A 72,089-nucleotide genomic window follows, 5' to 3' on the forward strand; every position below is an offset into this window, starting at 1 on the left:
AGCCATGTTTATTTTTCAAATTTACTTATTTTATTTTACAAACATTTATTGTTTCTCCTTCCTATTTCCTCCCTGCCCCCTTACTGAATTACAAAAAAAAAAAATGAATAAAACCTTCATAACAAATGTGTATTGGCCACAATGCCCAAAAATGGCTCATTCTGCTTTTTAAATCCTTCAGCTCCCGGGCAGGAAGTGAGTGGCATGATTCAACCTCATTGCTCTCAACCTGTGTTTTATCGTTCTATGGATCAGAGTTCTAAAGTCTTGTAAAGTTGTTTGGTTTCACCATGTTATTGTCATTGTATAGTCTCCTCGATTTGCACGTTTCATTCTGTGTCAGCATATGGACTATTTCTTCCTCGGAAACAGTCCATTTCATTCTTTCTTATGGCACAGAAATATCCCATTACCTTCATAGACCACAGTCTGTGGAACTATTCCTCAATAAGTGGGTATTACCTTAATTTCCATTCTGGGAAATATTAATTCCTTCCCTCAATGAATTATCTCCATTTTATCCCATCTAAATCTTAATTGGTTGCATGTTGTCTCCACTTTCAGATTGGGAGCTCTTTGGAAACAAGGATGGTGTTTTTTGCCTTACTTTGTTACAGGTAGCCTGTGGTGCAGTGGACAGAGTGCTAGCTCTGGAATCAGGAAAGACCTGAGTTCAAATGTAGCCTCAGACACTTATTAACTTTGTAACCTTGGCTTCCCCAACGTCCCCAATGTTTGTAAAATGAAGATAATAATGATACCTATCTCCTGGAATTGTGATGAGGATCAAATGAGATGGTTTTTATTATTATTATTATTATTATGTGCTCAGCACAGTGCCTGGTACATACTAGGTATTTAATAAATGCTTGTTGACTGTAACTATTTTTGTTTCACATGAGTCTTTTTCTTCTTTCTTCACAAATTCTTTTTTTCATAATAATTATTTTAGGTTTTCACTCTCTCCAGGAGGAAGACTGAAAGGATAGATGGGGACCCCCAGCTTGAGTTTCAAAGTCAGCAGATCAGTAAGCTCTTTCCTAAGGAAGTGGAGGCAATAGAACCATTCACCAGTGATTCATGTACCACTTTTTAAACTGCAACCGAAAAAAAAAAAAAAAAGATGAATCATCAAAGAAATCGCCCAGATTCTGAGTCTTCTTCCTGGGATTCAACCAGAATAGAATCTAAAGTCTCTCTGTTGCTCATTACCATACTTACTCATTCATTTAAAATAACCTCTTAGTGCTATCATAATAAGGACGGGTTTTGTTGTGTGTGGGTTTTTTTTTTTCTTCCAAAATCTTGTTCTTGGAAATCTTTGTTTAAAAGCCAGATGGGGCTCCAAGTCACTGTGAGATGAATCATCCCCAAAACTTGATGTTCACTGTAGCTGGACCAATTATGCTAAAAATCTATGCCTGGAGAAATAGGAATATAAACAGGGAGGTTTAACTAGGAGACAAGTATGCAATCCAACTCCCCTCTTTTAATAGAAACGTGTGTGTGTGTGTGTGTGTGCGCGCATGTGCCCGGGTCCTACTCCAGAAAATAATGAGTCACCAACTTGAAAAGAGACCATCTGGTTTGAGTAGTAATTTGAGCCAGGAAGCATTGACCCTGACATTCAACCCTATAGATATTGAAGAGAAATAACACTGGAAAGAAGACAGCTACCATTGGTGGTTGGTTGTTTCAAACTGCCTAGGGTAGTTTGGAAAACATGGAATAGAATTTTCTCCAGGTCAAGGACACAATATTTTTGTTCTGTTCAAAGCCGTAAAGCTGATGGGAAACCCAACCTCACTTCCAAGAAATGAGGATCAGCAAATTGTAGAAGATTCAGTCATTAACTTCATTCCTGACCTCTATTCCCTCTCTGCTTCTCAACAACAGCCATGTGCTTTGTAGGGACCCTCCCCACCCTCTTCCCAGATCCCCTTTGTCTATTGTCCCCCCCCAATAGAATACGAACTCTTTGAGGGGAAGAACTATCTCATTTGCTTTTAATTGTAACTCAGCATTTACCACAGTATAGGGCACATAAAGTACTTATTGAGCTTTTAACATACATCTGTCTATTTATCTATCTATCTATCTATCTATCTATCTATCTACCTACCTACCTACCTACTTACCTACCTACTTTAGTCCTTATTGACATATGTCAGTGGTCAGGCAGATTGATAGTGGGACAGAGGTAAATTTTATTTTATTTTTATGGGATCTGTGATTTTCATTGTTGTGTGGATGCTTTGTATGTATCTATCTAACTTAGAGGCCAAAGGAGTCTCTTGGATAAGTCCACAGGAACTGGTGATCTGTATCACTCCCTTTACGTAACCATTGTGGTTAGCTTGGATTCAACTTTGGGAAAGCCCAGTTTCTCAATGAGGGAATTAGGCTCCCCATTCTTACACTCATTGATTCATCACTCCCACCCTAGCTACTCTGTGGACAATCCTTGAGTTTCCCTAAAAAAGGGGAAAGTGAAAGATGTGCACAATATGAATCAAGTATACAACAGGCTATTTATTCCTACGTGGCAACTAACGATAAACATAAGAGAAACACAGTGTGCATTAACAGAATGATTTAAACAAGATTCAGTAACTTATTAGTGGTAATATAATACTAATTGTTAGTATTAATTAGTATAGTGTAGTGTAGTATTAATTAGTACCACCAATTAATTAGTGGTAATACAATACTAATTAATATTGAAGCCTCTTTGAGACATGAAATAGTTTTTGCAGCACTGCCGATTACTGATATCTATTGGCATTGAACCGTCAAATAGCCCAGCTTGACCTCCTTTTGCTGACCCCTCTCCAACTATCTGACTCTTGTCACCGCTTAGATCTCTTTCCTAGTGTGGTGGTGCTAATCTTCATTGCTGCTAATCTTTTAATGCTTACAAAGTTGATGCAAAAGGAGGAGATGGGCAAAAGTAGCTAGAGGCCAGGTACAGACCTCGCTAGTTGAATCTATGGTGATAATTGTTGAAATCATGTCTGGTGGAGAAGGACCATCATATGTTGCCACCTGGAGGACTTTGTCCAAGCCAGGCCATTATCTGGGAGCTCCCATTTTAACCAGGTGTGGTAACCCATATCATCAGCTCTTCCCATCCAGCAACCAATTAGAAGACTCTAAGTGGATGATTCATACATAGTCAGAAGGAGGCTTTAAAAGTTCCTGGCTGTGTGGAGAGGGAAGGCCAATGTGCATTTATATGGACCAGTTGTCTCCCCCTTTCCCCATTAGAGTGTAAACAGGAATTATATTGGCTTTTCGTCTTTGTATCCCCAGTGGGGCATACAGTAAGCACTTAATAAATGCTTATTGATTGATTGATGTGAGAAAATACCAACTATCAATAAAGATCATAGATATAGAATGGGTCTCAGAGACCAACTAATCCAATCTCCCTTGTTTTACAGGGGGGGCAACTGAGGCCCAGGAAGGTTAAGTAACCTGCCCAGAGTCACTAAGGATTTGAACCCTGGTTCTCTTATTCTACAGCCAACACTCTCTTTCTTCCCTGTACCTCACTGCTGACAACTGCTCGGCAGTTTATAATCTTAAGGATCTCCCTGGGACGCTGAGATGGTAAGTGACTTACCCAGGGTCACACAGTCAGTATATGTCAAAGGAAGGATTTGAATCCAGGTCTGTCTGATTCTAAGTTTGTTTCTCCATCCACTGTTATTTTACATTCACATAATCTCAGAGTTTTGAGAGTTGATGGTTGTTTTTGTTTGTTTGTTTTTTGGGCTGGGCAAAGGGGTTAAGTGACTTACCCAGCTAGTGTTGTGTCTGAGGCTGAATTTGAACTCAAGTCCTCCTGAATCCAGGGCCAGTACGCTATCCACTTCACCATCAGCTGCCTCCAAGAGTCGATGGTGGTTGTTCAGTCACGTCCCACTCTTTGTACTTAGTTCTAGATACAATAGGGAGCCAGTGAAAATTTTCTCCTGGGGGAGGAGGGAGTTGGTATTGCCATTCCATCGTTTGATAGCTATGTGGATGGAACAAAGGGAAAAGAAACTGGAGGCAGAGAAACCAATTCGGAGGCCACTGTAACATGCAGAAAACTTATCTAGAAGATCACATCAATATTAAGGATGTTACAATCTCTCTTAAGAATGGCCTTGCTGCTGCTGCTGTATCAGGCTGGAGAAGGGAAGCAAACCATGGAAGAATTTGCTTTATGACCCAAAGCCCAGGAAAACTCCAAATCTGCCTTCGGGGTGTTGGTAGGAAACACCAATTTACTTAAATTTAAGGGCAAGTCAGTTGTAAGCTTCTCTTAAAGCTTAATAGGAAGAATTATTTCGATTACCTGCTATATAATGATTAAGAATATTTGCAAACCATAAATTCTTTGGAAGAAAAACCAAGTCAATAGAGCATGGTGACTGGAAGAGCCTATATTCCAGTGCCAAATTGGTGGGGCATACCCAGAAGCAGCAATAACTAACATTTTTTTGCACTTTACAAAACACTCCTGGGGTAGGAGCAGAAGTTACCCAAGCCCTGCATTGTGGGAGCTGGGAGGGAGGCTGGGGAGGAGGTGTTCTTCTTGGGTGCAGGTACCAAGGGGTGGAGAAGGAAGGGCCATCTGGTCGTTTTCTGTTCTAACAAGACTAATGGTCTTGGCTAACCAGGTGCTTAGGCTCTGTGGTTTCTCTGCTGCAGAAGGACTCAAATGCTGACAGCACCCTCTAAACTTAGGCCCCCTGGTAAAAGTGACCGATGGCTATCTCTACCCTAGTTACGACTCTGGACATATATGTGTCCTGAAAGCAAAGGTATCCCAGCTAGAAAGTCTTCAGTTGCATCTTGCCATGTCATTGCCCTGTTCAACAAACATCAGTTTATGGCTTCTGTGGAAGCAAATACAAATTTTTCTGTTGAACTGTTAAAACCCTTCACGGCCTGGCCCCAAATTCCACTTGGGTTGACCATCCCATTGGCCTAGAGTGCACTTGCTCCTCTGGTCTTTGCATGGAGTCTCTCTCTTTCTTCACCTTCTGCCTGAAGCCGTTCATCATCCCCCAACTGCTAACGCCCTTTCTCCCAATTTCCCCAACTGCTTGAGATTTGTTTTTTCCTTATTCTCCATTTGTACTTTGCACACTTAAATGTGCATTTTTTGTTCCCTCTGTTAGAGCGGTAGCTTTGTGTCTCCTTCGTCGAATCTCTGCCCAACTAAGGGCAACTAGGTGGGGATTGAGTATCAAGTCTGGAATCAGGAACACTTGAGTTTCAATCCAGCCTCAGACATTTCCTAGCCGTGTGACCCTGGGCAAGTCACTTTAACATCTCTTTGCCTCAATTTCCTCAACTGCAAAATAGGAATATCACAGCACCTATCTCCAAGGGTTGTGGTGAGGATCAAATGAGATAATATTGTAAAGGACTTAACATAGTGTCTGGTATATAATAGGTGCTTAATCAATGCTTGTTTCTCATTGTCAGTGCCTGGCATATAGTAGCACTTAATAAATAAATGCATGTTGATTGATTGATTGGTTATAAATTCGGTTTGTGATGTTCTCTAGAACAGAGGTATTATATCTTTTTCTCTCTTAGTCTATCCATACACAGTGGGCCTTCTGTTAACATCTGCCATGGAGATGACTGAGGATTGGCAGATTGGCAGACATCCCAGTGTTTCCCTCTTAAATTCAACCCACTTTCTTGTGAAAAATATTACTCACCCTGTCCACAGAACAGGGAGCCAGCTCTGAATGATCGTCTAACTGGTACTCTTAGCTATTCCCCACTAAAATAGGGCTCAAATAGGCTGCTTTTCCCATCTCTACTTGTTTGACCTTCTTTCTCCAGTTGGAATGCTGATTCTCCTTAAGACTAAGAAAACAAAATTTTAACCACTTTTTTTTTTTTAATCTGGGGTTAAAGTTCAGTGTCTCAACCATACCACCTCCAGACACTTTGCCCTTTTCTTTACCTGGGCTGCTGATGTGGAGGTAATCTCTAATGTCTCCCTTAGAAATGCATTCGAAAATGTCCATTAATGTTAATTTAGGTCTGTGGGTTTGGCGAGGTGGAGGGATGCTGGGATTCTGAGGCCTGTGCTTTTGCTGTTCTCAAAAGGTCTTTCAATTCAATCTTAATCTGGGCTGTTTTTGGTCAAAGCATGGAAAGTGAAGGGGATGAGCCATCTCAGACTTTTTTTGAAAGGGCGACTCTGAGGGTGGAGTTAATGAGGGTAGAGGTGAGTCACTGAGTCCAGCAAGGTGGATATAATTGCAAGCTACCTGTAAATAAGCACATATATGTGTGACCTTTATCCACCACCACACAGATGTCCATTTCCATGCTGACATCCACATATACCAAGATAGCAGATATCTGACCAAATTCTGGAATATTAGATGGTCCTGAGGAGCACCAGCATTGGCAGACTGCCCCAACACAGGTGCTGGTCTGCCATTTTGAATGGGCCAGTAGGTAGAGCACTTGACACCAGCGCTCCCAGTTTTCAAGTTGAGAGGTAGGCTCGTTAATGAGTGACCGGGTCACAGATAAAGGCTGCCTAGTCCACCCTTCGGACCTTCCCTCTTCCTATCAATGATACTGTCATTCTTCCAGTCACCAAGGTTCAAAACCTTGGGTCATGTTAGGCTCACCAACTATCACTTTACCTTCCCTTCAGATTCAATCAATTCTCTTGACCTTAAACGGAAATCCGGGAATTGGACTTTCTCCACCTCAAACCCAAGTCACAGGAGTCACAAGTTCAGGACCAAAAGACGCATCAGAGTTCGTCTAGTTGAGATAAGGAAACTGAGACCCAATGTCACAGAGATAGCAAAGGGCAGAGGTAACATTTGAACCCAGATCCTCTGACTTCAGGTCCACCATTCTTTCCATTGTGCCATATTTTCTTCCTAGTCCATTCTAATCCAACAAGCATTTGCTAAGTGTCTGCTGTACGCCAAGCACTGTATGACGTTGCTGAGGATTCAGAGACGAGATGAAAACAGTTCCTGCCATTACGGAGCTTAACTGAGATTAGACTCAATTCAACTCAATTCAGCGACAACAGGACCTGGGTTCAGATTTCACCCCCTCACCCCTCCCCCACACTTAATTCCTGTGTGAGCCTGGGCAAATCATTTTAGGTCCCTGGGCCTTATTTTTTTCTCATCTATAAAATAAGAGGGGTTAGTGTGTGTGTGTGTGTGTGTGTGTGTGTGTGTGTGTGTGTGTGTGTGAGTAGATTAATTGGCCCCTGAAGTATCTTCTAATTGTAATTCTATCATCTTGAGCATGAGTTTTTTTTTGTTTTTGTTTTATTTTTCATCTTTAAAATGAGAGTGAGAAAAATAAAGGACAGCTACATGGCCCAGTGGATAAAGTGCTGGGCCTGAAGTCATGAAGACTCATCTCCCTAAGTTGAAATCCAGCCTCAGACACTTACCAGCTATGTGACCCTGGGCAAGTCACTTGACCCCATTCGCCTCAGTTTCCTCATCCGTCAAATGAGCTGGAGAAGAAACTACTCCGGTATCTTTGCCAAGACAATGCCAAGTGGGGTCACAAGGAGTCAGACAGGACTGAAAGACTAAATAGTAAAATTTAAAAGATAAGTTCATGTGAGAAAATCCGGGCACCAGTAGTAGACAAACATGGTGTGAAGCACAAACAGAAGGATGTTGTTATTGGCATGGACTAGGGCATCTGAAGGGCTGTAATATGGAAGACAGACTAGTCTCATGGCCCCAAAGGGGAAAACTGGAGTGGGAGCGTGGAGGAGAGAGACACCGAGAAAACTTCAATAGTCAAAGTTGTCTGAAAGTGAAATGGATTGCCTTTGAGGCTCAGCCAGTCAACCAGCATCTATTAAGCTCTTACTGTGTTCCAGGCAGTGCTTAAACACTTTACAGGTGTTTATTTCATTTGATTCTCAACCCTGGGAAGTAGAAGCTATTATTATTACCATTTTACAGATGACGAAACTAAAGCTGGGAGATGTTAGGTGATTTGTCCAGGGTCACACAGGTAGTAAGTATCTCATATAAAGAAAAGCAAAAAACCAAAAACCCTCACTCTCAAGGAGCTTATATTCTAATGGGAGAGACAACATGTCGATAAGTTAGGTACATACAAGATATAAAAGACTAGGTAGAAGGCAATATGAGAGAGGATGTCTCTAGCAGCTGGGGCAAACAGGAAAGGCCTCCTGCAGAAGATGGTGTTTGATCTGAGTCTTGAAAGACTCCAAGAAACTAAGAGGGCAAAGGTGAGGAGGAAGAGCATTCCAGGCATGGGGGACAGCCAGAGAGAAGGCGCAGAGATGGAAGGTGGAATGTTGGAGAGGTATTGAGTTCCCCTTTCATTCTTCAAGCAAAAGCTTATTGGATGTGACATGGAGGACACGTGGGTGGACTCAGGTGACCCTTCTCTCTCATTTTAGCATTTTCCAACTCAGAATTCCAACTCTGTGACTCCTATTGGGGCATGACAAAGGTGAGATTTTTGCTTCAGACAGTAGTTGAACTACATGACCTCCAAGGTCCATTACAATTCTAGGGTTCTTTACGATACGCCTGTAGAATTTTTAAACACCTAGATCCCGATTTCCCGTTGTAGATACCAGCTGTGTATTTTGTGGATGCCTTCCATTTCTCCTGATCTAGCTCTCATATTTCTTTAAGAGAGCCATAGCAACCATACCTCTTGACCACCCCTTCATGCAGCTGAAGTCACATATCCTTTCCCTAGCTACTCATTTCTTCTCCAAGACCACAGCTGTATCCTCCCAAACACCCACAGTCTTCCCACCCGTGGCCGCTTGAGGTTTTGATGTTCTGTATTCCTAGTAAAAATTGACGATAAAACCAATGCCATAACTTTATTTCCTTTTTATTTGAATTTTTAAATTGAACAAGAATCTATTTTCTCTTCCTCCCATCTCTTCCCACTCCTTGAAAATGTAAAATCAAGGCCTTGTAACAAATATGCATAGTCAAGTCAAACAAATTCCCTCATTGGCCATGTCCAAAACTTTACATCTCATTCTGTACCCCAAGTCCATCAGCTCTCTGTCAGGAGGTGGATAGCATGCTTCATCATTGGTCCTTCGAAACTGAGGTTGATCATTGTATCGATCAGAGTTCTTAAATCTTTCAAAATTGCTTGTCTCTTCAGAGTTGTCACTGTAGAAATTGTTCTGCCCACTTCATTCTGTATCATTTCATACAAGTCTTCCCAGATTTCTCTGAAATCATCCCCTCCATCATTCTCTATAGTCATCAATCAATAAACATTTACTAATCACTTACTATGTGCCTGCCACTGTCTTAAGCAAAATAATATTCCACTATATTGATTTCAGCTATACCCCTATTGACAGGCATCCCCTTAGTTTCCAGTTCTTTGCTATCATAAAAAGATTTGCTATTAAATATTTTTGTACATATGGGTCCTTTTTCTCTTTCTTTGATCTCTTTCAGGTTTAAGCTCTGTACTGTTAGCACAAGGTTAAAAAGTATGTAGAGTTTAGTAATTCGGGGAGCAAAGTTCCAAACTGCTTTCCAGAATGGCTGTACCAAGCTACAGCTCTACCAACAGTATATTAGCATGCCTGCTTTCCCACACTCCTCCAGCACTTTCTTTTGCCAATCTGATGGGTGTGAGGTAGATTGCCAGAGTTGCATTAATTTGCATTTCTCTAATTATTAGTGATTTGGAGTATTTTTCCATATGGCTATTGATAGCTTAGATTTCTTTCTTAGAAAACTGCCTGTTCCTAACCTTTGACCATTTATCAATTGGGAATGGTTATTATTCTTGTAACATAACTATTTCAAAGAAGTTCAGGATACTCCATAGACATGAAGTTATTAACTGACATGATACACCTTGGGCCTGCTAGAATTATCCTCTTCAGCCAGGCTTAGAAAGACTGAAGCTAGTACCATGTTACCTGCAAAGTCAGCACCAAAACCAAAGTGCTCTCATTTCCAACACGGAAAAATGGAGTTTATGGGATCTTGGATTTAAAGCCATAAGGGATCTCAAAGGTCATCCAGGTCAATTCCTTCTTCTTACAGATGAAAAATGAGGCCCAGGGATGTCCAAAACTTGCCTGAATTAATGTAGTATAATGGAAAGAATGTTAGACTTTGACTCTGAGGCATAGGACTTCAAATACGAGCTTTCCTTCTCTGTAAAATAAGGGTGTGGATTAAATGACCTCTAAGGCTCCTTTCAGCCCTAAGTCTATGATTCTATCAGCTTTGTCTCAGCTAGCTAGATAATTTTGGTTTTTTTGCTTGAGCTATGCCAAAATTTGGCTATAAATTCTACCTGTTATGAATAAGCTTTTCCTTGTACCAAGGAATTGCCATTTAGGTGTGTGACCCTGGACAAGTCATTTCACCTCTGCCTGCCTCAGTTTCCTCCTCTGTAAAATGAGGATAATAATAGCATACACTTTTTGATCCAGTAACTCTGGCCTCCTGGCTGTTCCACGAACAAGACAGCCTATCCCTCCCCATCCTTGGAATGTTCTCCGTCCTCATCTCTGCCTACAAAGCCTGTACAAAGACAGAGGGGCCATCTCTAATCAAATCCAAATCACTAATAATTAGAGAAATGCAATTTAAGGCAACTCTGGTAATCTACTTTACACCCATCAGATTGGCAAAGGAAAATGCTGGAGGGGCTGTGGAAAATGGAATGTTGCATACAGGGAAGAGTTAGCAGGTCAGCTAGGCTAGAAGGAAGAGTGGGAGGGGGTGTACCATGTAATAATAAGCCTGGATAGACAGTCCAACTCTCTTCAATTGTGACTTTAGTTATTCTGTTAGTCAAAAAGCAGCAGAGAGGGAATCCAGCTCCCTTCCTGCCAACTGAGTCATAGAAATACAGATTTAGAGCTGGGAGGAAGCTTAGAGATCATATCTAGTCCAACCCTCTTATTTCACAGAAGAGGAAACAGAGGCTCAGGAGATCAAATGCCCTGCCCAGATCAGACCAGCTTAGAAAATGTCCAAGGAGAGATTTGAACTCAAGTCTTCCTGATTCCCAAGTCAAGCAATTTTCTCAAACTCTACCTTCCAAATTTTAATCAACCAACAAATATTTACGGAACCCTACTATGTGCTGTAGGTGCTGGGGGGAACCAACATTCCTCTTTAGCCCAGAAAATGAGTGAGACTCAGGTGGCCGGATATGTTAGGAACAATGACACAATCCCTCCCAGGATGCTCTTGCCCAACCCGCACATGTGAAGCCGGGGTGAATATACACTTTGTTGCATGGTACTGCTGCCCACTGCAGAGATAAATACTGTGATCAACCATGATCAATCATCCCTGAGCCACCCTCCCAACAGAACAGCTGTTTGAGGGCTGGCCAGGAGCTGCCTTCATTTTCAGCTCAAGACGCTCATTTCCGGGGAGCTCTTCCAAGAAATCTGGTGCTTGGAGGGGAATGAGGGAAGATGTTTTTGGAAGACTAAGCTACATGATGTGGTTCTTCTGAGAGACGCGCCAAGCTGCTAAAGTAATTTTGCTGTTTGGTAAGCCACAACGGCAGTTCAGGAGGTATTTTGAGATTTACTGTACTCTAATTCACTCAAAGTGAGACTCCACAGGCTAATAACATGTTCCTTTCAAGTGTTTTTCGGGGGGTGGGGGGTGGAATAGCTTCTATTTTGGTTGTCCCTTTCAAGAGGGAATTTTTCTTTTAAACATTTAACATTTCAAAATTTTATTCATTAAGCCAAGAAAATGGGACCAAGAAGGAAAATGCCCACTCAAAATTCAGAGCACTGCATTTAAGTTTACCCATAGATGAAAAAGAAATATCCGAGACTCTTTGCAAAGGCCAAGGAATCCTGCCCTTTGATTTTACAAGTGAAGAAAATGAGGCCTGGAGGAGGCTGGGTGACTTGCCCAGCATCACACAGGTAGCAAGTGTTAGAGGTGGGATGTGCTGACTATGTAGTGTGCCCCTAACATGGAGGCTGTATTGACGTGGGGATGGAGGAAAGTAAAATTATGCTCCCTTTGACATCTCGGCAGAAGCCGCCGTGAGCCTGGGTTCTGGAGCAAATGTTCCCTGTCACTAAGCTAGAAATGGCCTTGGTCTCCTTAAGGGTTTCCAGTTGCTCTCTCCTGTTACCTTTCATATTCACCCCCTCATTACCACAATACCCCACACCTAAGTGACCCACACCTACGACAAATGACCATCCTGTCAGCAGTGTCAGCCTTCACTGCAGGGCCCTTCCTCAGAGAGAATTTCTTTTTTTAAGGACAAATGAGAAAAATGACCCTGATTTTTTCCCCCAGAAAATTCCAGAGAGAAGCAGCCTAGAGTAATAGAAACAATTTCTGAACATACATTATACTTTTTATTTTGATTGGAATCACAATAATTAATTCTTGACATGCAGAATCAGAAGATTTGTTTTATTTCCTAGCTTAGGAGGCAGAGGGGAACAGTGGAAGAGCCCTGGCTCTACAGCTAGAGGAACTGGGTTCAAATCCCACCTCTGACCATACCTGTGTCCTCTTGGAGAAGTCACGGAACCTGCCTCAGTTTCCTGATTTGTAAAACAAGTGGGTTGGACGAGGTAGCCTCTGAGGTCCACAGTGACTAACTTCCTTAGACCTGGGCTTAGTCAGCACTTAATAAATGACTGTTGATTACCTTGTAAAAATCAGTGCAGTCCCTTCTAGCATTAGACTCACGATCCATGGACAAATCACTTTCTCTGGGTCTTAGTTTACTCATCCATAAGATGGGAGTTAGTTATACTCATACTACCTACCAGCGGGGTCATTGTGAGAGAAGTACTTTGTCAAGTGATGTATGTGTACATATATCACACATAATATATATTATATAGGACCCATCATATATAATATGACAATATATAATAATATATGTTAAATCACATTATATAACATACACTATATATTATATGTGTATATGTGTATATCCGTTCAGTCATTTTAGTTGTGTCTGACTGTTCTGACCCCATTTGGGGTTTTCATGGCAAAGTGGTTTGCCATTTCCTTCTCTATCTCATTTTACAGATGAGGAAACTGAGGCCAACAGGGTGCAGTGACTTGCCCAGGGTCACACAGCTAAGAAGTGTCTGCGATCAGATTTGAACTCAAGAAGATGAGTCTTTCTGACTCCAAGCCTGTTGCTGTATCCACCGCGCCATTTTACTGCCCATGTGTATATATGTGTGTGTGTGTGTGTGTCTATTATATATGCACTATATAATATAGCATATATACTTTGTATGCATATATAATATGTTATATGTTATATATTTATGTGAATATAATTATGTATAAATATAATATATGCATCTTATATAATATGTAGTATGTCACATGCTATATATCAAATATTTTATATGTGTGTGTGTATATATATGTATTAGAGATTAGAGACTCATGCCACATCTCTAATTCCAATCCTGTCCCTAGGAATGAAGATATCTGTTATCAGACTGTAGATTAGAAAAGGGAGGAGATACAGTTAGCCAGGCCAGGGATGGTGTCAGTTGGTACAGTTCCCTTATTCAATTCTATTTAATTGCTAAATAAACTGATCTAATGAGTCAGTCCCTCCAATAAAATGATGTAACATGTCATAAATCTGAACTGTTAACCTTTGGTTTTCCATCGGAATTCACAGACTGTAACCTCCATACTGACCATGGAGCATGGGAAGCCATGGAGAATAATGGAATACACACATGTTCCTTGGAGAATGGGAATCAGGGGATGATGAAGGAACAACTTCCTCCTGGTCTCAAGATTCACAGATCAGGAAATGTCCTGTGAGATAATTCAGAAAGCTTATGGTTCCCCGTATAGAACAGGAAACACCAAAGGCCCCACTCTGCCCTAGAAGGATAGACACTCAGGGTAAACTCCACAGCCCAGGCCTCCTGGGACCTGAAGACAGACTCCAGCTCAGAAGCTGGAGAATCCATCTGCTTCTCTACTTAAATGGGTCCTGGATGTATGAGGGAATTGGGATTTATGGGAAAACTTCCATGTAACAGAGTCAGTCTCTAATATCAATGGAGGTACTTGATGTTGAGCTGGGAATATTGGCATTGAATTTCAGAGCTGGTAGGGGCCTCAGTGACCATATAGTTCAACCTATATCTGAAAAAAAAAAAATCCCTCTTCAACAAACCCAACAAGTGATCTTTCAGTTTTTGCTAGAATACCTTCTGTGAAGGGGAGACACTACTACTTCCCAGGGCTTCCGAGTCTCCTATTATTGAGCTCTACACAGTTTTGTTTTGTTTTTTTCCACATTAGCCAAGTATAGTTTACATAGTAGGTGGCAGGTTGTATAGTATATTCCCTGTTGTATACAGTTCTCTCTGTAATAAAGCCCAGCCTCATAAAGTTCCTGAATGGCCCAGACTAGAATGAAAACAGAGAGTCCTTGGATATGAAACTGATTTTGTTGGACACACATAGTCCTGGTGATTCTCCGTGTAAACAGGAATGATGGCAATTTCCCCAAACCTTTTTTCAAAAAATGGCCCATTTCTACCAACGACACTGTTGAAGTGTCTTGCTTTCATGAATGCAATAGTTTTATAAGAAATGAGTGGAAATTAAAGATGAACCCAGTAAACCATAAGCTCCTTCAGGGAAGACTGGTCTGTTTTTGTATACTCAGGCACATAGTAGGCACTTGATAAATGTTTACCCCAGCAAGTTACAAATGCTAACTAGTACTAATCTCTTCTTCGGGGGGGGGGGGGGGGAATGGGAGCCAGAGACGACATGAACTATTGGGTGACAGCTTAAAGCCACCTCCACAGCATTCTATTAACTCAGAAGACTTGCCAAGGGTTGTCCTGAAAATGAATCCAGCTGCATGGATTTTGGAATTGGCGCTGGTTCTCCTACCAACACAGCATTATTAATTTATGATTTGCATGACTTGTTTCTACAACACATCCCTTCTGATACTTAGCGACTAGAGAACTATGGAGAGATCTGATTCAAGAAGTATCTTTTAAGCACCTACTTTGTGCTAGATGCGAGGGATGCAAAGGGCTACACACAAAAAACCGTGTCCTCCAAGCAGTCCAGGGATGGTGGACAGACCGTAAAGGCTCTGATGTGGGAGATGGGAATGTCATATAAATGGAATTGTAAGTAGACCATTTGGGCCACACCATAGAATAGATGAGGGGAAGTAATATGTCTGGAAGATTGGTTGGAAGCACCGATTGTGAAGGACTTCAGATGCCAAAACAGAGGAGTTCGTATTTTATCTTAGAAAAAATAGTGAGCCCCTGAAGTTTCTTGATTTAATTAATTCTGGGACAAGCTTATGATCATGTGGCTTAAACAGGTGCACAGCTTTCCTAAAAAATAAAGACTTATTCAGAGCCTCTGTGACATGAACTTGGTATATCTCTTCAGCCCCTTACTCAAAGCCCCCATACTTTCTGGGGCCCTCCTATGGAAGGAGGGCAGGGTGGTAGAGTGAAAAGAATGCTTGATTTGGAGTTAAAAGATCACAGAAACAAATCCTGGCTCTAGGTTATTAACTGGGCCACCTTGGGTAAATCCCTTCCTCTCCCTTGGCCTCAATTTCCTTTTCCATAAAATAAGGGAGTTGGGTTATATGGCCTAGATCTATGATCCTACCATCCTTTCCTAGCATCAGTTTCCTTCTCTGTAAAAATGAAAGAGCTGGATTACATGACCTAGATCTATGATTCTATAATCCTCTCCTAGCCTCAGTTTCCTTCTCTGTAAAAATGAAGGAACTGGGTTACATGACCTAGATTTATGATACTACAATCTCTTATTAGCCTCAGTTTCCTTCTCTGTAAAAATGAAGGAGCTGGGTTACATGACCTAGAGATGTGATTCTACGATCCTTTCCTAGCCTCAGTTTCCTTCCCTATAAGAATGAAGGAGCTGGGTTACATGGCCTAGATCTATGATTCTACAATCCTTTCCTAGACCCAGTTTCCTTCTCTGTAAAAAGGAAGGAGCTGGGTTACATGGCCTAGATCTATGATTCGATGATTCTACAAGGAGGTCAGCCTGCCTCTTAGGCCTTTCCAGCTCTAAATGTATGCACCTCTGATCCCACGTCCCATTGCCCCCTTCATATTCAATTAATTCATTGACAAATGTTAGGCAACCTAGTCTGGGAGCATTGGTGCTCCCGCAGCTCAGCTGGGCTGCCTGATTAGCATGGAATGCAAATTACAATGAAAATTAACATGCCATCTGCAATACCGTGTAGGCAAGGGACTCCCACCTAGACGCCAGGAAAGCTAATTAGGCAGCTCTCCTGAGCTTTCCGGGGAGCCTGGTTGCAAACCTCCTCCTCATCCTTCCAGGACCACCTTGCCAAGTCACAGTCCAAGAGCCAAGCAAGCTTGGCAGGTCACAGGGACCGTCAGGCAGAAGGGCTTACCCGAATACAGCCATGATCCCTTCTTAGATGTCCCAGTGGAAAAAAACCCAACCAAACAAACCAACTCTTTTGCCTCCATTTCCCCTCTGAAATAATGCTAATTTCCTTTGTGAGGCGCCATGAGGAAGAGATACTGCCTGTGCACGTACACACAAGAACACATGCACAGATTTGGGCACAAATAGACACGTTTGTGTGTACATTACAGAGACAAATAGATAGAATGACCTTGGAAATGAGCATCCACCCACATTCCTAAAGTGACTCAGATGGTGGTAACTGTGTCACCTGCCTGCCCCCTTCTCCCCACCCCCAGCCTCCTGCTACAACTCTGATGCTATCCTGCTTGGACTCCAGTGCTCAGGAAATGGCAGTCACAGAATCACCCAAACTCAGACCTGGAAGGGACCTAGGCCAGTCCGCAAGGGACTCAGCCCAGTAAGTGGTCATCTAGATGGCACAGTGGACAGAGGGCCAGACCTAGAGTCAGGAGGACCTGAGTTCACCTCAGACTAGCTGTGTGACTCTGGGCAAGTCATTTTACCCTGTTTGCCTCAGTTTCCTCACCTGTAAAATGAGCTGGAGAAGGAAATGGCAAACCCCTTCAGTATTTTTGCCAAGAAAACCCCAAATGGGGTCACAGGGAGTTGGACACAACTGAAACAGTACGACACCAATGGTTTTTACTTGAAGATCTCTGGTGGGCATGGGGATGGGGACTAGGAGAGGGACTAGATGGGGGTGGGGAGGAAATGACCTGTCTGCCCCTTCTCTAGATTTGTTGTTTTTCAGTCATGTCCGACTCTTCCTGACCCCATTTGGGGTTTTCTTGGCAAAGATACTGGAATGGTTTGCCATTTCCTTCTCCGGTTCATTTGACAGATGAGGCCAACAAGGTCACACAGTTAGTTAGTGTCTGAGACCAGATTTGAACTCAGGAGGATGGATCTTCCTGACTCCAGGCCCAGCACTTTATGCACTATGGTGCCACCTCCCTTAATGCACTTCAGTCTTAGTTCATTAAGCTTGTAATTATTTTTTGCCTTCTTTGTTTTCCTTTTCTTGCCTTCCTTTTTACAGACTACTACTCTCAGAGAGAGAAATCTTTTCCCTCCAAATCAGATAATGGGCTCATAGGAATAAGAGCTAAAATGGACATCTATCAACCTATTAATTTTTGATTAAGTATGTAAGCGCATTGTTTGGCACTTGGCAGCTAGGTGGAACATCCTGCAGATAAGAGTTCTAAACTTGGAATCAGGAGGACTTGAGTTCAAGTCTGGCCTCAGTCACTTATTAGCTATGTGATCCTGAGCAAGTTACTCTGCCAGCCTCAGTGTCCCCATCTATAAAATGAAGATAATAGCACCTACCTCCCAGGGTTGTTGTGAGGATCAAATGAGATAATATTTGTAAAACATTTTGTGAACAATAAAAGGGTTATATAAATGCTAATGACTATTATTATTATTATTATTATCATATTTCCCACTGTGTGACACCTCCCTCAGCACCCCAGAAAAATCTCCAAAACTGCAAATTGCAGAGAAGGTGCTTATATCTCTTGTCAGAGACAATTCCTCACTGGAAGCTCCTTACAACAAAGAGATCATAGGTCTGGTTTTTTTGGTTGTTTTTTTTTTTTAATTTTTAATTTTGTTAAGATAGTATCTTATTTTTTTCCAATTATATGTAAAGACAATTTTTAACATTCATTTTTACAAGATTTTGAGTTCAAATTTTTCTCCCTCTCTTCCTCCCCCCTTCTGAAAATGGTAAGCAATTTGACATAGATTATATATGTGTAATCATGTAAAACATATTTCCATGTTAGTCACAGTTGTGAAAGAAGAAACACACCAAAAGGAAAAAAAAAACCACAAAAAAATAAAGTGAAAATAGTATGCTTTGATCTGCATTCAGACTCCATCAGTTCTTTCTCTGGATGGGAATAGCATTTTCCATCATGAAGCCTTTGTGATTATCTTGGATCATTGTATTTCTGAGAAGAGCTGAGTCATTCATAGTTGATCATGATACAATATCACTGTTACTGTGTACAATGTTTTCCTGGCTCTGCTCATTTCACTTTGCATTAGTTCACACAAGTCTTTCCAGGTTTTTCTGAAATCTGACTGCTCATCATTTCTTATTGTACAATACTATTCCATTACATTCTTATACCACCACTAGTTCAGCCATTCGCCAATTGATGGGCATTCCCTCAATTTCCAATATTTTGCCAGATTTGGGGGTTTTTTTTGTTTTTTTTTGTTTTTGTTTTTTGGCAATTGGGGTTAAGTGAACTGCCCGGGGTCACGCAGCTAGTAAGTATCAAGCATTTGGTCTGAAGCCGGATTTGAACTCAGGTCCTCCTGACTTCAGGGCCAGTGCTGTATCCACTGTGCCGCTTAGCTGCCCCCCAGGTCTGGTTTAAAAAAAATAATCAATAAAGCACTTTCTCTATCTCTTTTATTTTCTTGATACTTCTAGAATAAAAGGAGAAAGATCTGTCCTCTTTCCTTGTGACCTATTTGGTCTTTGGAGAAGTGACTACTTCCCTAGGTAAGAAAAAGCCTACCTGAGCACTAGACCCATAAGTCACTATACACCATAGACAATAACGTTCATCATTAGGCAGCCAAGTGGCACAGTGGATAGAGCATACTGGGTTCAAATCCTGCCTCAGTCACTCACTAGTTGCATGACTACTTCACTCCTATCTGCCTCAGGTTCCTTCTCTGCATAATGGGGATAATAATGGTACTTACCTCCCAGCATTGTTTGAGGGGAAAAAAATGTTTTGCCAACTGCTCCCTATTAGCTCTTAGAGGGAAGCTGTCCTAACTTCTGTGTAACTTTTATAGTCTTAGGAAGGAAGGAAACAGCATGTATTAAGTGCCTACTATGTGCCAGGCACTATGTTAAGCACTTTACAGATATTATCTCATTTGATCCTCACAACAACCCTGGGAGGGAGATGATATTATCATCCCCATTTTACAGTTCAGGAAACTAAGACAGCAGAGATTAAGTGACAGAACCATGGTCACAGAACCAGCATGTTTTGGAAGCAGAATTGCAATCCAGGTTTTCCTGACCTAAAATTGGCTCTCTATGTACCACTTCACAGGGTCATTCCATTGACAACTTATAAGAATCAAAATGGATACTGTGTAAGAAGAGAGACAGAGAGAGAGAGCTTTTTAAACAGGAAAGCCCTATATAAAATTCAACTGTAATAATAACTCATAAGAATGACTTTATTCACCCTGACTTACTATAAGGCCTCCTTACCGTCCTTCATCATGATCACCAAAAACACATACCATGCTGCTGATTTTGATAGAACTCACAATCCTTCATTGTCAATACTCCTATGATGTTAAGCAGCATCCTCCTCTTTGAAAAGATGGGAATAAGTATCACAAAAGCTCTCTTATTCTTAGAGTATTTCATGCATATATTTATTCACAAACACTTATTAAGGCTTTTTCTCTTTCTTTGTATCCTTAGTGCCTATAACTGTACCTGGTACAAAGGAAGTGGTTTTTTTTGGGGGGGGTTGTTGGGTATTTTTTTGGTTGTTTTTTTTTTAGGCAATTGGAGTTAAGTGACTTGCCCAGGGTCACACAGCTAGTAAGTGTCAAGTGTTTGGTCTGAGGCCAGATTTAAACTCAGGTGCTCTTGACTTCAGGGCTGGTGCGCTATCCCCTGCACCACCTAGCTGCCCCCATGGTAGGTGTTAAATAAATGTTTGTGGATTGACTGATTAAACACTCATTATGTTCAAGGCCCACCACAGAAATCCTATGCCAATGCCTCTTCACGGCGTAGAGATTAAACTGGGTTCATTTATTCATTTGAGTTTTTAAACAAGTAATAAATTTTATTGATTGTTTTTTGTTTTTGCCTTACCTAGATTTCTTCCTGTATCCTTCTCTCTCCCATCTCAAAAAGTTATTCCTTAAAACAAAGAATTTTTTAAAGAGTACAAAAAGAAAAAAAAATCAGCAAATCTGATCAACACATTGATCACATCTGATGTTCTATGTCATATTCCACAGACATGAGAATTCCACAGACATATTCCTCCACCTTTACAAAGAAGCAAGGAGAGGTGTCTTCTTAGACTTCTTTGGGGCCAACCTTGGTTATTATAAATTCACAACATTCGATTTTGATTGTTTCATCATCACTCTTTTCATTTACTTTGTTTCGATCATTATGTATACATTGTTTTCCTGACTCTGCTTGTTTCATGTTGCATCAGTTCATGTAAGTTTTTGCATACTTCTCTGTAGCCACCACATTCATCATTTATTACAACACAGTAGTATTTCATTACACTAATATATCTCATTTTGTTGAGTAATTCCTCAATTGATGAGCATCCACTTTATTTCCAATTCTTTGCTGCCAGAGTGCTACTATAATAAATATTTTGTTGTATACAGAACCTTTTTTTTTTTTTTGTACACGATCTCCTTCAGATATTTACTTGGTAATGGAATCTCCAGGCCAAAGGGTATGGACTTTTTAATCACTTCATTTGCATAATTTCAAATTGCTTTCTGTAATGGTTGGACCAATTAATAGCAACCAAAAGTGCATTGGTGTGCCTGTCTTTCCATACACCCCTCCAACACTGATTATCCCCATCTCTTTGTCATCTTTGCCATTCTGGGTATAAGGTTAAACCTCAGACTTGTTTTGACTTTCATTTCTCTTATAATTAGTGATTTGCAGTATTCTTTCATGTAGGTGTTAATCATTTGGTATTCTTCCTTTGAGAATTTTGTGCTCATAACATGTGACTACTTCTCTGATGGGCAATGTCTTTGATTCTACATATTTTTATTAGTTGCCTATATATCTTGGATATTATGAAACACTTATCAGAGATATCTGATGCAATATTTTTTTGCCTGAATTCTTAAAGGCTCTGTTCCTGGAGCATAAGCTCTAGTGGGGTCTACTAAGTTGCATAGATTTCAAGTACAGTCCTAGAAGCAAGCTATGTATTTGCTGTCTGAGGAGCCACTTAGTTAAGGAGGAAGGGGCTTATTACCCAGGATCATAAATCTAGAGCTAAAAGGGACCCTTGAGGACATGGAATCCAACTCTCCTCATTTGGCAGGGAAGGTGACTTTGAGAGGGAAGGTGACTTGCCCTGGGTCACACAGCAAATAAATTTCAGAGGCAAGATTTGAACTCAGGTCTTCCTGACACTCCAAGTCTAGCACTCTCTCTGTATTTCAGTTATTATTATTGTTAACTATGGCTAAGAGGATGGTCATTTGATGAAAAATAAGAAAAACACAAAATGACCCTCAATCCTGTGCAACTAACTCCCTTTCCTTTCTTCAAAGATGGGGAAAGGGGGGCAGTGGGCAGAACCTGCTCTGAATCAGTTTTTAGGCCACCTCTAGAGAGAGAGGCAACGTGCCAGAACAGGTGGAGAGTTGGCCTCAGATTCTCTGACAGAAATTGACTGTATGGCCCTGGGCAAGTCACTTAATCTCAGAGTTCCCCCAACTGTAGACTGCAGAATTGATAAAGAAAACTTTTTAAATCAATTAAATCCTAGGTTTGGATTTTTTTTAAAGACCATTAACTTAACTGTTTGTATTCTAAATGTAAGAATTGTGTCCAGTGGCCAATGAGCTGAAAGACTCCCGAAGGAACTAATTAGAACTAATGTGGAGATTCTCATTTCAAAGGAAACTAGAAGACATAAGAAAATTGAAGATCAATTCGACATGTATCAATCAATCAATAAGCATTTATTAAACATTCACTATGTGCCAGGCATAGTGATAAGTCCTAGGAATACAGAGAAAAAGCAAAAACCAATCCCTGTCCTCAAAGAGCTTATATTCTAATGAGGGAGATAACATATATAAATCAGTCTATGAAAAAAAAGAAATAAATACAGATTAGATGAGGAGAAGGTATGCTAGGTGCTTGTGACAGAAAGCTAAACATGGAACAGTCTCTGCCCTCAGGGAGAATATATTCTGGGGATATACAGCATGTGCCCAGATGATGCTTGGTACTTACATAGCCCTTTAAGGGCTACATGCATTCTCTCATCTGATCCTTACAACAGCCCTGTGAAGTAGGCAAAAGATGATAGATATTATTATCCTCATTTTACAGATGAGGAAACCAAAAGTGATAGAGGTGATGTGACTTGCCGGGGGTCACAGAGCTGGGAAACATCCACGGTGGGATTCCAAACCAAGTCTCTCCTGATGTCAGACCCAGCATGTTTTCCTCTGTACCACACTGTAATTACAAGGTAAATCTAAGGAAGGAGAGAGTATTAACAGCTGGTGAGGGGGTGGTGTCAGATTCCTCAGATGAGGAAATTTTACAGGTGAGAAAGCATAGCTCACAGGTTCCCTCCTTGGAGAAACAAATACAGGAGTAGATAGAGCTGGTTTCATCACACACCCAAGGGCAACATGAATTGTCATTTGATGGGATGCCTGATCACTTTGCCTTGCAGTATATATTATCATAGAATCAAAGGTCTGATGCCAGAAGGGACCTCAGGGGCTACTCACAGTGAATAGAAGCAAACAGACCACCATGGTCTTACACACCAACATCTGGGGCGAGTGAATGGACCAGGAATAGAATGCTGGGCTTGGAGCCAGGAAGACTTGGGGGTCAAATCCTGCTCAACTCAGAGAGCAGATTGAGACATATATTTTTCTGGACGTGTCCAATGTGGACATTTGTTCTGCTTGACTAAACATGTTTGTAACAGTTTTGTTTTTCTTTCTTACTCAGTAGGAGATGTGGGGGGCAGGGGAAGGTGAAAGTAAAAGGATAGGTTTTTTGTTGATTGAAAAAATTAATTAAAAAATAAAACGCTATAGAGTTAATAAAAGAATCCTGCCTCAAACACTTACTAGCTGTGTAAGTCATTTAACTTCTTTCTGCCTTAGTCTTCTCATCTGTGAAATGAAGGGATTGAACTCTGTATCCTATAAAGTCCTTTCCAGATCCAAAGTTACGATCCTATGGTTCATTACAGAGGGTGAAGGAGGAGAGAAAGTCTATAAAGAACTTGATAGGATGCTCCAAACTAAGTTCACTGTAAAGGTGGAAAGATATATTTTGGAAAATATGGTTTATGAAAAGAAAAAAAGAAATTTACATGATGATTTTGTTGTGCATTTGAAGGGAATAGCAAGTTGTGCATAGTAGATTTGCAGTTTAATGTGCAATTAATCTTTTTTTTATTATACTATGTTATGGAAATGCTTATTTTATTCCATAAATTAAAGTTTTTTAAAAGAAAATATGGTTTAGGATATTAAAAGGAAATACAGCACAAATATGTAGATTGGTCAGAAACCTCTTGACTGTTTATCATGAATTCTTTCTTCAAGAGGAGAGTTGGAAGCCCCTGAACATGATAAGCACTGGACAATGCCACAATTAAAAGAAAAGAAAAGAAAAGGACAGCAGGAAGAAAAGAAACCAACTATATTATAATAGACAGGAAATGACTAGTTACTGGGAATCATTTCCAAGTGAGCTCTGTGTATGTGTAGCCAGACCATTGACTAGTTAGAATGAAGGTAAAAAAAATCACATCAAATCAGAAGCCAGGAATAAGATGAAAAAACACTGAATGTGACTATGACAGCTACGATCCAAAGTATTTAAATAAACTGCTGACTTTGGCATTTTTTTCTTTTCTTTTTTTTAATTTTGCTAGGCAATGGGGTTAAGTGACCTGCCCAAGGTCACACAGCTAGTGTTGTGTGTCTGAGGGTGGATTTGAACTCAGGTCCTCCTGATTCCAAGGCCAGAGGTCTATCCACTGTGCCACCTAGCTGTCCTTTAAACTGCTGACTTTGGAAAGTGGAAAGAGAGAAAAACTGATTTTCTGATTGTCAGTATCTCCTGGAAAGTTTAACCAATGCAGAGCAAGCACCACACCAAGAAGGACAAGGGAGCCCAGAAATCATTTCAGCCAGCAAATGTTTGATCTCTACATGGTAGCCTATAGCAAGATCAGTTTAGCATCTAAACTTTCTTGAAAAACTGGAGGAGGATGACAGAATATTACAAAGAATATCACCTCATGAAACAGTGCCAATATGTAGAGGACAAGACAAGCCTATGGAAAGCTTGTCATCAGACTCAACTAAGAGCATTTTCAGATAAAATTGGGGGGAGGATAATAAAAAGATGAAAAATGGAACAGATTTGCCAATATTTCTATAGAAGTCTATTCTTATCATCCGAGATAGTGGAAATACCATATCCAAACTTTAATTTCCCAGAAACCAATGTGCAAAGGGAACAGAAGGTAAGGAAGTTAGGGAGAGAGGATAAATTGGGCGAAGTTCACAGAGAATAAATCTGTGCTAGAAGCAATACAATTTTGAAAACACTAAAAGACTGATTTTTAAAAGAAATCTCAAAGCAGAAGACAACAATGATTACAACCTTCCACAAAAGCCTATGGCACTAGTGCTTTTAAAAAATGTTTTTGAAGAGTTTCAGTAACTTCCAACCTGCTGGACTGATTTCTTCTCACTATAAAATCTTTATGAGGTCAAACAAATGAGATAATGATAACTAGTAAGTGCTACTTAAATGTTAGCTTTTAGGTATAAAAACAATCTATGAGGACCTGAGTTCAAATCTTATCTCAGACCAGATACTTGACACTTACTAGCTGTATGACCCTGGGCAAGTCACTTAACCCCAATTGCCTCGCAAAAAAACCAAAACAAAAAAAAAAAAAAAACAAAAAACAATCTATACACAAATCAAGGATATGTGTTAAACGTACGAAAAGCAGACAAGCTTTTGCACCATGATTTTCTATGTCAGACCATATTTTCAGTCATGAGAATAGAGTAAAAGATTCCATTTGTTTCTCATTTGTTGATTAATTTTTTTAAAAAATTGACTCCTCACTTGTTTCATTGGAGAGGTGGAGGCCTATGGGTGTAGAATATTGCATATGCTATCAGGTATAATCAGTGTTGGTTTTGCTGGACTCTTTTTTTCTTTAATCCTTGTTACAGGGGGAAAGGATATTTTGAAATAAAGAAGATACAAAGCATTAATAAAACCAAACAAATTTGGCTCCAAAGAATAAAAGGCAGGCTCAAAGGCTTTCCTCCAGCAAGTTGGTTCTGGTACATGTGTTAAGAGCATACAAGATTACTCAAGAGATGCAAACACAGAGATAATGTTGTTGGATGACGCACTGATTAGCAATCAATCAAGTATTAATTAAGCACCTTCTATGTGTCAGATGCTCCACTAGGTCCTAAAAATACAATACAAAGAATGAAACAATCTCTACTGCAAAAAATATCAAATGAAACATAAAACTGGGAGACAGAGGCTCATGAAAGGATTTTGCCTCTGCCACAGAGTCAAAGTTGGAATGAAAGAGGGATTCTTTCATTATTTCACGGATGGTGAGGTTAGTTAGCTGTCCCTTTTTTTTAGATGACATTGTGTTGATTGCAGCAAGCAAAGCTTTCTTTCCCCACCCCACCAGCTGCTAGTACCTTTCCTTCTGAGATTTCCTTCCATCTACTCTGTGTATATCTTGTAAGTACCTAGTTATTTACATGTTGCCTTCGCCATTAGAATTTAAGCTCTTTGAGGGCAGGGGATATGTGTGTGTGTGTACACATATATACACATATATGCATATATACATTTATATATACATATTCTATATACATATATAATACATATGTGTGTATGTATATACATATACATATACATATATGCATATATACATATACCTTTTTTGGTATCCCTAGTGTTTAGCAAACTGCCTACCTGGAACACAGTAAGAGTTTAACAAATACTTGTTGGCTACCTGACTATAGGTATATATATATAGAGCCACTTCAAAGAACTGCACAGATGCTCAAAAGAGGGGCAGCATAGTGTACACTGCAGTGGATAGAATGCTGGATTTGGAGTTAGGAAGACCTAAGTTCAAATCTTAACTCAGACATTTCATTAGCTATGCCGTCCCAGGCAAGTCAACTTCTCTTAGTCTCAGTTTTCTCAACAGCAAAAGGGAGAGGTTGGATTCAGTGACTTCTAAGGTCTCGTCCTCTAAATCTACGACCCTATGAACCATCTACATCAGAAAATATAAACAGATGAAGATGAATACTTGTTGTCCAGACTACAGCATGCAATTGGTCCATTGCGCTAATCCACCTGGAGGTGTAGCTTTGGTGAAGCCTACAAAGATCATGTATAGGCTGGTCCCTGAACTGGATGGAAGGAAGAAAGGGAGGGGGATCATAGTCAGGAAACTGTGCAGGGTATCCAATTATCCCAAACTGCTCCCTGACCTCAAAACCAGTCCTCTAAATTCTCTCAGTGATGCCACATGTCTGTGAATCATGGAAAACCATCATCTCTGAATAATCAAAATTGTAGGTGACTCAAAGGGAAACAGATAGAAACATGGTGGGTGTAAGGAGGCAGCAGGATATTATCAGCAAGAACTCGCCTGATCCCCAGCTGTTAGTTCTTTTCCCCTCCTGAAATGACTTTGTATTTATTTTAATTTTTCTTTCAAAATAAACTGTCATTGATAGGTTTTGTTTCAATATAGTTCTCACTGCTTTCCCCTAACTCCATCCCCTACCCTAAGAGACAGAGCTCCATGTCTTAAAAGACAGAGAGCCACCTCTTAGAGGAGATAGGGACTGAATATGTTATCCTCCTTGGCAAAAGGAACTTCCAGGTGGAGGAACATCCCTCCACCGATGCAGGTCATCATTTTCCTCTTAAAGAGTTACCCTGGGGTAACTTGGTGGCGTGGTGGATAGAGCTCCAGCCTTGAAGTCAGGAGGCCATGAGTTCAAATCTGGACTCAGACACTTGACACGTATTAGCTGTGTGACCTTGGACAAGTCACTTAACCCTGATTGCCTCACCAAAAAAAAAAAAAAAGAGTTACCCAGAGCAGTCATGTCAAACTCAACTAGAAATAGGGACTACTAATCTGTACATTAGCATCCCTGCAGGATACATATTGGCTTAGTTTTAAAATGTATGTTTTTTGGCTTTTCTCAGCAATACAAGAATCTAAGACAATTCCAAAAGGCTCATGATGGAAAACGCTATCCACATCCAGAGAAAGAAATTTGGAATTTGAATGCAGATTGAAGCATACTGTGTTCTTTTTTTTGTTGTTTTATTTTGTTTCTTCTTTCTTGTGGTTCCTCCCATTGGTTCTAATTCTTCTTTATAACGTGACTAATGTGAAAATATGTTTAATATGAATGTATATGTAGAGCCTGTATCAGATGACACGTCATCTTAGGGAAGGAGGAGGGGAGGGAGAAGGAGAAAATTTAAAAGTCAAAAGCTTATGGAAGTGAATGTTGAAAACTAAAAATTAATTAACTAAAAAGATGTAATGTTTTCTTGTATTTTTATTTATTTTGTTAGATATTTCCCAATTACATTTGAACTGGCGTCTTCCTGACTCCAGGCCTGGCACTCTATCCACTGTTCCACCTCACATCAAAAAACTGCCTTACATCAAAAAGTCTGATTTCAAATATCAAAGTAGTCTGATGTTATAACTCACGATTGTATATAGTTTGTATTTATTTTTTTATGTACCTGTTGTTCCTTCCTCCCCCACTGTAGAATGTAAACTTCTTGAGGGTAGCACCGTTTTTGTTGTTTTCCTGTTATCCCTAGCACCTAACAGAGTGAGTCAGACAGACAGAGACACAGTGCCAGGGTTACCAAGACGAAAATTAAATAGCCCCTGCTCTCATCGAGCTTCCATTCTCTCAGGAGATATCACATTCATAGATAATTGTATACAGAATAAATATAAAGAAAATCAGTACAAGGAGGAGGTCAAAGAAATCAGTAAAGCCTCATGCCTGTTTGAGCTGCATATTAATTGCAAGAAGGGGCAGAGCAGAGCAGCATCAGGCTGGGCCACACAGAAGCTTACTGGTCAAGTACCCAGCACAGAGAGTGATAACTGCTCCCACTGTGATATCTATTATCACTAGCTACTGTTAAGCTTAAGGGTATCTAGGCTGCTGAATTGCAAGCATGGTCCTCGCCCTCTAAATTTTGGCTTCCTGGGACAAAGTCCCCAGCAACCTGCCCTAGTTGTATCTCTGATACAGCCCTGTCCTCCAGGAAGATATCCTAGAGTATGTATTATGGTTTGCAAGGTATGGTTTGGAGCTGAGGAGCCCAGGTGCTCCCTGGGTCATGGGGAGGCTGAAAAACTATGGTGAACGTAGCAAAGCCAAGAAAGGGGTGGATGCCCTAAGAGGTCTCATCGTGATTCCCACGTCTTTCTTTCTCTCTCTGTCTCTCTCTCTCTCTCTCACACACACACACACACACACACACACACGCGCACACACACACACACACACACACACACACACACACACACACACACACAGCATGGTAAGAGAGGCAGTAAGATGCAATGGGCAGACCACTGGATTAGGATTCAGAGCACAGGGGTTCCAACTCCAGTTCTCCTCCCTGCTACCCTGGGTGACCCCTCTAGGCTTGTCTTTATGGGAAGGCGCTTGGAGTGAATAGCCTTTACTAGATGATTTTTAAGCGCTCCTGTGACTTGAAGCAGTGAGCTTTGAAAGACTTGAAAACTGTGCTCAAAACAATGAGAAGCTATGAATTAAGAGGGAGGACATTGGGTGGGCTCTATCCACTGTACCCCCAACTTCCCTTCAGGCAGGTTTCCTTACCACGCTTTGGTAAGAGAGGTGACGGATTCCAAGGGCAAAATGAAACGTACATTTTTAGACACATCAAATGTGGGGATTTGTTGGATTTGACTATGCATATTCGCTATTGGGGGGGGGTTTCTTTTTCTTTTTTTTTTAATTGTTCAATTAGAAGTTAGAGGCAATGGGAAGGAGAGAGAATAAATGCTTATGTAAGTAATTAGTTAATTAATTTTGAAAGAAATTTTTATCTCCTCTATGGAACCTTCCCTACTACTCTGACCCCAAATAATCTCTTCCTTCTGAGTAGTAGTTATGGTTGTGTAGTATTCTCTCAGGCAGCTAGGTGGCACAATGGAAAGAGTGCCAAACCTGGAGTCAGGAAGACCTGAGTTCAAATCCAGACTCAGACACTTACTAGCTGTGTGACCTGGGGCAAGTCCCTTAACCCTGTTTCCCTCAGTTTCCTCATCTGTAAAATGAGCTGGAGAAGGAAATGGCAAACTGCTCCAGTATTTCTGCCAAGAAAACCCCAAATGGGGTCACATGACTATAAACAAGCAAACTAGTATTCTCTAATTCCTTATTAAATGTTAGTGTTGTAGCTCCAACTAGATTAAAAGTTCTTCAGAGTAGGATCTGTGTCTTTTATTGTTCTGAAATCTCCCACATCATATTAGCAGTCAGTTAACAAACATTTAAGTGCTTACTATGGGCAGACACAATGTTCCCAGGCTCCATCACTTACTACCCAAGTGACCTCAGGCAAAAGGCACATATCTCTTGGTCTTAGTTCTACTAACTGTGAAACACAGATACAATAATGATAGTTATCCCTAAGGTCTGCAAGTGCTTTATGTGTTATTTCATTTATTCCTCACCACAATTCTGCAAGGAAAGTGCTATTATTATCCCCAATTTGCAGATGAGGAAACTGAGGCTGAGAAAGGCTAAAGTGAGTTTACTAGTAAGTATCTGAGTCAGGCTATGGATTCAGGTCTCCCTGACTCCAGGTCTGGCTGCCTCAAGCATTATAAATATTCTTATATCCATTTTATAGATGATGAAACGGAGTCTGAAAGAGGTTGGGTGACTGGCCCTGAGTTACACGACAAGAAAGTGTGTGAGGCAGGATTTGCACTCAAGTCTTCTTGATACCAGGTCTAGAACTCTATCGACTCCTACACCTAGCCGATTGTAAAGAAGATAAGAAAATCGCCACCCCGGTCTGTTGGCTGATACGGGGAGGTTTGGGTGTGGAATAAACATTGCTGGTAACCGCAGGACTTCTTTTTTTAATATGTTGGTTAGCTTTGCTGAATGATTCATTTTTTTTTATGCTATTCCCTTCCTTCTAAGAGATGTTACTCTGGTAGGAGGAGGGAAGGAGACATGGAGATGTGTAGGTGATGTAAAAACAAAAGATATCAATATCATCTTATTTTTTAAAAAAAACGAAGAGGACTTTCTTTAAGCCTAATTTCCACCGTTCCTCTCCCTTCCCCCGTGAAAGCAGAGCTCAGCCCGTTTTCCTCCTGCCTGCTGCTGTCCGCAGCTCCAGATGCTGCGGTGTCCAGCCGATGGGCAGTGACATCTGGCCAGCTGTTACAGGAGGTGGTTCGCCGTATCCTGCCTATGAGTCACCCATGAGCCAAGCTATGCAGTTGGGGAGCAGTGTTGTAGGCGCTGAGATCCGGTGTTTGCCATTAGACCGTGGGAGCAAAGACTAACAAAAATGAATAGAAACAGCTGGGAAATGAATTCCCTCCTGACCAGCTCAGAAGGGGCTGCAGTCAACACACTTCCCTTCTGGAAAGATGGGAGGCCCGTGAAGAATGGAGGCTTTTCTTACCTCCAGATTCTTGTCTTCTCCTTTTCTCTTAACCCTTCAGTAGCTCAGCTACACTAAAAACAACAAAATCCTGACTTTTAAAAATCGTTTAGAATAAAATTATTTAGAAAAATTATTTTTAAAAACGAATAGCTTGTCAAATTTTTTAAAAGGTTTAAATTAATTACTTTTTTTCTTTTATAGAGATCAGATTCAGCCAATGAGACCCAAGAACTATGCAGACTAGAGCTCTAGAGATGAAAGGAGCCTCAGAGTGAAGTCAAGGTAATGAGTATTTGTTACACACCCATGAGATGCCAAGCACTGGAGATAGGAAGGAAGAAGGAAAAAGATCAGTCCCTGTCCGCTGGGACTAATGGAGCCATCTAAGCCAGTCCCTTCACTTTACAGGTGAGGAAATTGAGGCGCACAGAGGTTAAATGACTTATGCGAGATCATACAGGAATCTTATGATTTAGAGTAGGAAGGGACCTCAGGCCATCTAATCCACACCACCCCTCTCCTTTTATAAATAAGGAACTTGAAGCCTGCAGGGACATTTGATAAGTGACTTGCACAAGGTTACCCAGTGTTAGGGGCGGGATTCAAACCCTGGGCCTCTGACTCCTGAGCCTGGGCTCTTCATCAATATTAGCTTGTCAATTCCTGGGTGTAGAGTGTATGTGCCCCCAGATTCTTCACCCTGTAGTAAAGTAGCTTCATTCTCTTAAAAATTATTAACTTGTAAAATGCAAAAGATTTCCCCATTTGCCGGGTCAATTCCAGAACCCCATATAATTATGTCACCTGTGCATAAAGAATGAAATCATTGGTGGCACAGAGGCCAGTGTCACCTGTTTATTGAAATGACCTTCACACACACACACACACACACACACACACACACACACACACCCTTTCGTTTTAATTCCAACTGCACAAGACCTAAGTTCAAAGGATCCTATGCCCAGAGCTGGAAAGAGACCTCAGATGCCAACTACTTCAACCCCTTCACTTTACAGATAAGGAAACCAAGGCCCAGGGAGGCGAAGTTATTTCTAAGACCTTAGATTTAGAGCTAGAAGGGACCCAGAGGCCATCTATTCCAACCATCTCATTTTTCAGATGAAAAAACTAAGGCCCAGGTAGTGACTTTCCCCATTAGACTGTGAGCTCCTTGAGGGCAGGGACTGTCTTATTCTTTTTTTTTTTTTTTTGTATCCCCAGCAGTTAGTATAGCGCCTGGAACATAGTAGGTGCTTTAATAAATGTTATTGCCTGACTCTTCACTACTCTCTCAGCTCTTCTCCTGACCTCTGTGAGCATCAGTAGCACAATTCCAATTGGGCAACACAGTTCCCTTCCTCCCCCCTTCCTTCCTTCCTTCCTTCCTTCCTTCCTTCCTTCCTTCCCTCCTTCCTTCCTCTCCCTCCTCTTCCTCCTCTCCCTCCTCTTCGTCCTCTCCCTCCTCTCCCTCAGTCTACATGGGGAATCATACCCTTACCTGCAGGTGCTCTGCCCAAAGGAATATAAATTTTGATCACTGAACCTCACAAGATATCTTGGGGTTTATGGACTACATTTCTTTTTAAGGACCATGCTTTAAACCCAAATCACTATGGCTCTCATCGATTGGCCAACGACAGGTCCCAGCCCAAGTCTCATTTGGTCATTGTTTGGGCTCAGAGTAAGTGTATATAGCAACTGTTTCTGTCTGCCAGATTGATTTTGTTTTGTTTTTGAGTAGGTAAAAGAGACCATTTTTTGGCCTCATTCTTATCTAGCCTTAGTCACTGAATGAGTGTTGCCTCAGACAAACTGAGACCTGGGAAAGACCTTAGCTTAAAAAGACCAAGGTCTCCCACTGCATCAGGACCATCTCCAGTCATCCTGACCTATATCTTGCCACTGGAACCAGATGCCTCCTGGGGAGACAGTGAGGGTGGTGACTCTGTACGGGCCCCGCCTCACTTAAATCCAATTCATTTGCAAGTCACAACATCACCTTCCTCATTGAGAAGGAAGAACAAACAGCTCTGCTCCAGACTCTCTGACCAAGCCCAGGAAGGTTCTTCTTCCCCACTCCCTTTTTATCTCCCTTTTAAGTGTGTCCCTTCTCCATTAGAATGTAAGTTTCTTGAGGGCAGGAACTGGCTTTCTTTTTGCTTTTAATTGTATTCCCAGGAGTTATCACAGTGCCTAGGGCACAATAAATGCTCAAAGCAACTTTATGAGACTCTAAGTCCCAGAATAAGTCCTGGTCTGCACTGCAGTGGTAGGGATATTCGGATGATGGCACACCTTACTGTCTTAAAAAAAGTTGATATTCAATTGCAAATTAACTATAAAGGAGCAATGAAGGAAGATACCATCTGCATCCAGAGAAAAAACTGATAAATAGAAGGATGCATAGAATAATTTTATATCTATATATAATATACATATACATATATATTTGTATCTAATGGTAGCCATCTTGGGGGAAAGAAAAAAGGGAAAAAAGTTACATGATAACTTTGTCATATATTTAAAAGGAATAGCAAGTTGTACATAATAGATTTGCAGTTTCATGGGCAATCACCTTTTTTTCTATTCTACTATGTTTATGGAAATGCTTGTTTTATTTCCTAAGTTCAAAATAAAATTTTAATATTTTGCATTTCACAAAATATATATTTATATATTTATAAATATATAAATAAATAAATGTTCATTAATTCATTTATATATTTAAAGTTAAATTGGGTTAATGAGATTCAAATAGAGTGGTCCATGAGAAGACCATTATCTCAAGTACCACTTAAAGCCATTTTAGGAGACAACAAGATTCAAGTAGGCTGGTCTATGAAAAACTGAAACTAACTGGTTCTCCCCACACCACACCACCCCCAGCTAAACAATGGAATAATAATAATGATAATGATGATGATGATGATGATGATGATAATAGATAATGCCTGAGACTCTGAACTACAGTCCCTGGATTACCTTCGTCTCCCCACCTACTGCAGGTTTTACTCTCTCTGCCCTCCCCTGGCTAGTGACGCCCCCCCCTCTTAAGTGTAGAGGGGCATCCTCCTTACTCAGGCATCTTCCTTAATCAGAGGGTTTCCCACTTAAACAGCATCTCCTTTAGGGGAGCCCTATTTCCCTTGGTGGGCTTCTCTCCCTTAGAAGGCTACTACTCTCCCTTGATCTGCCGTCTCCCTTAAGGGGTAGACGAGCCTCCTTGGTGTGGTGTGTTACCCCAATAAATGCCTCTACTTGATTTGGACACGGCCTGAGGGAATTCTTTCCAGATGACCTTGCACCCCAACATTTTGGGGTGTCCTTGAACCTCATCAGGGTTATTCATTTTAAAAATTAAGTTTAGTTCAATATTAGCTTCTTTAGTTTGTTGACTAAAAATACCTATTTTAGGCTAAGTGTTACAGGGTTGGACTTGAAGTCAGTAAGACAGTCAAGCATCTGTGAAGTGCCTACTTTCTATGTGCCAGGCTCAGTGGGATTCAAGGTGCCTAAAACTAGAAGGACTCTTAGAGATCATCTAATCATAGGGTCCTACAACCCTACCTCTGGAGGTAGAAGAGAAATCAAAGGCCACCAAGTCTAACTCCCTCATTTTACAGATGAGGAAACTGAGGAAAGAGGTGGTAGAGACACTTGCCCAAGATAACAAAAATATGAAGTTGAATCCAGGTTTCCTCACTCTACAGCTCCTGCTCTTTCCACCATGCTGTGCTTCTTACCCCCTTTTTTATATGCATGGAAACCATGGCTGACTTACCCAAAGTCATGCATGGCAAACCAGACTAGAATCTGAACTCAGACCCTCTAACCATAGTGCTCTCCTAAACACTTATCCAGTTCCTGGCACAGAGTAGGATCTTAAGAAATGTTTGTTGATCAATTAATTGTTTACCAATAATTAGTCATAGAAGACTTCCTGGAGGTGAGTTTCGAGGAAGATTTTTTTTTAAATAAATTTTTACTGTTATCTTTTGCTTTAATATCAGCTGCATTTATCTCTCTACTTTCTCCCTTCCAGAGGGCCATTCCTCATAATGGAGAATTAAAAAGAGAAGGGAAAGGGGCAGCTAGGTGGCGCAGTGGATAGAACACCAGCCCTGAAGTCAGGAAGACCTGAGTTCAAATCCCACCTGTGACCAAACACTTGACACTTACTAGCTGTGTGACCTTGGGCAAGTCACTTAACCCCAATTGCCTAAAAATAAAAAAACACAAAAGCAAACCCCCCCCCCAAAAAAAAGAGAAGGGAAAAAAGGTCAGCAAAAGAAACCAACATATCAAAAAAAAGTCTGACAGGATATGCAGTGTTCCCCATCCATAGTCCCCCACCTCTACAAAGAAGGGACCCGAGGTGTCTGCTCACATCTGTTTTTGGGGCCAAAGATGATGGCTTTGAACATTTTATTTTGTTGTTCTTTCTCTTCTCATTGTTGTAGTCACTGTTTATATTGTTTTCTTGGTTCTGCTGACTGCACTTTGCATGTAAGTCTCTCTACATTTCTCTGTATTTGTCACATTGGTCATTTCTTACAGCACACTAATATTCCATTAATAATAATGATAATAATAATAGCTAACATTTGTTAAGCACCTAACCTACTATGTGCCAGGTACTGTGCTAAGCACTTTACAATTATTATCTCGTTTGATCCTTACAACAACCCTGTTAAGTAGGTGCTATTATGGGATCCCATTTTACAGATGAGGAAACTGAGGTAAAGGAGGTTAAGTAACTTGCCTAGGGTCACACAGCTGATAAGTATTTGAGGCTGGATTTAAACTCAGCTCTTCCTCATTCCAGACCCACGCTCTGTCCACTCTGCCACATACTGCCTCATTACACTCATGCTCCACAATTTACTTAGTCATTGCCCCCACTTGATGGACATCTTTGTTTCTAGTTCTTTGCTGCCACACAAAGTGCTGCACTGAGTGCTGTGTTATGTATGGAGCTTTCCTTATAAGCATTGACCTCCTCTAGGCATATGTGAAGTGATTTTTTTGGGAGGTTTTGTTTTGTTTTGTTTTGTTTTTTTGGCGAGGCAATGGGGTTAAGTGACTTACCCAGGGTCACACAGATGTTAAGTGTGAAGTATCTGAGACTGGATTTAAACTCAGGTCCTCCTGACTCCAGGGCTGGTACTCTATGCACTGTGCCACCTAGCTGCCCCTGACATGCTTTATTTTAACAGCTCCATTGGACAATGAACTGGGATGGACCTGTCTTTCCACTGCCTGGCCAGCATTGACTATCTCTTGGCATCTTTGAACTGAATAGTTGGTAAAATTTCAGGGTTATTTTGATGTTTGTTTCTCTTATAATTAGTGACTTTAGTGAATACTCTTTTACATAGTTATTAATACTTTTCAATTCTTTTGAGAACTGTTCATATCCTCTGGCTCACTCATCTATTTGGGCATGGCTTGGGTCATACATGTTTCTTTTAGTTGTCTATATATCATGGGTATTATCAAGTCCTTATCAGAAATATTTGATATGAGAATTTTCCCTCAGATGACCACTTCCCTTCCTATCCTAGTCGCATTAATTTTGGTCATGAAAAAGCTTTCTAATCTCATATCATTGAAATAATCTCTTTTATCATTTATAAGTACTTCCATCCCTTGTTTGATTACAAATTGACCCTTTAACCTTAACTGTAAAACATATATGATCTCCTATCTGATACATAGTAAGCACTATATATATGTTAGCTATTTATTGTTTTATGGTATATTTTTTTAATTTAAATTTAATTTAATTTGTATTTTCAGTTCTAAGTTCTCTCCCTTCCTCTACCCCTCCCATACTCATTGAGAAAGCAAGAAATATGAGTATGATTTTTAATACTCAAGTCACAATACCCATTTTGAGTTTATTATATGCCATAAAATGTTGGCCTAAAACAGGGGTCCTTTTAAAAAAAAAAAAGCAACTTTTTAAACATTCATTTTTAAAAATTTTCAGTTCCAAGCTCTCTTCCCTCCACTCTTCACAAGCAATATGATAGTCATTATACATATTAAGTCATGCAAAACATATTTCACATTAACAATGTCCAAAAAAAAATCAAGAAGAATTAAGAAAGTGAAAAAAATATGCTTCAATCTATTCTCAGAGTTCATAGGTTCTTTCTCTGGAGGTAGATAGCATTTTTCATCTTGAGTCCTTTAGAGTTGTCGTGGACCATTGCATTGATCAGAATAGCTAAGTCTTTCACAGTTGGTTATTGTTACAATATTGCTGTTACTATGTACAACATTCCCAGGTTCTGCTCACTTCACTTTCCATCAGTTCATATAAATCTTCCCAGGTTTTTCTGAAACTATCCTGCTCATTATTTCTTATAGCATGATAGTATTCCATCACAATCATATAACACAATTTATTTAACCATTCTGAAACTGGTGGGCATTCCCCAATTTCCAATTCTTTGCCACCATAAAAAGAGCTGTTATAAATATTTTTGTACACATAGGACCTTTTCCTTTTTCTTTGATTTTTGTTAGTAAAGACTTACTAGGTATAGATCTAGTAGTGGTATTGTAAAGCAGGGTTTCTTAATCTGGTATCTTGTTTTTAACTGGTGAACTTGTTTTTAAAATATTTTGATAACTTTATTTCAATGTAATTGGTTTCCTTGTGAATCCTATGTATTTTATATCATATATTTTAAAAAAAAACCCACTATTCTGAGAAGGGGTCAAGAGGCTTTATCAGATGACCAAAAGTATCCTTGATACAAAAAAAGAAAATTTGGTAAAGCTTATTTCTGCCTCAGTGCCTTCCAGTTTTCCCAACAATTCTTGTCAAATAGAAAGTTTGTTCCTAGATAATTTATGTTGGGAAGTTTATTGGACATTGGATTATTGAGTTCAACTATTTCTGATTCACCTACCCCAACCCTTCTTATCTGTTCTTATCCTTTTGAATTTGGCTTTAGGAGCCAAATTCCAGTAATGAGTCTATCAACTTTGATCAAGTCTCAGATATCTATGAGGTAAAATTGTCTGATATCTGATTTATATCATTGGTTACCCTTACTTTATGCATTAATATGGAGAAATATGGAGAAACTGGATTTATTGCTCTTGGCCTTCTTTACTTTTGTCTTCCATGAATGAATGGTCCTCTCTTCTTCCAATCTTTCTTCTGTGTGACTTATTAGATCAACATAAATAATTTCCTTCTTTCCTTTCCCTTTTCTGTTTAAAACCCCAAATATGCCCTTACCAATTCTTGTTTGGTAAACTCCATATCTTACTGAGAACAAAATATTCCCATAGTTTAAGCCATGGTCTGGAGACCCAGAGTCCATCCTCAGACATCACCTTCTTAGCCAGCTATTTGCTTCTCACATTAGTCTTTCTATTCTGAATTCCCTGTCCTAAATTAGCACTGCAGATGAAAATACCATCTGGGCTCCCACGGTCCTCAGTCTTTAACCAAGGACTTCATCATTCCTTAACAAGGCTAAGTTTCTTCTGGTGGTATCATTTGTCCCCACATCAATCACCCAAAGTGGATGGTAGTTAGGTCAGGTTTGACAAGTCCTGGGAAGCCCTCTGTTACATATCGGATCAGCTTTTCTTGGCATCGTGGGAAGACCTGGTCTTAGCTCCTACCTCTGACACTTCCTAGCCCTGTGACCCTGGGCAAATCACCTAACACTCTCAGTGCATTAGGCAATTCTCAAAGACTCTTAAATTGTAGAGAAGGTGCTGACCCGAGTTGGGAAAGGGAGTTCCTTCATCTGGTGACTCCAACTACCAATGAAGTCACAAGCCTACTCACTCATCCTTGTCTCTGTGAAGAAGGATAAATGAGGTGTCACTGTACTATAAATTTCTCTAGATGAATCACAAATCCTCATCAAATTTTAATGCCTGTTTTTAATTTCTTGAAAATAACATTTTCTGAGTTGGACTTAAGAAACACAGTTCCTTCTTTATAAACGCTTCCCTGATAATTGTGCTGCAAAACATTAATTACTGAACCTGAGTTGTTATTGAGTCAAGATGTAGGAATTCTGTAATGCCCTAGCAGGGAATGGCTAAATTGTTGAATTTTCTCTGAAAGGGTAGCACTTTCCTTTGCTTTGGAGCAACACATTTTCACTAAGCATTTTAGTTTTCACTAAAACATTTTCATTAAATAGATGGATGAGCAAAAATAGCCCCATGGAATTTCACCTTATTTAAAATGCATGCAATAGACAGTTATCCCCTAGAGTAAATACATCAAAGAACAGAGCAGGAAGCATGCATGAATAAACACAATATATTTTCATGGGACAGTGGCAGAAAGGGTTGAATTTGGAGTCTGAAGACCTGGGATCAAATCCTGATTTTCCCACTAACTCCCTGTGTAACATTGGGCAAGTCACAACCTCCCAGGAGGTTTATGCATCTGTAACAGGAGGTAGGAGGAAGGGATGGAGTAAATGACCTCTGAAGGCTCTATCAGCATGCTTTTCCCATGATACTATTTTTAAAAATCATGACTTTTTTTGAGCAGGAGATGACAAATTAATAATTGTTTATGAAAGCATTTGAAACAGATTTGATTTTATCTTTATTTTTTTTCCCAAACCTCATGATTTAAGGCATCAAACAACATGGTCACATATACAGTAAGAACAGAAATAAGGATTGTGCCTGGACATGGGATTGGATTAGTCAAAGAAATGTGCCTTTGTGACAGCTCCTAGGTGGTATGGTGGTTAAAGCTATGAACTTGAAGTCAGGAAGACCTGAGTTATAATGCTGCCTCAGGCGATTATTAGCTGTGTGAAGCACCCCTGGGCAAGTCACTTAACTTCTATTTGCCTCAGTTATCTCATCTGTAAAATGGGAATAATAATAGCACCTACCTCCCAGGGTTGTTATGAGAATCAAATGAGATATTCGTAAAGTACTTTGTAAACCATAAAGTGCTATAAAAATGCTACCTATTATTAGTTTTATTTCACAAATCGATATTTGAATGGATATTCAACTCTTCATGACCCCAACTAGGCTTTTCTTGGCAAAGATACAAGAGTGGCTTGCCTTTTCCTTCTCCAGCTTATTTTACAGATGAGGAAACTGAGACAAACAGGATTGAGCGACTTACCCAAGGTGAAATAGCTAGTATCTGAGGCCAGCTTTGAATTCAGGTCTTCCTGATTCCAGACCTGGTACTCTATCCACTGAGCCACCTAGCCACCCCTACAAACAGATATGGAATTCCCTAAAATAGAATGGTAAAAAAAGACTTTTTCCTTACAGGTAGGAAGGTTTATTTAACAAACCATCAATGTGTGTGTGTGTGTGTGTGTGTAAAGAAAATAAATTCAAACCCGTTGAACTAATGGGTTGACCTGAATGCTTGTTGACTCCAATGAAATAACAATAATGGGATAGCCAAATCAAATTTTAAAATGCCCAATACCAGCCACGTGCCACAGGACCAGACACGTGGAGCCAGAAGGACTTCAGAGATCATTGGTCTCCTCCATCCAGTCTGTAGGTATCTCCTCCATAGTTATTTTTAGGCTGTCTCCCGCTTTGAAATTTAAGCTTCCCAAGGCCTTGGCTTCCTCATCTCTTTGCATAGTGCCTAGAACGCGGTGCTTAATAAACGCTTGGTGATTGACCTAGCCTAACTCCCTCATTTTACAGACGAGGAAACTAGGGCCCTACTAACAAGTGGCAGGTCACCATTCAAACCCAAGCACTCTGACTCCAAATCCAGCAAGTTTTCCTCTGTCTTAAGTCTTCTTTAGGCTCTGACTGATTCAACGTCTTTTTTACTACTGCATTTATGGTGCGGCTTCTCCCCATAGGATTAATTCACTAGGGATAGTCAGTCTATTTAAAGGCAGCTAGGTGGCGCCATAGTGCACAGAGTACTGGGCCTGGAGTCAGGAAGTCTCACCTTCCAGAGTTCAAATCTGGTTTCAGACACTTCCTAGGTGGGTAACTCTGGCTAAGTCTCTTCATCCTGTTTGCCTCAGTTTCCTCATCTGTCAAATGAGCTGGAGAAGGAAATATCAAACCATTCCAATATCTCTGCCGAGAAAACCCCAAATGGGGTCATGAAGAGTCAGACACGAAGTCAGACACAAAGAGTCAGACACAAAGATTGTGCATTAAATAAAACATTGATCCTGGAGTCAGCAAGACCTGAGTTCAAGTTCTGCTTCAGACACTTACTACCTGTGTGACCCTGGGCAAGTTACTTAACCATTGCCTGTCTCAGTTTCCTCATCTGTAAAAATGGGGATAACAATAGCATCTGCCTCCCTGGGTTACCGTGAGGTTAAAATGAGATAATATTTGTAATTCCCTTGCAAACCTTACGGCACTGTATCGATGCTAGCTATTATGATATTTCTTGAGCAGCCCTGTGATGTCATATGTGTAGGGAATAACTTCCTCTAATGGGGTAGATGGGTCCTTTTTCACTAACATAGTCTTAGAGAGTTGCATAGGACATTGAGGACTCATGATGTATCTAGAGTTAGGCAGTCAGTTGTATATCACAGATGGTACTTGCATCTAGGACTTCCTAACTTGGAGGTTGCCTGGCTTGCCAATACCCCCCAAGCTATCTCAATGAGCATGAATGAATGATGCCAAGCACAGTGCTAAGTGCTGGGGACATGAACACAGGCCAGACATTTGGGAGCCCTCAGGAAGCTTATATTCTAACAGGTGGCCTAGATTCTGGGCAAGATAAGGCAAAGGCCAACTATAAGGATTGTATAGCTTCCCTTAGTGTTCCTCTATTATAGCTCAGTAAGCCTGCAGTTATTATATTCCTTGAGAACCCTCCACCCCTCATCTCTATGCCTTTGCACTGGCTGTCTCCCCATGCCTAGAATGCCTTCCCTCCTTACTCCTGTCTCTTAGTTTCCTCTGGCATTCTTCTTTTTCTTTTTCGGCTAGGCAATGGGGCTAAGTGACTTGCCCAGGATCACACAACTAGTAAGCGTTATGTGTCTGAGGCCGGATTTGAACTCAGGTCCTACTGACTCCAAGGCCGGAGCTCTATCCACTGCGCCACCTAGCTGCCCCATCCTCTGGCATTCTTCAAGAGCAAACTCAAATCCTACTTTATTCTGATCTACCCCGGTCTCCCCACCCCATCCCCCACTCCTCAATTCCTTTCTCACATTACCTTCCTTTTATATTTCGTATGTACTTAATTCCACATTGTCTCCCCCATTAGAATTTCCAAGAGCAAGGACCTCTTTTTTTTTCTTTGTATTTATTTATTTTTACTTTTCAACATTGATTTCTACAAGATTTTGAGTTCCAAATTTTCTCCCCATCTAGTTCCTCCCCCCACCCTAAAATAGCAGTGCATTCTGAATACCCCATCCCCTAATCTGCCTTCCCTTCTATCTCCCCCTCCCCTTCTCTCATCCCCTTCTCCTTCTATTTTGTCTTCCTTTGTATCGCCAGGGCTTAACATGGTACCTGGCACACAGTAGATGCTTAATAAATGTTTGTGGATTGACTTTCCCACCACCTTACCTTTTATCAGATCCAGGTTCTATTGTATAAACATTACCACCACAAAGGAGCTTGAGGAAGACAAATAACTGTAGAAAGCCCTTTAGGCAGGATTTGAACCCATATCTTTTCTTTCCCGGACCAGGCTACCACACTAATGCAAAAGACTTGAGTAATCAGTGCAAATGAAAGAATTGAGGTGGCTCCCCGTCTGGATGTTCCCTGCCCCTACCTGGGGCACTTACACACTCAGTGTTATCTACCCTCTTCAACAACCTCTTCTGCATCTGTTCAGGGGCTATGAGACTTCCCTGGGGTCAACCCAGAGGCTTTGCTGGAAAGGAGGGAGAGAAACGAGTCCATTTCTCTATGCTTTTTCATCTGGACCGCACCCACTGCCAGAGGGTGTGAAGCACCATTCTTCTTTACCCAAAGCATGGAAGGTTAGAGACAAAGCAATTGCAGGAAATCCATTCCAAGACACCAGACAGCTGCTGGGGGGGGGAGATGCACTCTTGAGGCCCCCAAAGACCCTAAAACGGACATTAACATCATGCTTTAAGGTTTGCAAAGTGCACCATAGCCAAGATCTCCTTGGAGCCTCACTGGCCTGTGGACTTTGTGCCACAGATATCATTCTTCCCTACTTTACAGAAAAGGAAACTGAGGTACACAGAGGCTGCGGGGGTACAAGGTTAGTGAGCGTCTGAGTTGGAATCAAACTGCACACCCTGTTGGCTCCTTTCAAATGAAATGAGGGGAAAAAATAATAACCACCTGAAAGTTTCAAAAACGCAATTAATGTTGAGGGTCTCTTTAAATGCCTTTCCTATTCTCCCCAGTTGTACATGCCTTCCCTTCTCTGGTTCATCGCTGAAAGGGTGTTGCCTCAGGCAAACAGACCTGGGAAAGGTCTTTGCTTAAAAAGGTCAAGGTCTCCCACTGCATCTGGGGCCATCGCCAGTCATCTTGATCTATGCCTTGCCACTGGACTCCAGTGACTCTGGAGGAGAGAGTGAGGCTGGTAACCTGGCACAGGCCTGCCTCACTGAAATCCAATTCACTTGCAAGTCACGACACCCTCCCGATGTCATGGGTCTTCTCCAAAGGATGAACAACAATAATGTATCATCCATCTATGCTTTATCTATCTTTTCTATGTTGTCTCCCCCATTAGAGGGCAGGAAGCGGTTTTGTCTTTCTTTGTATTTTCAACTCTCAGCACTGTGTCCAGGGCATGGTAATTGCTTAACATATGCTGGTTGACTGACTAACAGAGAGCAAACGGCCCCTTGCGGAATGATGTAGACCGATTATCCATTATTCCTCCTCACAGACTCTACCTTCCAAGCCAAACTGGCCTCCTTGTGCTGTTTCCCATGAATGACTTTTTCTCCTGCCTCCACGCCTTTGGCCACCTGTCTCTCCCTGCCCCATCCCACCTCCCAACTCCCCCATTCCTCTTCAACTCTGTCTCTTTTGAATCCCTAGCTGCCATCAAGACCCAGCTCAAATGCCATCTCTTTCCTACACCTGGCTTTTCCTGGTCCTCCCACTCCCTCCTCCTCACCTCCCAACCAAAAATACTTTAGCTTCTCTTTGTATAGATTTTGGATAAATTTATCCAGGTACATTTTGCTTTCCCCCTGTAATAGAACGTCAAGATTGTTGAGATTAAGCACTCTTTCATTTCTGACAGTCAATAAACGTTTATGAAAGCACCTACTATGTGTCAAAAGCACTATGCTAAACACTAAAGAAATGCTTCAGGTAGTTCCTTTCCTTAAGGAGCTCCCAGTCTAAAGTTTTGCCTCTGTAGCCCTGTGTCCCAGCCCACTTGCAGAGACGGGCCACTGTGTATTGGGAGGGAAGCTTCCTCACCTGGGAGTTCCCTGTTCCAATGAGATCATACAAGTCCAGGCCCAATCCCCTATTCCTTTCCCCAAGGCCTAGCCTGGTAACTAGCACATAATAGGCACTTGAATGAATGAATAATAAGCATTTATTAAGCACTTACTATACACCAGGCATTGTGCTCATGGAATTGAATAATGGAGCAGATTTCCCATCACCACCCTTCTGATTCCCATTCCTGAGACTCCTCTGGGCGCCCATAGTGCCAGGCCCTTCACTTTTCAAGCCTGTAATTAGAAATAATCTCCCTAGGAAAACAGGAATCCTGTTGTCTTGGCCTCACAGGGTGAAGTTTGTTCTAAGGCCCTGTGCCTCACTTTGCAGCATGAAACAAAGTTGAGGGTTCATGTGCCACCCCAGGCCTGTCTGTGAGAAAGAGCAGGCTCCTCTAAAGCTTTTTTTTTTTCCTCTCTTGGGAACAAAGGAGCAGCCATCCCCCAGGTCCAGCCCAACCTGAAAGACCAGATTTGCTAATTAGAAGTCAGGCGGGAGGTCCCATCAACCCTCCCTCAGCTCCTGACTTTAACCTCTTCCTTCCCTCCAGTCTCAAGGGCTGCTAACCTGCAGTGCCAGGCAAAGGTGGTTTGATTCCATCAAAAACAAACAAACAACAAAAAAAAACCCTAAAGGTTTTCTCCCCACCTATCCCCCCTTTAGCATTCCCAACGCTGACCTTTTTCTAGGTTGAGCAGGTAAAGCTCTCCTTTCTGTGTATGAATCAAGGTCCTTGCGAAGAGACAGTAACAAGCCTCATGATTCACTGCCACTTGAAGTCACTTGAGTCTGTGTACCTTTGGCTAGATGAACAGGGCTATTTAAAGCAGAAGGACAGGTTGTTCATTTTTTTCATTTTTATCATTAAGAGGACAAACATTAATATTTTCCCATGAAAAGAACTGAAAAAGAGAATTGCATTTGAAACTTTGGTACTAAACTCAACTCTGTTATATTATATTATTATGACATATTACATAATATTATTATGTTATACTATTATAATATATTATATTAAGCTTGGTTTTTTTCCCATCTCATATGGTACTTTCAACATTGATCTGCTAATCTCTGTCCTCTTTAGAAGTTTATTCTATTTTCTTTCTTTTAAAAGAAAATCATTGATGTCTTAAAAAAAAAACTCCAACACTTTATTGATGTCTTTTGTTCCTTCTATTTTACTTCAGTGTATCATATCTTTTTAATGAAATTTTAATGTTCTTTTCTTTTTTCTTTTTTTTGCATTACTCTTACTATCACCTTCCAGTAACTCTCCCCTGCCAGCCCCCCGACCCAAAGGAGCAGCTTTATAACATCAATTATAGTCCAGCAAGACAAATCCACACATTGGCTATGTCTGAAAGTATCTCCCTTATTCTACACCTCTGGATTATCACCTCTCTTCCAAGAGGTGAGAAGCATGATTTTTCAGCAATCTACAGGTCATTTATTGACCACAGGAAATGAACATGCAGCAAGAGGAAACCACTACACTGAGAGACATCCCATTACCCCTTTCAACACCTCTGATGGATGGATGATAGATATGTAGATAAGATGAGATTAGATTGTAAACTCCTTGAGGGCAGGGACTGTCTTTTGCCTTTCCTTGTATCCCCAGCAGCTGAGCACTGTGCCTGACACATAGTTGTTGTTTGTCCATCTGGAAGATGAAGCCATGACATGCAAGTGAATTGGATTGAAGTGAGGTAGGGCTGTGTGAAGTCACCAACCTCACTTTCTCCTCCTCTGGAGCCATCTGGGTCCAGTGGCCAGATGTAGATCAGGATGACTGGATGCAGTGGGAGACCTTGGCCTTTTCAAGTTAAGGGCTTTAACAGTCTCCTTTTGACAGAGATAACACCAATTCAATGATTAAAGCTAGGTAAGAAATGAGGCTGAGAATGACTCTTTTACCTAGTCAAAAAACAAACAGACAATATGGGAGGGGAAGACCTCAGGGTTTCTGGAATTGCTATTTACATTCACTCTGAGCCAATCAGGTTCCAAACAATGACCAAGTGAGGCTTGGGCTGGGACCAATAGATCCCACATAGTAGGTGCTTAATAAATGCCTATTAGTTGACTAGGCAGAGCATATATTAAGCATTTAATGTGTACTGGATACAAATACAAATACAAGTAAGCAAGACTGCCCTCAAAGATCTCATGTTCTAATGGGAGAAGATAACCTCCTCCCCATAAAGAGGGAGATTAAAAGGGAGACATACCCACTGCAGCATGGCATGGTGATGACCTTGAAGTGAGATGCAGGCTGGGATCCTGGCAAGATGAGGCTAACATTGGCCAGTCAGAGTACAGCGGGGTTCTGGGGCAGAGTCCAAGGTTCTGATGGAGCAGAAGTGGAGGTGAAGGCCAGAGGAGAGAAAGCATGAGGCTAAAGTTGCCTCTTTGTTGCACTCTGTTCCTAGCTCAGTTTTCCTGGCCCAAACATCATCACCATAGCCCAAGTTTATAGGGTGCTTGAAGGTTTGCAAATCACTTTACATAGGTTACCTCATTTTAGTCTCTCACAACAACCCTAGGTGGAAAGTCCTATCATAACTTCCTCATTCTATAGATGAGGAAACTGAGGCAGACAAAGGTTAAGTGACTTTCCCAGTATTACATAGCTAGTAAGTGTCTGAAGCCAGATTTGAACTTATCCCAAATCCAGTACTCTAACTGATGAGGATGGGAGCCAAAAACCCTGGACTTTCCCACATGGTCAAATCTATGGCATTTGCCTGAGTTATAATCCCATCAACTGGCCTTTCTTTGTGGTTAGGCCCAATCTGTTACCCTTAACCTAGCCTGGCCCTCCGTTGTTTTATCTCCCTATGGCGCCTGCCATTTCCTACCTTTAATCCTAACTAGGCTTCCTTGGCCACATGGTCCAGGTCCCAGGTGTTCTGTTCACCCCAGCTTACTGGCCACTGCCATCCAGATCTCCTTAGACCCCTCTTCCAGTCACCCCAAGCTACTTGGCCACTCCTAGATCCCTCCCACAGTCTTTCTGTATATAAGGTCCATCTTGTCTCCATTAAGGGGCTCGGATTCTTATAATCTAGCCACTGCTCAGATTTTTACAATCTAGCCAATAGCTCATAGATGCTCAGATTCCTTAAGAATCTAGCTAATATGGCGGATCTTTAATAAACCTTGTCTTTGGCTGAAAGAAGCCTGGGGTCAAATTCTTTCGAGCAGGACCTGCGTGTTGTGACCTTGGGGTCCCAGCACCCCTAAACCTCTAGACCTCATCATAACCACTGGGCTATCTAATTGCCTAATTCTCCTCATTCTCCCCATGACAGCTCTTTCAATGCTTGAACACAGGTATCGTCACCCTCTCCATCATCATCCCCACATTCTTCTCCTCTTCCTTAGGATAAACACCCCCACTTCCTCAAGTGGATCTTCCTATGACATGGGCTCAAAGCCTTTCAGCCTTTCACCAGTCCACTAACTCTCCATCTTTTCCATCTTAGTCAATAATCAATAATATTCAATAAGCACCTGCTATGTTCCAGGCACTGTGCTTAGCATTCAGGATACAAATAGGAAAAAAGAAAGACAGTCCCTGCCCTCATGGAGCTTACAATCTAATGGGGAAGGCAATACACAAAGGAAGCTAAAAGAGGGGGATGAAGGGAGAGGAGGAAGAAGATGATTGGCAGAGGGATGGGGGAGTCCAGTTCAAGTAGTGCAGCTGATGGGAAATGAAGAGATGCCTGCTCTTGGAGTGCCTTTAAATGGAGCCTTTGGTAGGAGTTGTTAGGTCTGCCTTCCAGCCCTCCAATCAGAGGGCCAGAGGGTACTGAGGCTACTGTGCTGAGGTGTAAGTACCAAGCTCATGCAGTCTTGAAGGATGATAAGTTTGCTGAGGGGTTGGAGGAGTACAGTCCCAGGAGTGCAGCTGATAGGGAGAAGAAAAGACTCTTATCAGCTAACTTACCCTCATTGTTTTGTTTTTGTTTTTTTTTTTGTTTTTTGACTAGGTAAAGAGGCCATTTTCTGCCTCATTTCTTACTAAGCCTTAACCACTGAATGGGTGTTGCCTCAGTCAAACTGAGATCTGTTAAAGACCTTAGCATGAAAAGGCCGAGGTTCCCGCTGCATCTTGGGCCATCTCCAGTCATCCTGATCTATATCTGGCCACTGGACACAGCTGGCTCTAGAAGAGAAAGTGAGGCTGGTGACTTTGCACAGCCCTGCCTCACTTAAATCCAATTCACTTGTATGTCATGGCATCACCTCCCTGATGTCATGGTCTTCTTCGAGAATGAAGGACAAACAGCAACACCCCTTGGTGCTTAGAACTATATACAATACTCCAAATGGAGTCTGACCAGGGTAGGGGACAGAAGGACAGTTCTCACCTCCTTATTCCTGAAAGCTAAGCCTCTCTTTAGGCGTCTCCAGATCTCGGTGGTTTTTTCGGCTATCACATGATACTGATGACTCATAGTGAGCTTGCGTGCTCTATACACCCCAGATCTTTTTCAGGCAAACTGCTATCTCACCATGCCTCCTAAGTCTTGTAGTTGTGATGAAGATTGTTTTTGAACCCAAATGTAAGACTTCACATGTATCCCTCTGGAATTTCTTCTCCTTTACATTCAACCCAATGCTGTCACCTGTGAAGGTCTTTTTGGGTAATGACTGTTGGCTACTATGTTTGCTATTCTTCCTAGCTTTGTGTCATCTGCAAATTTGGTGAGCAAGCCATCTAAACCTTTATCCAAGTGACTGAAAAAATGTTAGACTCAAGACAAAGCAGAGATCCCTGGGACACGTCACTGAAGACACCCGACCCATTGACACTGAACCATTAATAGCTTCTGTTAGAGCAGGGCTAGGGAACCTGCAGCCTTAAGGACAACCTTAGAATGTAGAATTTGGATTCTGTCCAACGCCCCGTGTAAGGACCTAGAAGGTCACATGTGGCCTTAAGGCCGCAGGTTCCCCACTCCTGTGTTAGAGCTAGGCTATTTAAGCAGTTCCAAATTCATTAATTATTTTATTATCCAGCCCACATTTCTCCATCCTCTCCACATGCTTTGTCCCTCCTGCTCCCTCCTACCCTCAGCTGGGTAATCTCAAATTTATGCTGTTTATAGTTTAGACATAATTGTTTGGACATTGTCTCTGCCATTAAGACTGTGAGATCCTTGAGAGTAGGAACCATTTTTTTCCCTTTCTTTGTATCCCCAGAACTTAGTGCAGTGTCCGGTATACAGTAGGCACTTAACTTAATCATTGACTTTACTGAGATCTAGGGTCAGTGTATCTATGGCACCCCTGATCTGCTAGTTAACTATTGATGAAGAGAAATAAGGCGAGTTACTTCTGACCTGTCCTCCAAGTCATTCTGGTTCTTTGTATTGACCGCTTCCTTTCCCGATGTTCACTCATGACCAATTACAGAATTTTTCCAGGAATAGACGTTAAGCTCACTGGCCTGTAGTTTGCTATTTTTCTTTCCTTTTTTTTTTTTTTTTAAAAATCAGGACACTTGGCTTTCCCCCATTCTCTACACAATCTCGCTTTTAAAAATAGCATTTATTTAAATATTTTCATTGCTAATTTTGGCTTTTACATCATCTTCATTTCCATGTAAATCCTTCTCCCCATTCCCTACCCAGTTGACAAAGGAGAAAAAAAAGGAAAGAGAAAAGAAGCGATTACTCAAAACCAACCAGCCTACTGTGAAGCTATAGGCAATATTGCCGCCCATAGTCCCATCACTCTTCACAGAAGGTAAAGAGACAAATTTCTTCAACTCTTCTTCTTTGGGATTGTTAAATATTACTAACGATGGCTCAGTTATGAAATCTCCTACTTCTTTTAGTAGCTGAAGATGCAGCTTCTCAGGCAGCAAAATGGCGCCATGGATAGAAGGGTCCTAGACCAGAAGTCAGGAAGTTTAAAATCCAGCCTCAGGCAGTGTGACCCTAGGCAAGACACCACCTCTTCCTTGGTTTTCTCAACTGTAAAATGGGAATGATAACAGTACCTACCTCTCAGGGGGATTGTTGTTGGTTTTTCATTTTTTTAATTGGTGTTGTTGTTAGCAACCAGGGTTAAGTGACTTGCCAAAGGTCACACAGCTAGTAAATTGTCTGAGATTGGATTTGAACTGAGGTCCTCCTGACTCCAGGGCCAGCACTCTATCCACCGCACCACCGAGTTGCCCCCCAGGGTAGTTGTAAGGACCAAATGAGATAATATTTATACAGTGCTTAAAAGAGAGTTCAGAACATAGTAGGTGCTTAATAAATGCTTTTTTTCCCTCCCTATTCCCATGTGGCTTGAATTCATCATGGGCAGCTAGGGCTTTCTTGTGATTTCCTTTCTTACTTTGGGCAACAGCTCTTTGTTACCCATCATTGGTCTGTGATTTCTCCTTGGCAGAGAAAGATGAAGGAAAATAAAAAGTAGGCTGGGTATGAAGACAGAACCATTAAAATTATCCAACTCAGTTGGCAAAAAGCATTTACTTTGCAGCTGTCTGTCATTAGCTTTATGAAATTAAAAATTAATAAATTCTGTTTTGGCATAAAATGTTGCTGTAGGAGTTTGAGGAATCTGGAGGAGAAAATGGTCTGGCTTGAGATTGTTTGGGTCATCTCCCTTATTTCACAGCCGAAGAATCTGAGGACCAGAGAGGCTGTGATATACCAAAGGTCACACAGCTAGAAATCAGTGACAGGATTGGGATACTGGTCTACCAAGCAGCAGTCCAGTGCTCTCATGGCTCTATCGAACTGATCCAAAATCTATGCAAATTATCTACATTATTCATAGTAATGAGTGATCAGATGGATTTTGTCTTATGAGGTAGGAGCATAGTCAGGAGGACCAGAAGTCATAAATCTTGTACTTTATCAGTTTCTGGAACTGACAAGTTAACTTCAGATGACACACTTAACCTCTTCATGCCTGAGAAGCAATCTCTAGAAGAGATCTGAATAATTACTAACAAAGACTTTGTACCTGTGGGGCAAAGCTCTCAGGCTCTCACACTAAAATTCGACAAATCATGGATTATAGGTTTCTTTCTTCTCCGCCATGAGTTTTTATTTCTTTTTTCTAAAAGTTCTCCACTTCTAGAGTAAATTCCACAATAAAGAACTGACAACTCTTTCAAAATGTTCTATTTGAAAATGGTGGCTAAATAGTGATTGGTTTGACAGTGAATGCTGACCACCACTTCACTAGAAGCACAACTAAGGTGGGATGACTGGGGTTTTGGACTAGGTTGTTGAGATTTAGAAGACAAGTGCTTATCAACAGAGGGTTGGCCACAGGGGAATGAACTTCTGGGATCACAAAAGTGAGGGGTTGCAATATGTGTTGGTAGAGAGAGTAAGAGATACCTCTTCCTGTGGGACTGAAGTAAGGGTATATAGAGCTCTGTTCAAGGCACTGGAAGACATATCCCATGTATCTGGGATTTCACTGACATGAACATTTCTTCCAGTGACACAGATGGCAACTCCTCTGTGCCCACCCATCCTGTATGACTCTTGTCTATGTCCTTCCATTGGTTTGCCCCACAGGGTCTGCCCAGTGTGGGCTGGGCACTTTCCTAGCTTCCCAAAGACACCAGATGGGCACACAGATTGTCCATTGTTTATCTCTAGTTCTCAGCACTGTTCAAGGCACTGGAGCAGCCTACCTTCTTTGATCACATGTTTCTTCAATGCTTTTGGTTCTTTCTCACAGTCCTTATTTGTCATGTATGGTCTCCAGTTCCCACCTACCATGCATCTTTCCCTCCAAGGGATTTTCCATTCTTCAGAAGTTTCCATGCTGCATGAGATACAGCCTCTCTTATCACTTGGACCACTTACTCTTTTGTGTTATCCCTTGAATGGTTGGTCTTTTGGCCATTAAAGCTCGCACACACCCCAAATCACTGCAGTCCTGGCTTCCTGACTACAGTCACCAGCCACATCCAGACAAGAGATTTTAGTAACAAACATAAGACTCCAAATTTCCTGAGTATGATGTACCTTTCATATCTCCTCTCTAGTTTATTTGGCCTCCATTTCCTAATCTGCCAAAAGAAGGGGACTGGAATAGACGGATGCTCTGAGTGGATTATTTTGTGCACAATCTGGATTTTATATTTTATCCTAGAAGTAACAGGGGACCATGGCGGCTTGTTGGGCGAGGGAGTGACAGAGCTGGTTTTTTGAGAATGAAAGAAACCATCTTAAAAACACAAATTGTTTTGAGTAATTCTAGAATTATAAGAATCTATAGTTCTAGCACTAATTTATATCACATCATTTAAAAAAATGTTTGTTAACTTTCTTTTACCTTACCATTGCCGCAAAGGGTTAGGTTAGAGCACCTCCCATGAAATTGGCAATGGAGGGCAGCTAGGTGGCACAGTGGATAGAGCATCGGCCCTGAAGTCAGGAGGACCTGAGTTCAAATCCAGCCTCAGACCAAAACACTTGACACGTACTAGCTGTGTGACCTTGGGCAAATCACTTAACCCCAATTGCCTCACAAAAAAAAAAAAGAAATTGGCGATGGACACATACACTGTCCACTTCCTTTATTTTTAAAATTAATTAATTTTTTTTATATTTAGTATTTTATTATTCCCTGGTTACCTGTAAAAACAATTTTTAATATTTGTCCTTAAACCTTTGAGTTCCAAATTCCCTCCCTTCCTCCTTCCCCAACCTCCCTTATTGAGAAAGCAAGCAATTCACTATAGGTTATACATGTGTAGTCATGCAAAACATATCCATAATAGTCACATCGCGAAAGAAAACAAAGGGAAAATAATTCGAGAAAAATAAAGAAAGTAAAACAAATATGTTTCAATCTGTATTCAGACACCATCAGTTCTTTCTCTGGGGATCATAAATTGTCTCCTTCCTTTAGAACGTGCATGATGAGATTATGGGTCCTTCTCCACCAAGCAGAAGCTTGCATATCCAGCTCCTAGGGAGGGCCCTCCAACCTAACCCCTGCTCCAACGATAAAGTTAATAAGAGGTCAAAATGAAGATTTTTAAAACAAAGAAATGAAATTATCTAAGTTAGCACAAGAAATACAGATACTTATTGATATTACTCTCAGGGGGGCAGTGGATAGAGTGCTAGGCCTGGAGTCAGGAAGACCTGGGTTCAGATCTTGCCTTAGACATCTACTAGCTGTATGATCTTGAGCAAGTCCCTTAACCTCAGTTTCCTCACCTGTAAAATGAGGAGGTTAGCCTCAATGGCCTCTGATGTACCTTCCAGCTCTAAGTCAATGATGCTGTGAAAATAATTTCTCTTAATGTGGCTTCTTTCATTCTCAAAAATCAAGTCTGATGGTGTCACTCCCCTGCTCAAGAAACTTCCATGACTCACTATGACTTCTAGGTTAAAATGTAAAATAAGTTTATAAATAGAATCATAGAATCAGAGCCAGATGTAAACTTAGAAGTCATCTAGCACAATTCCCACATTTACAGATGAGGAAAGTAACAGAATGCCACAGATTGCTAAATCTTAATGTTATTTGAATGGCAGTGGGTAGGGAGGGACAGGGGAAGACGTATTCAGTTGTGCTTTAAATTTTTTTTTCTCTGCAATTTATGAAACAAAGAAAAAGTTTTATCTTATCCAGTAATAGTGCCAGTGACTATGATCTGAAATTAGTGCCCTCTTTGATATGGTGGAACAGAGGACAGAGTGCCAGGCCCGGAGTCAGGAAGACTCATCTTCCTGAGTTCAAATTCGCCTCAGCCACTAACTAACTGTGTGACCCTGGGCAAGTCACTTAACCCTGTCTGCCTCAGTTTTCTCATCTATAAAATGAGCTAGAGAAGGAAATAGCAAACCACTCCAATATTTCTGCCAAGAAAACCTCAAATGGGGTCATGAAAGGTTGGACACAACTGAACAAAAACTAGACATAATGGAGAGATTTTTACGCTTCTATCATCTCTACAGGATTAAATACTCATTTTAAATTCAGGAAGATAAATCAATAACTTGGTTAAATAGTTTGGTAGGTAATGAAATGTACTTTTTCCACATTCAAATTGTAACTTGGGTTCTAATTTGAGGTTAAAGAGTTATTAAAATACTTTTCAAAGACTGGTTACATTATGGAACCAATAAATATGTATTTAAAATCAATCATGAGGGTCTTTGAAAAAGAAAAGATACCCTTGGAGAGAGAAAAAGCAGCATCTGAAATCTCCATATTAAATACTGCACGAACGGCCCACTGGAGAGTCATGTGACATTCTCCAGTTCTCCAAAGACAGGATACAGAACCCAACCGAAACTGTATGTCCCGACTTCCCCAGCCATAAGATTGAATTATAGTCCAATTAGCTGGAGAGAATGGGGTTTTGTCTCCATCTCCTCCCCAGAGAGGCAAAGGTAAAGCTGGAATTATAATTTGCTGGACAACTCTGTCTGAAAGTGTCTCTCCCACCAGTCCCTGAAGCAAACGCTCGTATGTAAAGGATCGCCTTGGATCGAAATGTAAGATGTCAAAGCTGAAAATACAAAGAGTTCCTTTTTTTTTCCCAAGCTAAAATGCCGAGATGATACTTTAGTGACACCATGATCCCAATAACATATCCTCTCTGCAGCAAACGTGGTTATAAAAATCTAACATCCTGCCTAGAGAGCCTTCCTGTCTGAATATTTTGACAAGAGAGACCTTTGTATTCCTGACGATCGCTTTCCCCCCATTTTAGCACCTGGCCATCAAAGGCAAAGTGAAGCTCTATAATGGAAAGAACATCAGAATTGGAGTCAGAGGACCCGAGTTAGAATCTTGGCTCTCTCCACTGTCCCGTCGGGCACGTCGCTAAGCTCCTCACCTGTAAAAGAAAGGGAATGGTCCAGGCAAGCTCAAAGGTCCCTTCGGGTTCTGAATCTATGGTCTGTGTGGGAGAGTAGAAAGAACAGTCCATCCAGACGCAGAACTTCAGATCCTGCCTTGGGCACTTATTACCTCTGTGACCTTGGACAAGTCAGCTAACCTTTTCGGGCCTCAGTTTCCTTATTGGTAACATGATGGGGTTGACCTAGATGGCCTTTAAGTTCCCTTCCTTCCTTCCACCTCCAATCCTGTCCTATGATCTTATGACCGGGGTTCTTAACCATTGTTGTACCTCAGGGACCCACAGATCTAGGGTTTTGTGAACTCAGATGGGGAAAAAAATGACATCTTTATTTCCACTACTCTTTAGTTTACTTCATAATGTTATGTATTTTATTTTCTATATTTTAAAACTTTATTCTGAAAAGGCATCCATAGGCTTCATCAGTCTGCTAAAGAGGTCGATGACCCCAAAAAGATTAAGAACCCCTCATGTCATGGGCTCCTTTGGCAGTCTGGCAAAACCTATGGGCTCCTCAGAATGTTTTAAAATATTTTAAAGAAATACTAAATTTCAATTAGAGGTTAGTAAAAATAAAGGTGTTGTATTTTCTCCATCCAAACTCATGTTTTTAAATACATAAAATAAAATACATAGCATTACAAAATACAGAGTGGCATATAGGTCGCACAGGGTTCAAATCCAACCTCAGACACATACTAGCTGTATGACCCTGGGCAACTCATTTCACCTCTGTTTCTCTCAGTTTCCTCTTTTATAAAATGACTATAATAATACTTACACAATCTACCTTACAGAGTCACTGTGAGGTAAATGCTTTGTAACCATAGTAAGGACTCTTTCTCCCTCCCTCCCTACCTCCTTTTTCCTCCTTCCTCCCTCCCTCCCTCCATTTCTCTCTTTTTCATTCATTTATTCTTTCTTTCTTCCTTTCTTTCTTTCTTCTTCCTTTCTTCCTTTCCTTTCTTCCCTTCCTTTCTACATTTCTTCCTTCTTTTCTTTCTCCCTTTCTCTTTCTTTTTTAGTCTTTCACTCTTTATTCCTTCCTTCTTTTCTTTGCATCTTTCTTCCTTTCTTTTTCTTTCTTTCCTTCCTTCCTACCTTTCTTTCTTCTTTCTTTCTCTCTTCCTTTCTCCTTTTCTTTCTTTCTCTCCCTCTTTCTCCCTTTTCCCTCTTTCTTTCCTCTTTGTCCCTTCCTCTTTCTCTTTTTTCTTCCTTCTTTCCTTCTTTCTTTTCTCCTCTCCTTTCATCATTACTTCATTCATTCATTCATTTGCAGAGACATCACTGAACAGTGAAAAGAACACTTGCTGACTCTTGAGTAAGAATCTGGGCTCAAGTCCCACCTTAGACTCTTACCATCTATATGACCTTGGGCAAATCATTTAACTGCCCTATGTTTCCTGTGTAAAATGAGGGAATTGAATCAGGTGGTCTCTGAGGTCCCCCTCCATCCCTACATCTATGTTCCTGGGCTCTTTATGCTTCTACGTGTCCCTGATACATACTTTCTAACTCTTTGCTTGTATAAGTAATTCCCCAGTACTAATGTGTTACAGCTTACTCCGTTGTCCACACATTTCTCCATTGCCTCTTGTGACCTTCAACTTTACTTCTTTGGAGACTGTGATATTCTACGACTCACAGTCATGGAGCAGTTCCACAAATATCAACTGAGCACCTACTACGTACAAGGCAATCCACTGGCCACTAGCATACCTTCTGAACCTCAGTGTTATGATCCATAAAATGGGAATAGTAATATTTCCATACTTCCCTCCACCCAGCCTTGTTATAAGAAGAGAGCTTTGTAACCTTGAAAGAGGTCTAGAAATGTGTTATTATTGTTTTTCCTTTTCACCTCCATCTCCAACATAAAGAAGTCAAATCATTTAGTCTCATTTTTAATGTACCAGAAAAAATATAAACAGTGGAACATCATTAAACTACAAAAATCATAGTTGGATATTAGATCTAATCTTGTACGTACATATGTTCATCATATTTCTCCCAGTTTAAGATAAGGGCAGGAATTATTTCATTTCTATCTTTGCATTCCCAGTGCCTTGTACAATGTCAGGCCACATAGTAGATGCTTAAATACTTTTTGATTGATTGATTGATCATTGATGATTGATGATTGATCGTAGGGAAATAACCATAGATTTGGAATCTGAGGGCCTGGATTCAAATCTTGGATTCGTCACTTCCTTCCTTCTGTGAAATGGTGGGATTGGACTAATTGGTCTTTAAGTTCCTTTCCAGATATAAATCAATCAACAAGCATTTACTTAGTACCTACTGTGTGCCAGACACTTTGCCAGGTGTTGGGGATACAAAGGCAAAGTGAAACAGTCCCTGCCCTCATGGAGCTTAGAGTCTATCAGAGGAGACAAACACATGTTTCTAGATACATACAAAATCTCTAGATACTTACATACAAGATGTCAGGGGTAGGGAGAGAAGAAAGGTATTATATTATGATTCTACTCTTTTAAATATCTATTTTAAAAAAGTGGCCTCTAAAGTAAAGGTTTTTTCAAAAAAAATTAAAATGGCAGAAAATCCATTTTAACTGAAACTCAGACCCTGAGACCTGAGCCGTGAACAAGTGGGTGTTTGGCAAAGGTTAGGATTTCCTGCCTCATCCCTGTTTGATGAAACCTCAAGTTATAACATTCTGTTATGTCACTAAGATTCACAGGCTGCCAAACCTCATCCTAGACATTTATGTGGGTTTTCCCGAATACCCCTCAGCAACTTAAATTCTAGATGTTATTGCCAGAGAAAAGGAATAGAGAGGACAGGAAATGTATTGTGACTAACCGCTAACAATTGCAAAATTGTTTTTCATGGGCATTTTCCATGTCTGGGAAATGTACATTAGCTGGGACCCATTGTATGTCCATAGGCATCCTAAGACTGGTAACTTACCGGTGAGAGGAGAATTACAGTCATCGTGGTAAGTGAGCTTTTTAGCAGTGGCTTTTATACATTAGTAGTTTTTGCCACACAAAATTGAAATCATGTGTTAGTTAAGGTCAGAGTTAAGTTATGTGTTTTACTGGTAGACCAGTCATCCTGTCCAAGAAAAATGTTTAGCCTTTAGTTATTTGGAAAATCAAAGAAGGAAAAATCACTGTGAGTTGTGAAAACCATATGAGGCGGCATGACGTAGCGGATACAACACAGTCCTTGAAGCCGAGAAGACCTGGGTTCAAGTCCCATCTCTGACACATATGGACTCTGTGACCCTGGACAAAACCCCTCACGCTCTCAGTAGTGTAAACCGCTCTCCATAACTTACGTAGAATTCTTGATCTGTAGCTGTGGGTGGAATTTATGCACCCTGAATTTCTCTACAATGATAAAAGCACAGGTCGCCCCATCCCCCAAAAAAGAAAGAAAAAAACTGCAGTTAGTCATGAACACCTGGTTTTAAATGCTGCCTCTGACATATCCTGACTGTGTGACCATGGGCAAATCACTTAACCTCTCTGGGTCTCAGACCACTCTCTGAAACTCTGGAGTTAATCTGCATTAGGGTGGGAATTTCCATACTAAGAGTTCTGTTATAATGATAAAAGCACAAATATGAATAAAAAGAAAAGAAAAAGATAAAAGAAAAGAAAGGCAAAAGGAAGCTAGAAGGGAAGAGAAGGGAAGGGAAACCTGGAAGGGAAGGGAAAACTAGAAAAGAAGGGAAGGGAAAACTGGAAGGGAAGGGAAAACTAGAAAAGAAGGGAAGGGAAAACTGGAAGGGAAGGGAAAACTAGAAAAGAAGGGAAGGGAAAACTGGAAAGGAAGGGAAAACTAGAAAAGAAGGGAAGGGAAAACTGGAAGGGAAAGGAAAACTAGAAAAGAAGGGAAGGGAAACCTGGAAGGGAAGGGAAGAGAAGGGGAAGAAAAAATAAAGCTATGGCTAAAGAATTTTAAAATATCTGAAATTGGAGGGTATTGAAATAATAATCAATATGAGTATAGATTAATAATCGACATTTGTAGAGAGCTTTAGGGTTTATAAAATGTTTTACATTCATGATCTCATTTGAGCTTCCCAACAATCTCATGAGGTGGACCCTACAAATATTATTATTCCCATTTGACAAATGAGGAAACTGAGGCTCAGAGACATAGGATTCAGACCCAAAACCACCCACACTAAATAGATCTTTAGGGAAAATGTCCTCATTTTAAATAGAACATCATGGGTCAGCTAGGTGGTGCAGTGGATAGAGCACTGGCCCTGGAGTCAGAAGGGCCTGAGTTTAAATCTGGCCTCAGTCACATAACACTCACTAGCTGTGTGACTCTGGGCAAGTCACTTAACCCCAATTGCCTCGACAAAACAAAACAAAAAGCAGAGCCTCCATGGAATGGTAGAATCTGAGATCTAGAGCTGAAAGGGAACATAGTGGTAATGCAACCCAATTGTCTCACTTTACAGATCTTTTCTTAGAGTTGTTCATAACAGATCAGTTTCTCTATTAATTTTTTAGATTAGTAATGTAGGAATGCACTCCAGAGGGGTAAGCAGCAGGAAACTTTCAAAGCTAGATATCATGTTGTGTGAATATGCAAATGAAAATAGTATTAATAATGAAACATAATAATATAGCTGCTTTAGACAATTAAGTTAGATTCAATTCTCTAAAGCAGCCATAAAGTGCTGTGCTGTATATGTGTGTGTGTGTGGGTGTGTAATAAATACATCTTTCCAACCCATGGATCTCTGGCTATCATTTACAATATCAATCAGCAAGCATTTATTTGTGCTAGGTACTGCACCAGGCTCTGGGCATGAAAAGACAAAAATGAAACAGTCTCTACCCTCAAAGAGATTACATTCTATCCAGGGAGATAATATATATGCACATAGGAGTGTATACAAAATATATACAGTATAAACACAAGGGAGTCTGGTGGGGGAAGATGGAGTGCCTGGAAAGATTCAGGAAAGGTCTCCTGTGACGGGGGTTCTTTGGGTTGAGCTTTAAAGGAAGCTAAGGATTCCACAAGGACAAGGCATAGAGGTGGGGGATGGAGAGTAAGGAATGCTATGTAAAGGGGAGTACTGTGTAATAATCCTGGAAAGATAAATTAGAATGAGGTTGTGAAGGGTTTTAAATGTCTTTCAAAAAAAAATAATTAGGCAAATTTAACTTAATTCCACTTCACAGAAAGTCATAGCTTGTGATAGATTTAAACCCAAGAATGTGTAAAATAAGTCTTTGTCCTCAGTCTCTCTTTGGAAAGAGACAGTGTGGTTCATTGGAAAGAATATCGGAACTGGAATCATAAAGACCTGGGTCAAATCCTAGCCCTGCCTCTTAATGTCTGTGTCATCTTGGGCAAGTCACTTAGCCATACCTCTGAGCCTTAGTTCCCTTATCTGTAAAGACAAGGTATGGAAGTAGATGGTCTCAAAGATCTCTATCAGCTATGATACATCTTGTGAGAGAGGCTGCCTTCAGTACCTGGAAAATGCCGCCTATTCGAGCCCCTGCTTTGGCTCGGGGCCCCAACATTCAAAACCCAAGTATTTCCCTCAGCCCTATGCCACCACCCTCCAGAAGCCGTGAGGAAGCCAGATGGAAATTCCACGGACAACTCTCCGATTAAAACGTGCTAATTGGGCATCAAGTTTCCCCTGCAAATGTTCCTTCCCAGCATCACAAATGAGGTATCATGTGGGCGGCGGATGTGAGACCAGGAGGAAACTCATTCCTTCTGCACAAATAAATCATTAAGATTCACTTCTTATTGGTTCCTGGAAATCATAAAAAGTGGGATATGGAAAATCAAACTGAGCAACTGTTCGAAAAGCCCGACGCAGCTAATTGGAATGAGGACATTGGCATCATCAGGCAGACGTGTCATTTCAACACAGTTTTGGGAAACCATTCCAGAAAATTAAGAGCTCCCTCTCTGTCACAAACACATACACACCCTCATAGGTACTTAATAAATATTTACTCAATAGATTTTTCCTAGATCTTAAGCAAGATTTAGCTGTTTAAATATGAGTATGCTAAACTGAAATTAAAATGTTAGAAAATCATTCTGATTTATATAGTAAACCCCCTAATCTAAAATCACTATATAGTATACTAGAAGAGTTCTAAATCAGGAGTCCAAGGACCTGAGTTTGAATCCTGACTAGATTATGGCACTTTGCAAGTGGAGAAACTGAGACATATTAAAAAGACTTGCAGAAACAAATCTGTGCCTCAGAGAAATGCTGAGGATTTTGGATGAACGTAGCAATTCTTTCCTAGTGTGACTTTACCTAGCTATGGGAAGCTTCAATTTGCGCTTCTGAGAACACAAATTAACTCAGTTGAGCAAACATTTCTTAAAGGCCTATCTGGATAAGATACTGACTAGTATCTAATCCAGATACTGGGGATCCAAAGATGCAAAAATACTCAGTCCCTGCCCCTGAGGATAAATGATTACATTCTAAATTAGAAAATTAAGTTTTAATCTCTTAATCTTAAATGATTTTGCAAGCACTTAAGGTCAAAAACAGCAACTGTATGTAAATATCACGTTTGCATATACCATCTCCCCCATTCCATTGCGAGCTCCTAGAAGGTAAGGACTGTCTTTTGCCTCTTTTTGTATCCCCAGCACTTAGCATAATGCTTGACCTATAGAAGGTCCTTAATAAATGTTTATTGATTGAGTGAAACTATTTTAAGAAGGCTAAGTCTTATCAGGAAGTACAGAAAGCTCTTCCTTCTTGATCCCACCCACCCACCCACCCACCCATGTGCTTCCTCCATGAATTGGTGATGCCTGGAATTTCATTATTAGAGATTCATTCCTCTAGCTTAGTTTCATTCTCAAAAACTCCAGTGGTTCTGTTCTCATCAATGCAGGTATTCTCTACATCAATATAGATCCCAACCCATCCTATTTGACCAGCCTGGGTGACTCTTGCCCATGTCTTCCCATTAAGTCAGCCACAGGGGTTTGGCCGAAGGTGCTGTAGGCCTTCCTCAAACCTCTTGACCTCTGAAGGATAAACAATGGAGTATACAGGCTGCAACATATTATAAATAAGGAGATGCTTTACCTCACTTACTTCAAAGCTCATCTGTGGTGCCACCTCCTACAGAAGCTTCTCCTTATTTATCTAGTTTTTAGTTTTCTGCCCCACTACTAATTACTCCATATTTAATTTGTGTGTGTGTGTGTGTGTGTGTGCGTGTATATTTTTTTTTCATTGACTTCTCTGTGTATGAGATGGTTACTCTTTGTAGAATGTAAGCCCCTTGAGCTCAGGGTCTGCTGCATTTTTGTATTTATATCCCACAGTGCCTGGCCCACAGTTGGCATCTAGTAAACACTTGTTGAACTTGCAAACTTTAAAATGCAATATTAATGGGAGCTATGACTCTAATTAATCTGTTTCTAATACTTCAAACCCCACCTGAGACAACATAATCCTCCATCTGGTTGCCAAAAGCTCCCATCCTTCTTTCAATTGCCATCCTCCTCAGGCTCAAATATGATCATACTACTCCCTTTGGCTCAAAAGTCTCCTGACTCCCTATTACTTCCACAATCAAATACAGACTCCTAAAGCTGGTGTTTAAAGTCCAGTGATGGGGTTGGGATCTGGGCCCCAAGATAGGAAAAACCCTGGGCTTTCCTACACGGCCAAATATCTTGGGTTCCCCTGAGGCTATAATCCCATCAACTGACCTTTCATTGTGGCTACACCCAATCTCCCCTCCATTGTCTTACCTCCCTATGGCCCCTGGCCATTTCCCACACTTAATCCTAGCTAGGCTCCATTCTCCCCTGGCCACGAGGTCCAGGTGCCAGGAGTTCTGTTCACCCCAGCTTACTGGCCACTCCTAGGTCCCTCCTACAGTCTTTCTGTATCTCAGGTCCACCTTGTCTCCATTAAGATGCTCTGATTCTTATAATCTAGCCACTGCTTACCCATGTTCAGACTCCTTAAGAGTCTGCCCAATATGAAGGATGTTCTAATAAACCTTGTCTTTGACTGAAAGAAGGCTTGGGTCGAATTTTTTCGGGCAGGACCTGTGTGTTGTGATTTTGGGGTCCTAGGACCCCTGAAGCCCCAAACCCATCACCTTCACAATCTAGCCTCAAGCTACCTTTCTATTCTTTTTTTTTTCATCGAGGTGATCAGGGTTAAGTAACTTGCCCAGGGTCAGGTCCTCCTGACTCCAGGGCCAGTGTTCTATCCACTGCACCACCTTGCTGCACCTACCTTTCTTTTCTTATTTCACATTACCCTCCTTCATATATTGTTTTCTAACCAAGCTGTTCTCCAAATGTGATATTCTATCTGCTATCCCCATGCATTTGCAAAGACCATTCCCAGTAACTGGAATAATGTCAGGATTGTCTTTATCCTTCAAATTATCAACTCAAGTACATCCTATTTATCATCCCTTTTCTAATCTCTATATTTATCAGGGCTCTCATCTTCTTCAAACTACTTTTTATTTACTTATCTTGTGTACATGCTGTGTCTTTGGTTAGAATATAACCTTCTTGAGGTTAGGTACTTTTTTTTTCATCATAATATCCTTAGAGCCTAATACATATTGAATTGAATTGGCTATTTATGAAGAGCAACTTCCATTTATATTTCTTCAATAATCAGCTGTGATTCTGGGCCTTCACTTTTTAAGTCTTAAGAGTGATGTGATGAGAAGAATTCAGAGAATTATGAGAAAACTTATATGAACTGATACAGAGTGAGGTAAGCAGAACCAGGAAGACAATCTACAAAATGACTTTGATTACACACAATGACTTGGGTGGGGCAGTGCAAATAAACATTGTAGAATTAGAATGACCAAACTTGACTAGAAGAAGAATTGAGCAATTATATCTGCCTTCCTTTTTTTGCAGAAGTGGAGATTAGTGTTGTGGAATATTGCATAAAGCCCTAGGATCATTGAAATGATGATTTGATTTGCTGAACTGATTTTTTTTTCATTTTCATTTTTGTTTTTTATTATAAGGGATAGCTGACTGAGTAGAAGAGGGAGAGATATATTTAAAAAACTATCAATTAAAAAATTTTAAGTTAAATTAACTCCGCTAAAAGGAAATTACTAATTATTATTCTAAGATCTTGAACTTTAAAAACTACAGTACTCTCTTATTCATAGATATTCGAAAACAAAAGATGCCTTGGAACCATTTTTAACTGTCTCCCCACATCCCATTGGTTATCAAGTATTATATAGCCTATTTCCACAATACTTCCCTCCCTCAAACTTACATTGCCTCTCCCCTGGACGATTTTTAACAACCTTTTAACTGTTCTCTCTGCTTCAAATCTTTCCCCTCTCGAATAGTGTGATTTCACAGTTGCCAAAATAATTTTTCTAAGGCAAAGGTCTGACCACGTCACTCCTCCACTCAAAAGTCTTTAATGGCTCCCTATTGCCTCCAGAATAAAATATAAACTGATATTTAAGGCTCTCTACAGTCTGGCTCCTATCTGCCTTTCTAGCCTTATTTCATATTCCCCTCCAAATACTCCCCATTCCACCCTAGCTGATCTACTAACCATTTCTCAAACAGCTTATATGATACATCCCCCATGGCTGGAATATACAGCCACCTGATCTCTGCCTGCCAAAAATCCTCTCCCTTCAAGGCCCAGTTAGAGTGCTCTGTTCTCCATGAAGCTTTCCCTTATCCTTGTAGTATACTGTGTTCTCTCCTCCCTCAAATTTCCCAGAGTACTGTGTCTAGTGCTCTCCTTTGCCCCCCTCACATTCTGTCCTGTTTTATTCTTACTGGTATGTATACTCTATCTCCCTAGGAGACTATAAGTTCCATTGAAGTATAGAGACAATGTGGGTGTCTTGCATATAACAGGCACTTAACAAATGCTTTTTGAATCCATGATGCCTTAGAGATTTATAGCAAAAGAAATCCAAAATGACTTACCTTGGGTAAATCATTTCACCCCTCTGGACCTCAGTTTCTTCCTCTGCAAAAAGGGGGTTAGACAGAAGGGCTGCTGGAGTCTTTGCAGCTCTAAACGTATGATCATATCATCTCCCTAGGCCTCAGTTTCCTTGTCTGTCAATTGAGTCAGACTGAATGGCTTCTGAAGTTCGTTCCAGTTCTAAATCTATGATTCGATGAACTTATTCATCAGAAAACTACTTTCTTATTTGCAGAATTGCAGTACTACTGACCACATTTCAAGCCCATATCCAAAAAATGAAATGAGGCAAAGTCATACATACTCAATTTATTGTTAAAATATGGAATTGATGCTGCAATATATAAAGCTGGCATCGGACATATTTTTCTTCAATTTTTAGTAACCATTTTGAATTTCTAAAGAGCAATTTGTTTATCTCAATTTTTTTCTTCTAAAAAAAACTGGTCTTCCTTCTTACTTCCCCAAGATATCAGAATATGCTTGGATTAAGTATGACTGAATTCAGGACGAAGTTAAAGGGTACGAGGACATAGCATCTTTCAAAGCATTCTTCTTTTGCCTGACAATTTGACTTTTCATATTTTTTATGTGCGTGTATCTAGAACTATGGATGTTGTATTTGATTCACTTCTCTATGGAACTGAAACCTCTAATTACAAATATCCCTTAATGAAAAGTTCGGGCTACAACATTTTTGTTTTCTTTTTTATGTGGCGAGGGGAGAGAGCACACCCTACTGGCCAGCTAATAGGAAATATGGGATTGAATTGGGGAAAATTCATGAAAATATTACAATTCAAGAGAAATGCAGGTTAAAGTTGAAAAGAAATTTGGCACAAATTAAGCTTTAAGAAATGTCTTTAAGTTAAGTCATTCCATCTATGGGATCTTTGCCTGCCCTGGTTGGTTAGAAGTTTGGGTCATGCCAGAAGAGGAATGAATATAGAATTGTGAGTCAATGAAACTTTTATAGAATCTTACCTCCAGAACTGGAAGAGACCTTGGAGGCCATGTGGTGTAACCTCCTCCTTTTACAGAGGAGGGAATAGAGTCCCTGAAGCTGAAGTAACTTGTCCAAAGTCACCCAATAAGTAAGTGACAGAGAAGGGATTTGAATACATCCTCTGGTTCCAAAGCCCTGCTCACTATACCAATTTAAAACACATTGCAAAATGGAAGAGACCTTTGAAATAGTCTGATACAAGGGCTTTATTCTGCAGGTGAGGAAGATGTGGGCTAGAGGGTTGAAATAACTTCCTTAAGGATTGTTGTTGCTGTTCAGTCATGCCCAACACTTGGTGACCCCGTTTGAGGTTTTCTTGGCAGAGATACAGGAGTGGTTTGCCATTTCCTTCTCTAGCTCATTTTTCTGATAAGGAAACTGAGGCAAACAGGGTGAAGTGACTTGCCCAGGCTCACACAGCTAGTAAGGGTCTGAGGCTAGTTTTGGACTCAGGAAGATCCAGACCCAGTGCTCTATCCACTGTGCCACTCAGCTGTCCCCATCCCTAAGGACAGAGAGGTAGCAAGCAGTGGAGCCAGGATCTGTTTCTGGCTCTTACTTTAACATGCTGTGTGATTTTAGGTAAGCTGATTGTTTCTGGGCCGGTTTCCTTATCTGTAAAATGAAAAGATTGGATCAGAAAACCACTTACTATCTATGTGTCGTTGGGTAAATCAGTGCATCCCTCCCGGCCTTACTTTTCTCATCTGTAAATGATCTCTTAAGGGCCCTTCCAACCCGCCACCATACATGGCCTATGATCCGAGCTCTCTGATCTTGGGTAGGTCTTTTCCTTCTCTGATCTCAGTTTCCTCACCTATAAAATGGGGTGGTTGTAGCAGCAACCTCTGAGGTTCCTTCCAGCTCTAAATCAATGACCTATGGAGAAGGCATAAGAGAGTAGCTGTCTTCATAGGAATCACAGGATTTAGAGCTACAAGGGAATCTTAGGTCATTATAATTTTAGAGTAGGAAGGGACCTCTGAGGTAATCTAACCCAACCACCTCATTTTACAGATTAGGAAACTGAGCCTCAGAAAATGGAAGTGATTGGGCCAAGGTCACATAGCTAGTAAGCATCAGAACCAGAATCTAAACCCAGATGCTCTGACTCCAAACTCAAGAGCTTTTCCTACTATACCTATCCTATATATATAGTATATGTATATGTGTATATATATGTATACATATATATACACACATATAGTATATACATACATGCATACATACATATATATATTATCTATATTATCCTACTATAGAAATTCATACCATGTAGAAGAAGACACAGGGAAATCCACTTAGGAACGTAACATCTCTTTCAGCTCAAAATCCTAAGTCTTGAGGCCTGGGCTGCACTATGAGATGCTTGAGGTTTTGGAAATAAAGACCAGCAAAGGGTTTGTCAGTGATGAATCTGTGGCTCAAAACCAGTAGTGGCTATGTGTCAGAAGTGGGGGGACCTTTGGAGTCAAAGACCTTGGCTCTCTAGTGGTTTTCCTTCTTTCTAATTTCCCTGTTTCTTTCATGGATATCACCACTTCACCAGTCATCTAGGCTTAAAGCCTTGGCAGCTTCTTTGATATTTCCTTTCCCTGGCCTCCCATACCCAGTCATCACTAAGTCCTGCTGACTAATACTGCCTCTAAATTGGTCCCTTCCTTTCCATTTCCACGGCCACCACCCTAGTTCTGGTCCCCATTACCCCACACTTGCCTAGAGTGTTTTCATAGCATTCTAACTGATCTTCCCACCTTCATTATTTCCCCTGCTTACTTCTGCTGGAATGACCTTCTAAAAGCACAGTCCTGATCATGTCATTCCTTTTCTCAAAAAACCTTCAATAGCCTTCTACTGGCTCCAAAATGAAGGCAAAACAGTGAAAGCTAGACTAGTCAGTGTTCCCCAAACACACTCCATGTTTTCATCCTCACTCTTCTGTCCTTCTAAAAAGGCTCCCGTGCTCATCTTCACCTGTCAGAATAGGATTCATCCTTCAAAGCTCAACTCAGGTGGCATCTCCTTCGTGAAGCCTTTCTTAATGTCACCTCCTTCCCCTTAATCCAGATATGACATTCAGATCCTTTAAGTCTCCACAGCCTTTTGCTCATACCTCTATTCTAATCTTTCTTTATATTGTAAGTATTTCACTTCTGCCTTGTAAAATCCCCTGCTTCTTTTGGAACCCAGCTGATCCCATCACTTATCTCAACCTCTTGACATAACTTTTTGTTAATTAGCTTGTATACCTATGATCATAGTTCTCGAGATAAAGACACCTGGAAGGTCACGTAGTCTAATCTCTTAACTTTACAGGTAGGGAAACTGAGGCACAGAGAAGGGCAATGATTCACCCCCGTGGTTACACAGCAAGCTAGTGAAAGAGCTAGGAGCAGACCCTGCCTGCCCCTTGTTCCATTTACATCTAGATAGGATTTAAACCCAGGTCCCCTGACTCCAGCCCTTTAGAATATGAGCTCTCAAATGCCTGGCCCAGGCCCTTCAATTTATTAGGTGCTTAGTATATGTTTAATTATATTGAATTTGTGTGCTTGTCTTACCCCCTCCCTCTTCCAGTACACAGTAAACTATTTGAGGTCACAGATTGTGTCTTATTTATAGGCAGGAACAGATAATGCTTTGCACATAGTAGGCATCCACTATTTGTTGAATTAAATTGTGACTCTCTACAGCTAGAATATACTATGTAAAACTAAGTTTTACATGCCCTAATGTAGCCTTTACAACGGTGTGAAATGATACATTTTTAAAAATTTATGATAAAGACCTTTGGAGCTAATTTTGAAAAGACAGTGAAGGAGGTTCAACGTCCTTCAGAAAAGAGGCCCTCTCTTTGCCAACTGTCTGGGCTAGATTCTCATCCCTGTCCCGACTCCAAGGGCAGCCTCCCTTAGACTGCTTCTTTTGATTTCAAAGAGGCTTCAGTAAGTAGGGTAAGGGCAGAAGTAGAAATCTGGTCCATTATCATGGAAATTAAGCATTTTAGCAGCTATTTTTAGTTTTCTGTGTTCAAATCAGAAAAAAAAAAGAAAGAAAGCCCTCAGCTAATATTGTTTTTGTCTTGGAAACAGACCTCCAGGCATAGTATAACAATTTTTTAAAAATCTGAATTTAACCCCCTTTAAAAGATCCTGAACCAAATTAGAAATGGGAAACTAAGAACATTTCCCCAGAACTTCCAGCCTGGCCTCTCCCTTTTTGTTTCTGAATAGTTTTTGTTCTGAACTGCTAAAGTGAGGAAGGAAACCTCCATAAAGTTCACTGGTGCTTGTATAGGACCAGAGATTTACATTTGGAAGAGACCACTGAAGGAATATTTCAAAGGAAGTATTTTCCTTATAAGCTCGTCTCCAAGATATCCCACAGAACCGAATATTAGCACATTACATAAAAGAAATATACAGAGTATGCCTTCTCCTAGTAAGCTCTTTAGATGACTGCTCAAATATATTGTTTACCTACCTGATCATTAGGGTAGTTAGGTAGTGTAGTGGATAGAGCCTGGAGTCAGGAAGGCCTAAGTTCAAATCGAGCCTCAGATACTTACTAGCTGTGTGACCCTGAGCAAATTACTTCACCCTGTTTGCCTCAGTTTCCTCATCTGTAAAATGAACTGGAGAAGGAAATGGCAAAGCACTCCAGTATCTTTGCCAGGAAAACCCCAAATGGGGTCACAATGAGTCAGACATGATTGAAGAAGGACCAAAAACAGTATCTGGTCATTTGCCATTACTGATGGAATACTATTCAAAGCACAATACCTCTGCAATTCAGGGACCTGGATTCAAATGTTGCCTCTGATGTTGATTACCTGTGTGACTTTAGGCAAAGGGAAAGGAAAAAAAGCATTTATATAATGCCTACTATGAGCCAGGTGCCTTACAAATATTATCTCGTTTGATCTTAACAACAGTCCTTTGAGGTGGATGCTATTATTCCCATTTTACATTTAAGGAAACTGAGACAAACAGAGTGAAGTGACTAGCCCAGGGTCACACAGCTAGGAAGTGTCTGAGGTCAGATTTGAACTCAGGTCATCCTAACACCAGGTCTAGCACTCTGTCACCCATGATATTTAGCTGCCCCTTAGATAATTTACTTCTCTTTGGCCTCAATTTCCTCATCTGTGAAATGAGAGGGTTAAACTAGATGGCCTCCAAGGTCCCTTCCATCTCTGTCGCTACGAGTCTATGAAAGGTGAAATTCAGGAGGCTATTAGCTACAGTGGATTTCCAAGAGCCCTTTCTTGACAGCAGCATAAATGAACCAATTTGCTGCCTTTTTTTTTTTTTTGCATGTTAGACTTGGATGAGATGGAAGACATCAAGCTCACTGAGCACAGTTCTCTTCACTTTGGTAATTTTCTTTTCGATTTTCAGTGGCTTACCAAGACATTGCAACCTCCAACTGTATGTATGGCAAACATCCCACCCATCTTCTTTCTGTAAAGAAGGGGCATGTTTGAAGGTTGCTCTGGTGATTATCATTGTGTTGTGAATAGGGGAGAATAAAATCCTGCCAAGGAGGCCAAATCACAAGTTACAACAGCATTGCAGAGACTTGGAATAGCTCAAGTTTCCTGCTGAAACTTGAGGTTTCCTCTATGTCCCCATTCAGTAAAAGATAGACTTGTATGGGCTCAAAAGGTGTCCCCTGGCAGGGTCTGAATCGGATCCCTTTTTTGTCCACTGAGAACAGCATATGGGTATACTGTAAGTGTGGAGGACAAAAGCTATTCATGGCATGTTTTCTTATAAATGGGGGGGTGGGAGAGCAGGAATTGGGCAGAGCTTCTGCTGGCATCTCAAGTTATTTGGTAAGGAAACAACCGATAGGTAGCGGTAACGTTAGTTTTTACAAAGAGACAGGGAGCATTTTGCAGGGGAGAGAAGGCTTGCCTACCTCAGGTCAGGAATAGGCTTGGGTTCAAGTTCTATGAGAGCCTGGATTAACTTCTTCAGGCCCTCTATAATCTCAGTTCTCTAACAAGCTGTTTCACTGCCTCAAACTGAAACCTGTTAACAACCTTAGCTTAAAAAGGCCAAGGTTTCCCACTGGATCCTACTCATCCTGATCTATATCTGGTCACTAGACCCAAATGGCTCTGGAGGAGAAAGTGAGGCTGGTGACTTTGCACTGCCCTGCCTCACTTCAATTCAATTCACTTGCTCATCATGACATCACCTCTCTGATTCCCTGATGTCATGGTCCTCTTGGAGAAGAAAGGACAAACAACAACTAGCCCTTTATAACCTAGCCCCCTCCCACCTTTCCATTCTGCTTTACCTTACTCCCTACCACGCACTCTTAGATCTAGTAACACTGACCTCTCCACTCTTCCATGAATGACACCCTCCATCCCTAGGCTCAGGGCATTTCCCCTGGCTATCCCCCAAGCCTGACATGATCTCCCTCCTCTGCTCCAACTACACACCTCCCTGGCTTCCTTTAAGTCCCAACTGAAAATCTACCTTCAACAGGAAGCCTTTCCCAACACCTCTTAATTACAATGCCTTCCCTCTACTGATTATTTCCTATTTATCCTGTATATGGTTGGCTTTGTATATATTTGTTTGGGTGTTATCTCCCCGTTAAATAGCAAGCTGCTTGAGGGCAGGGACTGTCTTTTGCCTCTTTTTGTATCCTAGCATGTAGCACAGTACCTGGCACATAAGCATATAATAAATGTTTATTGAATTGAATGAAATTGGACTTCTCTCTGGGCCTCA

Source organism: Vombatus ursinus, unplaced genomic scaffold (genome assembly GCF_900497805.2).
Source record: "Vombatus ursinus unplaced genomic scaffold, bare-nosed wombat genome assembly UNPS02014932.1, whole genome shotgun sequence".
In the NCBI taxonomy this organism is placed as follows: domain Eukaryota; kingdom Metazoa; phylum Chordata; class Mammalia; order Diprotodontia; family Vombatidae; genus Vombatus; species Vombatus ursinus.